Source organism: Cupressus sempervirens, chromosome 6 (assembly GCF_028749045.1).
Source record: "Cupressus sempervirens isolate cs-2001-9-10 chromosome 6, ASM2874904v1, whole genome shotgun sequence".
Classification (NCBI taxonomy): Eukaryota; Viridiplantae; Streptophyta; class Pinopsida; order Cupressales; family Cupressaceae; genus Cupressus; species Cupressus sempervirens.
Genome location: NC_143123.1, coordinates 300530684 through 300602772, shown reverse-complemented (window position 1 = coordinate 300602772; position 72089 = coordinate 300530684).

The following is a 72089-nucleotide window of genomic DNA, read 5'->3' as shown; positions in this document are numbered from 1 at the left end:
GTCTTTTTTATGTGTTCATACACCAAGTAGGTCCTTACAAATGCTTGATATTTTGATTCCATCAGTCGGCCTTGTCTTTTTAGCCCATTAGCACAATGCACCAAAATTACTTTTGTATCTTTGTTGCACTATAAATAGTTGATAGTAAGTTGTTGGGATTATTGGGTCTAGAATAGTTTTATAATGCTTAGAATAAGCCTATGATAGGTTAAAATACATAAGCTATGAATAAATAATAAGTTACAAATTCAAAATTTTGAATTGTAATAGTTACCTAGATTTAGGAGGGAAGGTCGATTTTAATTTATTATGCATTTGTTTTCAACTTCTAATATTTTGGATTCAGTTTGGGAAGTTGAAATAAATTTTTTAATGCCTTTTTATAGATGGATAAGGAGGAATGGTGAATATATACAAGCCTGTACGGCTGGAAGTGGAGATTTTGCAATAAAATTAAAAGGTTTTCTCATGAGTTTGGTTTGTTATTGATTCTTATTGACTGAATCTCACATTTTGATGGTTGAATATTATTTACACAATCATATTTTAAGTCTCTACACATTTTATTGAACTATTTATAGATTAAAATATGACCTATAGTAATTGGTGCAAGGAAATCAAGGTTTTAATTAACCTGTTTTGGTATAACTTTTGATTTTGGAGTCCATTACTTGGACAAAATTCTAATTCTTAAGGAATGGGCCACTAATAACATTTACATCAATTTAATAACACATTTTATGCAAGAAAAGATTTATAGGGGTACTCTATGAGTTTTTTTGAGTGAAGTGAAGGATAGTTGAGGCTGGCCTATATCAACAAGAGTTTTGCCTAAAGGAACTTATATTTTTATGATTGGAGAAGTTGTAGGGCATCAAGAAAATGTTTTAGGATTGATGAATTGATCGTAGTAGTGATTTTGGTAAGTTGAATGAAGAAACTCTCATTTTAGGGTCTTTTTGAGGAGGGTTTTTGTGATTTCCATAGAAAATAAAGTCATAGACTAAAATGGATTGTAGATTGAAATAGAATTAATTTGATACAAGAAGATTAAAAGAAAAAAGAACTGAAGATACAACAAGCCATAAAATTGATAGAGAGTACCTTATGGTAAGGTAAGGAGAAAGACTTCATCAAGAACCCAAGGTAACCATTTTCAAAATCAATTGCTTAAGCCATGAAAAATTAAGCAAATTGATTATAGATTTAGGGGCATGTGATAGTTTAGTTTCAATTGATATGGTGATTTTACTAGGGTTAACAATAGTAGATCATCCTAACCCTTACAAGGCCACTTGGGTGTGTCAAGTGCAATATGTGGAAGTTACCCAAAGAGCTCTTGTTGATATTTTAATTGGTCCCTATCATGATCAAGTAATGTGTGATGTTATTCCTATGACTTGTGGGTGTAACCTACTAGGAAGGTCATGGCAATATTTAAGGAAGACTATCCATGATGGTTATTAAAATACTTACATTGTCCAAATAGGTGGTAAGAGGTATAAGTTGTAGCCGTTGACTTGTGGGGGTAAAGACAATATAATAATTTATTTTGCAGACAAGAATTGGAAGAATAGAAACAAGCATGATATATTTTGGCATGAGGAGAGCAAAAATAATAATGGGTTGGTTATGATAGGCTGGAAGAATAGTCCTATAAATGCAGCATCTTTGGACTTAAAATATGTTCAAGATTTATTTCCTAATTAGAGAGCAGAAAATCAATGACAAAATTCAGATGTTGTTGATAAAAGAAAGATGAGATGATGGAGAACAAAATGAGGGAATGGGGTAGATGCATGGTCCTAGATAATGACCCAAAAGTTTTTTTTTTATACTAATTCTCTTGATAAAGTGAGTGCAGGATGTAGAAGATAGAAGGTGACATTGGGAGACTTCATTTTCTATCCATAGAACAAGAAGAAGAAGGAGCATTTCTAACCCTCGAGCATGTTGAATTCTTAAAGAAAGAATTCTTTATTTCATGGGATGTATGGTGCAGGAGCACCAAAGTCACCTATTAAATACAAGGAAGAATTCAAGAACAATAAAGACATGGAGGATCCTAAAACAATCAATTAGCACATATTGAAACCAATCATGGCCTTGGAGGCAATAATGTAAATGTAAAAGAAAATTATCCTAGAGGTCATGATAAGGACCCTATTGAATCTCTTTCTCTCATCCATCACATACTAGCTTAGAATCATGTTGCGTATAGCTTAGTTTCTTTGAAATAGCTTAAATCACTTAGTAATTAGCTTGGATCTTGTAATACTCTTATCTTGTTTAACATAGCTACATTTTTCATTTCATATTAGCTTGCTTCATATTTGCATTTACATCCTTGAGGAACTCCTTGTGGACATTAGCATTCTTACATCTCATCTTTGGAACCTCCCATTGCATGGTTTACTAGCAAGAAAATTATCTCTAAGGCTTAGCTGAGAGCCCTCCTATACTTGAAACATACTTTCTTGACTTCATGGATAGGGAGCTCTAAGCTAGCATCCAAGCATTTTGAACTCACAGAAACACTTGGATAGAAGGGTTTAGAGTGTGACACAAATCAAGAGTACACAAGCTAGATGATAAAGCAAGGTAATAACTATTGATCCCATGATTATTTTGTAGGGAATAATATTTTCTATCAAAAATTTATTGAATCTTTGTTGTGTATATTTGGCCCACCATAGATAAATGGTGAAACATTCTATTTGATCTAAAGTTCTCCAATCAATTGTTTTTATTTCATATCATTAATCTAATAGTCTTTTTTTTATTCATTTATATATGAATCTAATAGTTTTTTTTCTTAAAAGGTGGAAAATCCAAACTCCACAATTGAAGGAGGCTCTCATTGAGAGTATGATAAACTATTTTAGCCCTCGTGTGTTTCATAAAATTAGCCTACTTAATAAAGCAAGGTACAACTTGAGGTATATTAGAGACCACTATAGGTCTACATTAGAAAATAACCCTAACTACAAGTGCCGACCCTACATTCCTATTTTAGAGTAGGAGAATCTTAAGTTGGATAGGGTGGAGAGATATGATAGCCACCAACATAGATGTGACCTACTGGCCAACAAAAGAAGGTATGTGATATTGTTAAGAACATAATTATATATATACTAATTACTCTTTATATTTATATGATCCAACATACTTCAAACTTTTAATAGATTGCCTTACACATCAAAGGCAACAAATGTAAGAAAACAAAGGCATGAGCAACATAATCTTGACTCTGATGGATATTCAAAACTTGTTGCATTAGTAGTAAGTATTAGTGAATTAAAAACAATATGCGGATATTTATAAATTTCAATCAATTCGGTTTTCATGAAATAATGTAACATTACTACATGATACCAAACAAAAATGAAGGGTGCGGACTTCAAAAGAAAACTCTCAGAAGAGGACAATAAATTAGCCCACAAATATAGTTATGGAGTCATGGCTCAAAGCTTATGATCTAAAATGAGTGCACGAGATTCTACTGATGGAGCCATCATAGCATTTGAAAATGAATACTTTAACAATTATTCTATTTGATGTTAAATTTCAACATAAATTGAGTATAATTTATTTTAATTAATAAAATTTTATAACAATGCCCATGACATTGGAATGTAGCCTAGTGGAAACCTTGGTACAGTACATGAACATGGGGAAGTTGCTAATTCGGATTGCATCATAGTGTATAAGGTATACATTTGGTATTTGATTTTTATATATTAATACAAGTAAACATATTAAGTGTAAATTGGTATACTAATACAAATTTAACTATTTTGGTTAATGTTTAGATTAGTGTAATATTTTGTATTGCAGTTGCAGAGGATGTAGATGTCACTATTCATGATGAGCATCTTGAGGTTGAGGGTGCTAGGCAAGATGATGTGGCTAGATTAGGTAAGAAGTGTCATGATTATGTTCTTTAAAGTAGTCAAATACTTGTAACAATCATAATAAAATGTTCTTAAATTAACCCTTTTATTTGTTATTAGAGAGAACCCCCTTTGCATCATGAGAAAAGGACTAGACATGAAAGAGCTATTGAGGGAGAACATGAATTTCATGGTATGGATGTTCCTCTTCGAGATTACAAATGCCATTCTAAAAAAAACTCAAAGGAGCACAAAAAATGATTGTTATATAATGTAAAAGTTTTAGATTATGGTAAAAGCAGGTTTTGAAGGGACCCTGAAACCCTTTAACAAAAAGCAGAAAGATAAAGCATTATAACCCAATAGGAAAAAGAAACCTACAACAAACTATAGAACAGTTTCAAAATCAGGTTTTACAGGGACTTGAAACCACTAGAAAAGTCCAAAAACAAACTAAACTAGGTTTTACAGGGACCTGGAACCACTAACAGTCTAAACGAGAAAAACCAAAAACCAAGACCAGAGACCCCAACTAGAAACCAGCACCAGACAGGAACAAAACCAAAGAACCTGACCTAGAGCCACTATTGCAGCTCTAAGATCATTTTAGTAGCTTCCTTACCAATTGCTGCAGTTTCTTGAATGGTATCAAAAGCCAAAGCAGCAGTGACTTTCATTGCACTCTTCCTCGAGCTTTACCTTGTTCTTTTGCTTGGACCCTTAGCCAAGGTGATTTCTTCATTAGCCCTTTTGCCCAGGCTTGCATCGGCTGCACATATACTCAAGGTGACATGCTCCATATTAGTGCCACTCTCCTTGATTAATATTCTAGAGGTTCTGCTCATAGTTGTTAAGTTTGTTAGGGATGTCTCCCATCTACCCTTCCAGTTGGCTAAGTTTGGCATAGATAGTGTCCTGGTTTTGTTGCATAATTTCCACCTTTTTCTTCAAACCCATCATTTCATTATAGATCCAGGAATCTAGTTTGAGCATGGTGTCGGCTTTAACCTTTGCAGAATGCAAGAAGGTGAGCATATTATCCCTCTGCATTAAATCGCTATCATCTTTAGTAGTCTCATGGGGGGGGGGGGGGGGGGGGAGCAGACATTGTCATTTTTATCCTCCATTTCCATTTGATCCTCCTTTCGAGGCCCGATAGAGCCCTCTATGTGAGCAGAGTCCTTCCTTTTTTCTTCCTCTATCCCCTTGATAGGAGAAGCAGTCTTAGCCGTATGGTCCTCCTTACTCTTCTCAATAGGGTTCCCAATAGTGTTATCTTCCACTTGATCACCCCCACTAGATATAGCCTAGTTACCCTCATTAATAGATTTACTCTGTTCAGAATTATCTACACTATTGGCTTCCTCTTTCCCTTTTTCATTATTACCTCTAGTCTTTGGGTACCCGTCCAAATTAGAGCTTAAATCCCCGACATCATTATCATCCTCATCCTCAGGGTTAATATTCTCATGGCTTTCCAATTTCTCGGTCTCAAACTCCTCATCCTCATGTTTTTGAGAAGCCAAGGGTTTCAAATTCAGGGCTTTATCTTTACCTTTAATAGAGTCACCCTTCTTACTCTTAATGAAGTCCTTCTTCTTGCCCTTAGAGGGAGTAGAGGCAATGTGTTTATTTTTACAATACCCCTCAATAAGAAGAATCAGCACTTCATGTAAAATGGGTTTGGACTCCTTCTTCTTATGCACTTCTAAACTATGAAGTAAAGAAAACCACAAATAGAAGGGGAAAGATATTCTATCTTTGTGTCTAAAGTGATTTAAAAAAATAAAGTTGCATTTATGAACTCTTTTACTTCTCCCATCAAGTATGAAATACTCATGGATACAGCAAAGAACATCCCTCCAAATTTCCTTTATCTGATGCACATCAAAGAAATCACCACTTTTTTCTAGTTGCTTCTCCTCATCTTCCATTTTCGGAAAATTTTTGTAGGTTGCATTTGAAATATTGGTTTGCTTGGTGAATTTTATGCCCATCGTGGGAAGCCCCATGATCTCTGCAGTAAAATCCTCTGTAAGTTTCATAGTAACACCATGGAGAGTGACTTTGTCATTGGACTAGTTCTTAAAGAAAGCTGTAGTGATGTGTGACTTAAAACCTTTGAGTCACTCTAGATAACAAGTCACATTTCCTTTCTGCAAAATTTTCCATACATTCTCATGGGCCTTCCAGGCATCACAATTTTTTGGTTCCTACTTGCACGGTTTGCCCCCCATCTGCAGAGAATAAAGAATGCACTCAAACCAGAGTAACTAGACACAGAGAATGAAAAGGTTAAAATGAAAGCTATTTTTCATCCCATCAAAAGAGAATCCCTTTTTTGAAGATACATGTGAAAACCACATCACATTCATTTGAGTGTACTTCCTTGGGGAAGAAAATTTGGCAATAATATGATCACTCCATGAAATCATTAACTTTCTAATCTTTACAAATCTTTCCCACTTGCACATGGATGACTTCATAATGAATAATTTCATTGAGATCAGCTTGGTTAGTTAATTCATTATTCCACCTCACCATTTGCTCCATTAGGATAGCATAGTTGGCTATCCAATTAACAACACCGTTGGCCTCCCGAAAGGTATGGGATATGACAAATTTTTCAAATTTTTGAATAATTTGATCTCCTTGATTGTGGCCTCTATTGACCATGAGATAGAACTTTTATTATTTAGGATATTAACAATATTTAAAGAGTCACCTTCCAACCATAAATTCGAACATCCCAAATCCACGTCAATTTTCATAGTATAAAGGGTAGTTGTTGCTTCAGCAATGTGACTATTAGTTCGGCCTATAGGGATTGCTATAGCATCTTTAACATTTCCCATATGATCTCTCAACACACCTCCACAACCTGCACTTCTTGGGTTGCCCTTAGCAGCACCATCAAAGTTTCCTTTAATCCAACCATTAAGGGGGGAACTCCAAGAGATGGTCAATCTTGGGTTATCAGTTTGAAGTTTAGGATTTTTAGAAAGCATTGGATTATCAATAGGAAAGGTTTGATCAGGGTTCTTTAGAGATCTAAAATTCTCCTTAAAAGCTCTAATAATATTCTAACCAAGCATCCATCCTAGAACCTCTCTATTTCTAAAAATTATATTATTTCCTTTTTTCCAAATACCCCACCAGAGATGAGGAAGAGTAATTTTCCATAGGAATTGAACATCAGAATTATTAGAAGGGCATTTCCAACTATTAAAAGAAGATTCCACATTGTTTTGATGAACCCAAGTCAAGTTCTAATACATTAGGATCTCAATCCATACTTGTTGGGTATAAGAGTAGTTCAAAAATAGGTGGTCTCTATCTTCAAATCCATTCTTGCATAAAATACACCTATTCACCAAATTTATACCTCTTTTCTGCAAGTTATCAAGGGTCAAAATTTTATTTTGAAGCAGGACCCAAAAGAAGATGTTAATTTTAGGAATGAGACCCTTAGTCCAAGCCTGAGACCAAAAGGAAAGATTTTCCTTCTCCTTAGAAACAAAGAAAGAAGAAACTTTGAATTTCCCACTAGGATCAGCATATCAAATAATCTCATCCTCAAAAGAAGGGTGGAGAGAAATAGCATTGAGAGATAATTGGATGTGATTGAAGCTTTGATCAATGTCCTTCAAGTTCACCCAAGAGTCATTCTGCCAGTAATGACTAACAAGAGTGCCATATCTCTGCTTTCATAAGTCAACTTGTGTCATATCTTGAACATCTTCAATCAGGGGGTGATCCTTAAGCCAGACATCTTCTCAAAATCTCACCCTAATCCCATTACCAATTTTCCAAGAGCACTCCTCCAAGAATTTTCTTTGTTCCCTGCATAGCTCCCCATATTGAGGAAGCATGAATAACATCAGATGAAGAGAAGAAATCAAAAAGAGAAATAGAATTAAGAAGGTACTTGTGTTTCCAAATGGTACTCCACTCTTTGTTTTCATGGAAAACATGCCATCCTTGTTTAGCTAGAAGAGCTTTATTCATGCTTCTGATTTTTCGGATGCCCAGTCCACCTTCCCTAATTGGTTTACAAACTTGGTCCCAAGCAATTAAAGGCATTCTCTTTTTTTCCTTTGAACCAGTCCATAAAAAATTCCTTTGAATTTTGTCAATAGCCTCAGCAAATTTAGCGGGGATTTTAAAAAGACTTAAAGCATAAGTTGGTATACTTTGGAGAGAAGCTTTAAGAAGAATTAATTTACCAACCTGGCTTAAAAAGTTCCCTTTCCAACTAGCAAAATTCTTGCTAAATTTGTTAATAAGGTCTTCCCAAAAGGAATCCGGAACCTTCAAGCCTAAAGGAAGACCCAGATAGGAAGAAGGGAAAGAACCTATAGAACATCCAAGCATTTTGGCAATTTTAAGTTGTCTAAGAATAGGGGTATTGAGAAAAAACACAACACTTTTATTCTAGTTAACCAGTTGGCCTGAGGTAGAAGAATAAAGATTTATTGCTTTCTTCAAATTTCTGGCTTCCCTGACTTCAAATTTCCCCATAAAGATGGTATCATCAACAAATTGGCCATGTGAACATATAAGAGGATGGGAAGAGGGTTGCAATCCCTTAATAACTCCTTTATGCACCAGATCCCCAATTTACCTCCCCAAACAATCAGCCATAATAACAAAGAGGATGGGGGCTAAAGGGTCCCCTTGTCTCAATCCCCTAGAGGGATTAAAAAAATGGGAAGAGCTACCATTAACTAGGATAGCAATAGAAGAAGTAGAGATCAACTAATGAATCAGTCCAACAACCTTGTTGTCAAAGCCAAAGGCAACCAAAATGGTTGAGAGAAAAGACCAATCAACTCTTTCATAAGCCTTAGCAACATCCACTTTCATTACAAATCCTTGATTATTAGAACAAGATAATGAATGAATATTCTCATGAGCAGAAATAATAGAGTTGAGGATTTGTCTACCTGGAGTGAAGCCTTTTTGTTGGTCAGCAATGATCAAAAGGGTCACCAGAAGCAATCTAGAAGTAAAAACTTTGGAGATAATTTTATATAAAGAATTACAAAGATTGATCAGCCTAAATTGATCAGGCGAATCAACTCCAATTTTCTTAGGAATCAAGCATAGGAAGGTGGAATTGACTTCCTTCAGCATTTGTTTTGCCCCAAAGAATTCCTTCATCACATCACAAACATCTTTTCCAACAAGTTTCCAAAGTTTCTGAAAGAAAAACATGGGAAAGCCATTAGGACCAGGAGCTTTATCTCCTCTTAGAGAATAAATAGCTTTAAAAATTACATCATTCTTAGGAATTGAGCTTAACAATTTGTCCTGGTCCTTTGAAACCAGAGTGGGGATCACTCTGAGGAACTCAGCCTGGTGTTCCATATTGATGTTGGGGTTAGCTGTCATAAGACCAGAGAAAAAAGTCACCATTTCATCCATGATGTCCTTATCCTCCTCAATCTTCAAATCTCCCTTCATAAGATGTGAAATGTGAGTTTTGGCACTATGCTTCAAAGTAGATAGATGGAAAATTTTGGTATTTTTATCTTCTTCAGTCAGCCATATCAATCTTGATCTTTGCCTCCAGTAGATCTCTTCTTTTGTAATTATGTCATGGTATAGAATGAGCTTTTCATTTTCTTCTAAAAGAAGGTTTGGGGTATATCCCTCCTTCTAAATTTTATCCTGGATTTTTTGGATATCCTCTTTCAATACAGATTTATCCTCAAAAATGTTCCCAAAGCAATTTTTGTTCCAAATTTTGACTTTCTTTTTGACATTTTTAAGTTTAGAAGTCACTCTGAAGAGAGCAGTACCATCAATTTTGATGTTCCACCATTCTTCCATTTTTCTTTCAAACTGGGGGTGCTACATCTACATCTTTTCAAATCTAAAAGGAAAATTCATCTTAGGGCTAAGCTTATTAGCTATGAAAATAAGAGGGAAACGATCAAAACCAATATTTTGGTGGGCTTCCAACTTGCAGATGAAATCTTTTGTCCAATTAGGAGAGATAAGAGCACGGTCAAGCCTTGCCTGAATACAATCATTGCCAACTCTCTTATTACTCCAAGTAAACTAAATGTCATGAAGATCCATATCAATTAAGCCCTCTTTGTTTATAAACTCCCTTAGGTCCATTCTTCCTTCAAGCTGGGTAGCATTACCTCCCATTTTTTCATGGTCATAAAGAGGGACATTGAAGTCTTCCATGATAATCCACCGTCCAGAGTAATCCATACTTTTAAAATTGGATATAGAGTCCCAAACCTTCTTCCTTTGGCTTTTCATGTTGGGCACATATATATTCACAATGTAACAGTCCTCTTTTTTATCAGCACTAGAAATTTTAGCAATCATAAAGAATTTACTAGCACTCAAAATAGTCCCAGCAAAGCAATTTTTTTTTCATACAATCAGGGTTCTGCCTGAAGCACCTTCTGAACTACTAGCATTTATAGAGTAATTTTTAAAAGCTTTTATCTACTCTACTTTCTCTTTGTTCATCTTAGTTTCCTGTAGCAGAAGAAAATCAGGTTTCTGTTCTCTAACCAAATTTCTAACAACATCTAGTTTATGGTATTTGTTCAACCCCCTAATATTCCAGGTAATAATTTTCATTTCCATATTTTAGGGGTATAATCAAGAATAGTTTCTTAACAACCATCAAAAATATTCTACAAGCTTTCTAACTCCCTGGTTTTCTTAGAAGATTTCCTTCTATGTCCATCTAGAGACCCAACATCTAGTTTCACCTTGGATTGCTGGTCTATTTGTTTTCTAGGTTTTATCGGGGTCAAAGCTTTGGGATTCACTTTAGTATGCAAATCTAATTTACTGCTTCGAGTCTCGACCCCCTTTATGTTATTCTTTTTTTCAGCCCTTTTCCTTGAATTTGGTTTAAGCTTCGAGATTTCTCCATCTTCTTTGATAGCTTCTAGGATAGGAGGGTCCTCAATAAGGGTATCCTGGGAAAATAAAGGGTCAAAAACTTGCATCTCCCTAGGCTGAGTTTCATCTTCCTCAGTATGAGCTCCAGATTCAGCCAAGAATTCTCCTTCCTCAAGCTCAATCATCTCATCAAGGTCACCCCATTTATCCTCCATCTTTTGATAAAGAACAATTTTCTTTGATAAATCCGACAGGTCATCTATACCTTGTTCAAGCAATATGGGATCTAGTTGTAAGCCATTCACTTCTTTTTCAGAGTTTATCTTCTATGTCTTAGACATGAGCCTAGCCCCATCCTTGAGAAGAAGCTCAATGACATTATCCACAACTACTAGTGGAGCTTTTGAGTTCTCTTTCTCTTTCTTCTCTTTGAGATGAACGTCTTTGGGTTTCCAAACCTTCTTTTGCTGAACCTTAGACTTTTTCACTTCCTTCTCACTACTTAAGTGGTTTTTACTCTTGGAGGGGCAATTTTTAACCAAATCACCCTGTTTCTTACAAGCATAACAAGCATTAGGAAGATCTTCAAAAATGATTTCTTGGGTTTTCTTACCAAGCTTAGAAATTAAATCCACCTTTTCTAGGAGATGATTCAGATCTGCCACCTTCACATATAGTCTAGCACTGTGGAGTTTGGATCTAGTTGTAGTAGCATTATCTAGAGCCACTAGTTCACCAAAAGAACTAGCAATACCCTTAAAAATGTTCTCATGCCAGAATTCAAGAGGGAGTCCAAGAAGTTTGGCCCAAATTGGGGTAGTTAGGAAAAAGGAATATGATAAAACCATATTAGGCTCCCATTTTTTGATAGTAAGAAAACTTTTTCCAAAAGACTAGGGACCTCCATAGAGAACCAGATTCATATCTTCCTTACAGTTAAAAATAAATAGAAAGAAACCATTCAGCATGGGAGCTATGTCCACCTCCCCGTGTATAGCCTATTTCCTCTTAACCATTTTCCTTAGAGAATCTAGATCTGGTCTTGCCCCCAAAAATTTTCCCACCAGTGTGAAATCCATGGAGGAAATAGAGAAATCCACTAAGGGGTCAGGCATAAAAGCTTGGAACTCACCTTTCTCCCAACTAGTCTTAGAAGTCACGAGCAGGAAAGAAGGTTTGCCAGTTGGTTTCCTGCCGAAAAGTGATGACCAGGTCTTCTGTTCTAAGGACCCTACCTTCTCTCCAATAGAGGAATTAACTTTATTAGATTCCACATTATCTTTCTTTTCCTCTTTGTCCTGACCCAACACATGAGAAGCAAAGGCAGAATCCAAGGGTAGGTCACGGACCCCACAAAATGTGTCTGAAACATGTCCAAACTTACCATCATCCCCAACAGCCATGGAACTCAACCCAACAATCTTCCCAGGTCCCCCCATAGTTCCTCCAGGCTCTGTACCTCCTGCCAAGTTCTCCCCAACCAGTTTCCTACCTAAATATGAGCCTGCTAATTCAAAAACTGTTAGAGCACCTAGCATGACTTTTTTTTAATATATATATATATAATGTACAAGTTAATTGATAATGATTGGTTTTTATGCTTGCATGGACTAATTCATGTGGCAATGAATGTTCATTAATTATATAATATATTAATGAATATTCATTATTTTGCATGTTAATGAAGGTTAATGAATATTATGTGTTAATGAATGTATGAAATGTCATAATTAATGAACTTTACATTTTATTAGTGGGTAAAAGAATTAATTAATGACATTAGATGTTAAAGGGAATTTAGATTGATTTTAGCAGTGGCAGGGTGGGGGGGTGCAAATGAGCTTCCACTTCATGTGGTTAGCCCTATTTAGTACATAATACTAAAGGATTCTTGAAACAAAGTGAAGCTCAAATGTACCTAAACACTTGCCACTGCTTATTGCATGCACAAAAAGATTACAAAGGACATCTTTTGGTTCATATTATTCATTCTAAGAAAAACAAAATTGTGATTCCAATAATCTGAAATATTTTTTTGTACTATGTAATGATTATCTCTATAGTAACATGATAGGGCTCATCAATGAAGGTCGAAGAATGACAAGGGGGCATAAATAGGACACAAAGAGGTCCTCATCATGGCTTATAATCAAAAGTGGGTAGTTTTTAAGTGAAACCATAAGAAGGTAGAGATCCAATCCCTTTAACTTATCAAGATAAAAATATTTTGGAATAAACACATTGATTTATGTGAATTTCTCTATTGCCTTAACATTTATTGGTAGTTATTCTTCTTAGAAATAAAATTTTATGTTTCACAATCAAAGATGTAGCATACTACTTAGAAAGAGATTTATAGAGATGTCAAGATTAATGAATTTAACATTAGATGATTAATATAGCTTGGATCAAAATCAACATCAATGCCCCAAATCTTAAATACAAAAATTTATTTATTGAAACTTTGAGTACACTTGAGAAGATGTAAACCTAGTGCTATATGATAATTAAATATTTTCACTAACATGTAGATTTGAATTTATTTGTAGAAATCCAAATCATTTGGTTCTATATATGATTAGAATAGTTGGTAAGTGACTACCATTTATTCTTTTGATTGGCTTATTTTTTTTCCATTTCAATATCTAGGGTTTCTATCTTAGTTGTATATCCTATTACTTCTACTTTCATTAGCCTATAATAATTTGGACATACATTTGAGGGAGCTATTAAATTTAAATTTTAAGATACACAGGTCTTTAACTTTTTTGACTGAGCGTATAAGTAAGAATTCCCTGGGAAAATGGTTTCCATTTTTAATGTTATGTTGATGCAATGTCTATTGATTTAATATATGTACCATATATAATATGTTCCACCTTACATTTTCTCATCATGATATTCTAGTTGTCTTTACCATATAAAATTGAACATATAATTTGATACCTTAAGTAATCAGTAGAAGTTGGACCATTAGGACCTTCAATAGAAGCTTGAAGATGTGAAGATCTCTCCATAGAGCTTATACATTCCATGCAATTGTCAAACTTTTTGTCCATCCTTGTTGGAACTTGATTAGTATAGAGAATTGATCAAAGTCAATGCTTGAAATAGAAACAGTGTTGAAAGGATGCCATTCTAAAACTGATATAAAAGGAAGGTTCAAAATTGTGACACTCATAGGGTTGTGCTGCATACCTTCTTGTATAGAAGTTTCTTAGTCAAAGAATGTCTTGACTCATTTACATTGTATATAATTAACTTTTGTTTCCATAGATGGTCATTTGAAATTGACTACTAAAACTTTGTGATAAGATGTTGAAACCAAATAGCCTTAGTAATGGAATTTAGAAGCCACTAGTGCTTGGTCTTAGTGGTGACACTAGTAGCCTAGGATACGGTCAACATAAAGCATAGGACTTGAACCAAGTGATATGTGACATGAGAAGTAGAAGTTCTCCACAAAGCTCTTCAAATATTCGAATAATAAACCTACAACATAATACTCAAGAAAATGTGGATCCTTTGACAACAAGAGAACTCTCTTCTTTAAATTTGTACAGATGGTGGAGATCAAGGTCAAAATGGTGGATGATCAAGGGTGGAGTTTGAAAATGAGGATTGATCCATGTGCACACATAAGTCTACCAATAAAATAGAATTTGACTTCCCATATAAGACAAAAGTCACAAATCCTTTTCTTTTAATTTGAAAAATAGAAAAAGGACTTTATGTGTGCACCTTAAGTGGGTTAGAAGAATGGTGTCTTTTATTTAATTAAAAGGGAACATGTTCTTTTAATCAAATAATGAACTTAGGATTACATGGTCAAACTATAGGTTATAATCAAATTAGTAGATTTTCACAATTTGGTTTAGGTAAATGCTAAGAAGGGGGCTAATAGTCTAGACAACCATTTTTAAGTGATTATATTTGCCCCTTGTTGACTAATGTGTGATCAATTTTGGAACACATTATGTCAAAGAAAAAAAAAGCCAAGTAGGCAGCAATAGAGATATCTAATTCTGAAGAATGAAATATAGAAAGAGATAGCAAATCATGAATGTACAACCTGATAGTGGTAATACTGAACACTTAGGAAGGAGATAGCATCAACACTCAAGAAGAATGTTAACACCAAACAAAGTAGATAGACTGAGAGCAAATTAAAAGATCAAACATATGCTCCTAAGAAATAGATAGTTGTAGCAAGCGATGATAGAGTATTTTTGCCCCCTCAGGATCAAAATCAAAATGAGGTAAGGGAGATGTAGATTTGAGCTAGATATGAGAAAATTAAGATATAGAAATTTCCAAGATGACAGATAGATGATTAGAACCAAAGAGTGACCATAAGAAATTGATAGAATGCCCCAATTTGATTAGAGTTGATTGCGAAGGATAAAGCATGAAAATTAGGTCAAGTCAATAAGAAAGGTGATTTAGAGATGAAAATGTGAATTGGAGTAGATATGAAGTGTGGCAATGATGAAGACATGAAGAAATGAAGATGCCCTAGTTATGATTTGAAGATTAGACCTCAAGGGGTTAGCTAACTGCATAGAAGAAGGTAGAATTTTTAATTCAACTTTGACTATCAAGGTGAACTCATATTTTGATTTTGATCTTGAAAATGATCCAGGATATCAAAATTAGCTAGTGATGCAATTTTCACAAAATTCTGAGGAGTTTAAAAATTAGGTTAGAAGGCTATATAAGGGGTTCGAATGTCATTTTCAAATAATTTTGTCTTTTGTGATTGTTAAGAGCTTGTGAGTGGTTGAGAGAGCATCATGGCTTTGGAAAACATTTTGACTCACCGATACCACTTCGAGTGTAGCCGGTTGCACAACTGGCCAGTCGACTATGATGCGTCGATAAGTTTTTAACTTTTTGCCACTTTTTTGAGCATTTAGGACCCCTTTTTGTATGTTTTAGGAGTTCCATACAAAATATCATGTGATATTTTAAAAATTATCACATGGGTACTTAAACAAAAAACGTCCAATACTTCAAATGAAAAATTATATTGCACAACTTGTTTAAGGTTTGTCATATGAACCATACCCAAATGTCACTCAGATCGATGTGAAATGTGGCTTGAAAAAAATGTATCACACAAGTATAGTAAAAAATGGTACCTAAAATTTGATCAGCATATTGTGTCACTTGCATCTAGAAAGAAATGTAGCACAGTCTATTTTTAGTATTTTTTTTGGTTGATTTTTGCATTTTTGTTGAGTTTTACTAATTTTTTGCATGTTTTTTCATTGTAGAGGTGTTCTTATCCCTTCACATCAAAGCCCCCAAAGTTGTGGGGTTATGGGTTTTAGAGCACCTTGATGATGTTGAGAGGGCAGCCATAGTGAGCATGGGGTTGAGGTGGGTCATGCGGATGCCCCAAATATAGGTGAACCATAGGTTATTGATTGTGCTAGATGAGTGATGACATAGCAAGTACAACACATTCCACTTTCCTACTAGAGAGGTGACCATCAATTTGGAGGATGTGTATCATATCCTTTGAGTACCCTACCATGGTGATCTGGTGAGCTTCAAGTTTGATCAATATTTTGCATTTTCAAGTTTTTGATATCTATGTGAGGTATGCTAATGCAAGGTTAGAGTATATGTCATAGGTGTACTATGATCAAACCCCAATAGAGGGGAGGGAAGTGATGTAAGAGATGTTCCAAGATGTTACCATCCTAGACCATCATCTGAGTTGGGAATGATTCAATGATGCATATGGAATTGATTACCCACTGTCAAGTTTGCTATGTTCATTGGTGGCACAGGCTTTGGTTACTAATAGGGGCCAAAAGGGTAGAAGATTTGATTGTGTGGCCTTTTAGGATGACATGGGTACGAGCTGTACTTGCAGATATGTATCATGATCTACATGAGATGGTATATTATGATGGTCACTCCTGGGCATGCAGAGAAGTACTAGTGCAAACATAGGCATGGGAGCACATTGTTGTAATTTGACCACGGGCTCAGCCACAAGAGTGCAACCAACCCTACACTTTTGCATACACAAATTTTTTACCACAAACCCATAGTGGGGATGTTACATATTATAGGTGAATTGTTGATGAGATGACAACATTCGTGTGGCAGTCGTATAAGGATTGTCACAGATGGTCTGACTCTTTGGAGCTGAATTACATGAGGTATAGCAGACCACTAGTGGGTAGGCACTTTGAGATAGTGGAGCATTTTGTGATTAGCTAGGTATGGCAGTAGTTCATAAAGTGACAAGTAGTCTTAGTAGAGATGATGACTTATGCTCAGTTCTAATATCTTGAGGATGCAAGTTAGTCTTAGGCCAAGACTGACATTTTTAACATTTTTGTGATTCTACTCCATGTATCTTTGAGATGGATATCTAACTTTAGGATCTCACATTTTTATGTGTATATAACACATTTGATATATAAATGAGATACTGGATTTGATCAACAGATTTTTTGTTCTCTCATTTTGATGGATGTTTCAACATTTTAAGTTTACATGTAATACTTCATATTCTTGCTCATGTATGAATTTTTTTTATGATCATGTTAATGTGTTCATGAATCTCTCTCATTTATGATGTTTAGCTCTCATGTGTATGATATAGACTTATTTTTTTGAAACATGTGACAATTGGATAGATCAAATGTGATTTTTAGATTAACCCCTTGTGATGATAGGATAACAAAGAGGTGAAGAAAAAGATTAAGAAGATGAAAAGACATGATCAAGAAGAAAGAAAAGAAAGATATGAAAGTAGTTAGCCGACATGTCTGCAAAAAAGATGAAGAGAGAGCTCTCCCCATATGTAGGAATGCAAAACAAAGCGAGAGAAATGATTCTAAAATGCAAGCTAATATGCAAAGTGGCTTACCGGCAAGGAACACATAACATTTAGACTCTAATTTCATCATTGAGCATTTATTAGGGACATCATGAGATCATACAACCATCACTAGTATAACTATGAGGATATGAATATGATCGATATTAGATAGGGATGTGAAAATCCAATCTAAGCATCCAAGATGTGTAAGTCATTATTGCTATCCTATTAGATTCTCTAGGTTTGATATAGTGACATTACACCTATATCAAGGTATAACTATCAGGATAATGCCTGAGTGCGATCTTGCAAAAATAGTCAAGGATGATACATTTGTGAGTCAAAATGTCAAATAGGACAATCATGAATGCATTAAACACTATAGACAAACAAATTATACCCACAAGTAGAAAGCAAGAAAACATGTCCCACGCCCCTAGTCTTCTAGTCCATGACATCCTTGAAAGACTATTAGGGAGGGAACACAAAAAATAAATCTCATAGACAACACATTAAGTAGATAAAGTTCATCATAGCTTAGTTTTTTAAATGTTTAAGTGCATGTGTGTAAGTCACTTTGGCCATTTCTTTAAGACTTGATTCTGATAGTGAGAAATATCGTGACATCAAAGACTATAGGTAAAGTATCTAAAAAAGTGTTGATAAATACTTGATGTCAAAGGGGGTTAGTGTTGAGAAACATTGTTTTGTGAGTTGAAAAAGAAACCATAATGCACAAGGAGACCTCAATAGGCTAAGCAACTGTGCCCCTAAGATGAGGAAAAGGAACAATTCCAAGCAAGGAAATGTATTGCAAAATGAGTGATTGACACTGATAGACATAGATCGAAGGGTCTCAAGTAGCACCCATTTTCAAGTTTTCATCACTTGGAAAATTTTTTTAGGACTTTTTCCAAAATGTTTTGGTGATACATCAAAGTGCCTATTGCTAGGTTTTCACTAAGATGATCATTTTTTTAGAATATTTTTTGCTTTTTAGGATTTTTTCAGGATCAATAGATATGTACAAGATAGTTGAGTTATGAGCCTCTAAGCATAGAGCTTCTTCAAATGCATGACACCGATAGGCTCTGCAAGTTCTTCTCCTTTGGAAGTAGATAGTTGATAAGCACCAGATTGAAATACTACTGTGATAATGTATGGGCCTAACCAATTAGGTTCAAACTTTCTCTTCTGCTCTCTATGCTACTAATTTTTTGGATTCTCTCTAAGCACAAGTTCCCCCTCTTGACACTCATGGGAATGAACTTTCTTGTTATACTAAGTAGACTTGTGCTTTTGATAAGCCCTCTTGTGATCAAAAGTAGCCTTGCAACATTCATCAAGAGTTTCTAGTTCTTGTACTCACATAGCTTTATGGTCTTCATTAATTTATCAACCCATGTAGGGAGACTTGAAAGGAGGGGATCTCAACTTCTAATGGGAGGATGGCCTCAAAGCCATAGACCAAAGAAAAGGGTGTGGCCTCGTAGGAGTACATATCATAGTTCTGTAGGCCCATAGTGCCATATTCATCTACAAATGCCAATATTTCCCTAACTTGTTGACTATTCTATTTAAGGTTTTCAACAATGTTTTGTTGGAGGCCTTAGCTTGGCCATTCCCTTGAGGATAGTAAATTGAATACCAATTTTCTTTGATTCAAAATTTCTTACATAGTTGTTTGAGGTCCTTATTCTTTAATTGTCCTCCATTATCAATAACAATGGAGGAAGGAATGTTGTAGTGACAAATGATGTGATTTAGTATAAATAGGGAAACATATTGTAGCAGTAGATACTAGAAAATCCTCAACCCATTTGGTGAAATACTCAGTTGTTGTAATGATGAACTTGTGTCCACTAGATGAACTTGGATGATTATTTCCTACCAAGTCGAAGGCCCATTGTTGAAATGGCCAATGTCACAGAGGGAATGAGTTCATGTCATGGAGCATGAACTAAGTTGCCATAAAGTTGACATTTCTTGTTGGATTTAGCATAACAGATAGTGTCAGCTTGTATAGTTGGTCAGTAAAAACCTACCTTAAGCAATTTTTGAGCAAGTGTAAGGCCATTGGAATATGTCTCACAAATGCTTTTGTGGACTTCAGTGAGTTCCTTTTGGGACTCTTCTAGTTCTAAACACCTAAGAAACATTCTAGGGTAAAAGCAAAAACCTGTGTCACCCTTTTGTAAAGGAAAAGGCTAACAAGAGTATAACTATTCACCTTCAATGACATAAAATTTGTATTATTATTTTGAATTTGAAAATGAAGTAAACTAATGAAATGTGTAGAAATGGATGAAGTTTAGGATTATTATTTTTAATAATTATTTGGAATAAGAATTGATATATTTTCTTAATTTTTATAGATAATTTTTTAGGTGCTAAAAAACATTGAAAATTTAGGGGTCTAGTTCCCACCATAAAACTATATGAAAATAAATTTATTTCCCTTTGATCTCAGACTATGTTATAGATAACATATATATTTACAACAATCAAAAATTAAAATCGACTTTAGACCTATATTTCCTCTTTTATGAGGATTTGAATTGGTAGTTTTCATCTCCCACCACATTTTTCAAAACAAATCTATTCTAACCAAAAGAAAAATTATACATTCTAGAAGAGGACTATCTCCTCTAGAATGTCATATAATTTTTAGATTTTTTTGATATGATCTAATACTTTTTTCTTTTTCAAAATTGACATCTTTTCAAGTGTTAAAATATGTGGTAGTAGAATTTTTTAATTACAATATACTATATCTAATTAAAACACTATAAACTCTATATCAGAATATTCTTGACTTTGAGCACTATAAAATGGTGTTTACATATTATTAAAAAAATATCATAAAAAATAGTTAGATTTATTGAAACACCACTTTTCTAAAATAATTTTATTTATTTAGTAATTGGATAAAAACTAGTATAAAATGTGCATTTAATAGACATTTCCAATTGGAAAAGTGTGCAATCATATATAACTTAACTAGAAAGAATTTATGTAGATCATATGTTTAAAAAAAATACATTTTTAGATAGAAATAATCAAATTTAGTTTTTTTGATAAGTCAGTTTGAAAGGTGACACAACTTTGTACTTTTACCATATGTCTAGACCCTTCCTATACACGTGACCAGAGACCAAAGTGTAATGTGAAGCATTGCAGAGGAGTTGGTGCTTTTGGTTGCATGTGAGGATTTTAGGAATAACCTGATCACATAGGTAAGAGAAGATAGACACATAGTGGGAGGAATCATGACCTACAACAATGCATATCACATGGTTATCCAAGGAATCATAAGCAGTATGACGTAGTTCTTTGACTAGGAACTCAAATCACAATTCATGTTCTTGTAGTTGGAGGATAGATGCTAGTGTAGTCATAGCATCAACAACCTTGTTTTCTACTCTAGGAATTTGTTGAAATGTCACAAAAGTGAAATAGTTCCTTAGAGCATCGATCAACTTCTTGTAAGGTATCAACTTGTCATCCTTTTTTTGATATTCATTGTTTACTTGATTTATAACAAGTTGGGAATCTCCATAGATGTTTAATTTATTAATTCTCCATTCAAGAGCCATTTTGATTCCATTTGTTAATGCCTCATATTTTGCAATATTGTTTGTGCAAGGGAATAAGAGTTTGTATGATTTAGGGATTGTGTAACCATAAGGCAAAATAAACAAGATGCCTACTCCTACCCCATTATATGTGTGAGAAGTATCAAAGAACATTTTCCAAGTTCTCTCAGTGATGTACATAAATGAGGTATCTAGAAACTCAATTTATGTAGGTGTTATATTCTCTATTGGAAAATCAGCCAATTGGTTAGTTATGGCCCGCCCTTTGATAGCCTTGCGTTTGATGTACTAAATGTCAAATTTTGAAAGAATCATCATCCATTTAGCCAGATGGCCAATAAGCATAGCTTTGCTTAATAAATATTTTAGAGGATCAATTTTAGCAATCAAGTGAACTATATGTACCGACATGTAATGTCAGAGTTTTTGAGAAACAAAGACTATTGCAAGACATGCTTTCTCAATAATGGTGTAGTTTATTTTGTAAGCCACCAAAGTTTGACTAATGTAATAAATAGCACATTCCTTACTAGTCTCATCACTTTGTGCTAATAATGCTCCTAGAGAAGAAGTTGTAGCTGAGATATACAAAATCAAAGGTTTTCCCAGAATGGGTGACATCAAAACTAGAGGTTTAGCCAAGTACCCTTTGATTTGGTTTGGACTCTATTGGAAATCTTCATTCCAAGCATGAGTAGAGCCTTTATGAAAATTCTTGTTAAAAGATTGAGCTTTATCAACCAATTGAGAAATGAATCTACTAATTGATTGTAGACGTCCTTACAAACTTCTAAGTTGACTGATGTTTCTTAGAGGAGGCATTTCCATCATAACTTGGACTTTTTTAGGATTAACCTCAATATCTTATGATGATATAATGTAGCCTATGATAAGTAGGAGATAATTTCCACAGCAAGTCAAATTGTGAGATTGCTATCAGGATTTAATTGTGTGATTTTGAGTCAAACTCATTAACCCATGTTTCATGAGTAATGATTCAACACAAATTCATCTCTCATGAGAACAAATGGAACACTTAGCACTCATTAGATCTAGATGATGCTCGTAGGGGTGAAGCACTAAGACTTCCTAGGAGGTCACCCATTCTAGTACTACTCTAGCTTGAGTGTGCTTAACTATGGAGTTTCCTCCATGGTTAAACCCAAATCTTGCAACCCCATTTATTCTCATGAGAGATAGATTCATGTTGAATCACTACTCTTGAAACATGGGTCAATGATTTTGACTCAAAATCACACAGTTAAATTGTGATAGCAATATAACAATTTGACTTGTTGTGGAAATTATCTCCTACTTATCAATTGATGAGCTTAAGGGGCTTTCTAATTAATGGTTCATAAGGCACAACACTTGGTGAAGATTTTGCAAATGGGGTTGCAAGATTTGGGTTTAACCATGGAGGAAACTCTGTAGTTAAATGCACTCAGGCTAGAGTAGTACCAGGATGGGTGACCTCCCAGGAAGTCTCGGTGCTTCACCCCTGTGAGCATCACCTAGATCCAATGAGTGCTAAGTGTTCCATTTTTTCTCATGAGAGATGGATTCATGTTGAATCACTACTCATGAAACATGGGTTAGTGAGTTTGACTCAAAATCACACAGTTAAATCTTGATAGAAATATCATAGTTTTCTAGATGTGACACCAAAGGCACACTTTTTTGGGTTCAACCTAAGTTGAAATTGTTCCACATGGTCCAATATCAAACTAAGGTCTTTAAGATGCATGTCTCATTTTCTAGATTTAGCTAGTGTGTCATTAACATAGTCTTCCATATTTTTATGCATCATATCATGGAAGATGGTGGTCATTTCTCTTTTATAGGTAGCACTAGTATTTTTGAGTCAAAAGGGCATAACATTCCAGCTAAAGGTGCCCTAGGCACATGTAAAGACAGTCTTTTCTTGATCAGCTAGAGCGATATTAATTTGATTATACTTGGAAAATCCATCCATTAGGGAGTACATTTCATAACCCACTATCATGTTGTTGTTGGGTAGTGAAAAATATTCCTTAGGGCATACTTTGTTTGGATCTCTAAAATCAGTATAGAGGCGAATGGATTTGTCATGTTTAGACATAGGTACAATGTTGGAAATCCAATCCACATAATCAATGACTCTGATAAATTTTGTACTTAGGAGTTTTTCATACTCTACTTTGACTAGGAGAGCCACATGTGGATGCATGTTTCTTAGTTTTTTTATAACAGGTTTTACACTAGGAGAGATAGATGAATGATGCATGATTAAATCTATATCAAGTCCTGGCATATCTGAGTATGTCCATGCAAAATTGATCTTCTTGTCTTAGAAGAACTTGGAAAAACTCTCCTTTTCTTCATCTGACAATAACTAAGCCACATGGATAATTTTAGGAGATTCCTCTGTCCCCAAGTTGATAGGCTATGTAGGATCAATGAGAACCAAAGATCTATCCTCCAAATAGCTTGGCATACTACCAAGTATCTTATTCGTAGGTGCCTCAAGGAGGTTTTCACCACTGGATACATCTTTGTTTTTACTTTTTTTAAGGTTCAGATTCTACTAAAAAAGTGGTTTTTGCCATCTAACCATCTATTTTTTCTCTTAATTTTATGACTGAAGTACTTGATATCTAGTTCTGTCATGTTAATCATGGGTTCATTGATTGAAGAAGTGATAAGTTCAATGGAATTTAGATAGAAAGTGATCTCATAATCATTTTGAAAATATGGTATTTTAGGTCTTTGATGTCGATCAAACCAATCTATGAGATCAAGGTGAATCGAGGAGAGTGATGGGGAAGCTTCAAGGTTGTTGATATGAAAGGAATCATCTTTGGTGACATTCAAAGTTGATCCTATAATGAATGTTGCAAAATAATCTAGATCAGGAATAGACCTAGAGGGACCAACATGATCCACAAGAGTAGTTTGCAAACAAAACTCATCTAACCCTACACTAGACTCATCAACTAAATTCGATTGGGTAGCATAGGTGTGAATAACATCCACCCCTAATTCAAAAGATGCATCTGATAGGATTTCCTATTCATACTCATGAGAGTTTTTACTCTAATCTCTAGCAATTAAGAGAGCAATGTTTTGTCTAATCTATCTCCTATTTATGTCTTCTTGGTTAGATTCATCTTATTCTTGCTATCGAGAAGTGGAAACTTTAGCATCATTGTGGGTAGTTAGTGTTTTGTCTCTCTAAAGGAGAGAGGTGAGAGGCATGAAATCCTCATCTTGCAAAGTGGCAACAACTAAGGGAGGATCATCATCCTCTAATCTGCTAGACATGGTTATTCTTCTATCAAATGTTGATATTTCATCTTCTAGTCCAAAACCTAGGCTAGTAGTATCTTGAGTGTCACAGCCTTGAGTACGCCTTAAAGGTTTGACTAGAGATTTTTTGTTACTAGTTAAGGATCCATGGCCCTAATAGCCCATTTTTGTGAGAATTTTATATCCTTTTCCATAACCTTTAGGAGAGATGTGAGTAGTTATTGTGACTTCCTCCTCATCTTCCTCTTCTTTGTATATCCAATATTTGAATGCTAGTTCTTCTTTTTCCACTTCTAGGAGAATTGAGGATTGCACAAAGGTGCCAGAAAGAGTCATTGTAGAAGCTTAGGGCTTCTTATTGGCAAAATATTTTCCATAAGACTGAGGGAAAATTGGTAAAGCAATAATAGAATCTAGAGTGTACTCACCCATGCCTAGGCTTATCATTTTCATTTTTTGTTCACACTCTATAAAGGATGGTGTTAGCTCATGAGAAGATAAATTATGTGGAACCAATGTTTCTATAGTAGATAATGTGTTGATAGACATCAAGTTGTCACCGGGGACAATTATCTTAGTACCATTAAAAGGGAACTTAATGCACTGATGGTACGTAGAAGGTACTACTTGCATGTCATGAATCCATGGTTGTCCCAATAACAAATTGTAGGCAAGTGGTATGTCTAGGACTTGGAAAAAAACATATTTCTCAACTAGACCAACTTGTATTGGAAGTACAATGAGACCTTTGGAAGGTATTTCAACCTCATCATAGGCTTTGATAGTAATCTTGCACCTAGGGTCAATGGAAAATTTAGACATGCCTAATTGTTGGATCACATTGAATGAGATGATGTTCAACTTTACACCAGTATCTATCAAGACTTGATGAATGTGAGTACAAAATATTTGGACTATGACATGGAGGGCAAGGTTATGGGGATGACTAAGAGCTTGGTCATCTTCTTTAGAAAATGTAAGATAGTGGGGTGAAGAGATATGGTTTACCATAGCTTGAAATTGTTCAACATCAATGTTCATAGGGATGTTGGTAAAATGTAAAGCTTTTTCAAGGATGTCCTTGTGTGAAAGGGACAACTCTAACAACTCAAAAATGGAGATTTGAACCGAGGTACATTATAACTAACTAACAAGGTCATAATTGGAGATTGTTGAGGTAGTTGCTTGCTTGGATGATGATGCATTCTTAGAATCATTAGCAACTTTTAGGACAACTTTAGATTTCCCCCTAGTGATAGCATTAATGTTAGGGTAAATAATTAATTATTTATTATTTATTCTATTACTTAAGCTTACTTAGGTAAATGCATTCATTAATTAGTTGTAGTCTAGGAGTTTGTTATAAGTTGTTGACAATACGAGAGTTTGTTCTCTCCTAAGTCATAGTTATCCTCTTACCTTGTTCAAGGACTTTCCATCTCATGTGGATGTATTCTTAGTTGTCACACTTATCTCCTACTATCTTCTAACTTGTTCTAGTAGATTCCTTTAGGCCTTTATAAGTGGTCTCTCCCTCATTGTATTTTACATCACAATATCAATTTTTGCATATTGTAAATACATATTTTCTTATGTTGCAATATCTTATGGTCTCTCATGTGCATTTAGGGTTTTTCCCTTGCTCCATTCTCTTCTCTCCTTGGCTTCTCTTTGACAAGTTTATGCATGCAGGTGATCTTGGGCATCTTTGAAGTTGGATTTCATCAACTCCAACATGGTATCAAAGCCTTCTTGCTCAACCCAAATGGATGCTGCCATTGGATTCAAAAGGCCATTTGTAGTCAAGATCAATATAAAATTTTTCATTTTTGGAGACAGAGCTCTGGGAAGCAAAAAAAATTCATTGCAGGCCCCTACCATATGGTCATACAGACAATTTTGGCAGAAAAAATTTTAAAAATATATAATTTTGGGCGTGCCACCACAAGACCACTGTCATGCCACTAAAGCTCAGCCCACGGGCCACCATAGCTAGCTACATAGTAGCCAAACCATCGTGGTAGCACTGCAGCTAGTGCTCCACTCCCACCGACGACGATGTGGCTTTCTGCCACACTGCCAGGTGTTTTTCGCTCCTACACTCTACCAACGAGTTCCTCCAATAGTGATTAGCGTTCCACCTCTGCTTGAGCATAGTTAGCTGGTTTGATAGGTCAGTGACACATGGATCCTTCCACCTACTAACATGTGGTGGCTCCTTGCCTAGTCAGTGGTAGCCTGCATAGTCACTCTTTGGTATAGTTAGTAGCCACCCAGTCTACGTGTGAGGCAGGTTTGCCACATGGCACTTTTCCACATGGCTCCTGCCACATCAGTTGTACTTATCACGTGGCATTATTTTTTTTTACAATGGCCACCAAGCCATCAAATTTATGCTAGGTATTTGTTGATGTCAGTATGATGTCATTGCATCTTAGCCCTTGCACCACTCCAGGGTCAATTTTGGACCTACTTGTGGTGTTTTGGCCATAACTTGAGCATACAGAGGTATTTTTCTGATCTGAAAGAAGTGTTAGAAAGATGGTTCTGAGATGGAGACATTGGTGTAGGTATTTTTAAGTTTTTATGCATTTTGTTTTCTTTTTTTTAATTGAAGTCCAAAGTTATATTTTAGACTCTAGCATGCATATCTTTTGTGTCCCATGTCAATTTTTTGAAAACATTATATTTTTGGAAATTTGGTTCTATCATCTTTTCAAAAATGTGGTCCTTTTTCTTAGGTTCTGGTCCATGCTCTTTGTATCATATTTTTGACATTTTTGCTATATGGTGGATATCTTGGGTGTATTAGGTCTAAGGATTATTTTCCTAGCATGGTTTCCTTTGTTTTGGGTTGTAATATATTTTTTTGTAGCTTATTTTTAGTTTTGATCATTGTAACTATCATTTTGAAGAACTTTTATGTATCGCACTGAGATAAAGTGCCACTTTTGCATTCTGGGGGTCATGAACATTTTTTTGAGTCAGTTGTACATGCACTATTTTTATAAAGCACCATGGGGGGAATAGTTGTTTGCTATTTTAAGCATTCTCCCTTTGTCAAGTGAGTGTCATTTCCATGACATTATCCCCATGTAGCATTGTTGTGATTGTGTCTTTATAGGTTTTTGTACCTCTTCCTCTCTCATCGTTCTTGGTTCATTTGCAAGAGATTTTTGGCCCACCTTCTTAGTTGCCTATTATCTCACCCCGTCTGCATTAAGGGGGGGTTATTTTGTTGCTCTAATGCATCTTTGGTTTGATGGTTTGATAGTGTGAACTATGTATTCAATGGTTGATCCTGTATACAAGGTGATTGCAGTGGTTGGCTACCTATGCATTTCAATGAGATGGATCATCTACCATTTAGACATGCTCGATTCATGCCTTATTCTTCCATGGGGTTCTTTAGATCAGCAATTTTTTTTTTGATGGAAGATTTGTGGCTTCTTCATGCTTTAGTGATGCTTTTCATGATCACTCTTTGTTCCTAGTTTAGGGGAAATTTCCCTAGTTGGAGGTTTCTTCAGTTCTTCACTAGGTTTTTACCTCTTTTTTTTTTTGGGGGGGGGGGGGGGGGGGTTCCATGTGGTTTTCAATCTTTCCCCATTTTCAGAGGTTGCATTTTTTTGCATTGTTCATGGGTACCTAACATGGCCTCATTGCTAGGACCCATTCTACATTTCATCTTAGTTTTGTGAGCTTAAAGCATTTCCCTAAGTTGCACTTAAGGGGGGTTGTTAGAGTAAATAATTAATTATTAATTATTTATTCTATTACTTAAGCTTACTTAGGTAAATGCATTCATTAATTAGTTGTAGTCTAGGAGTTTGTTTTCTCCTAAGTCATACTTATCCTCTCACCTTGTTCAAGGACTTTCCACCTCATGTGGATGTATGCTTAGTTGTCACACTTATCTCCTAGCATCTTCTAGCTTGTTCTAGGAGATTCCTTGAGGCCTTTATAAGAGGTCTCTCCCTAATTGTATTTTACATCACAATATCAATTTTTGTATATTGTAAATACATATTTTCTTGTGTTGCAATATCTTGTGGTCTCTCATGTGTGTTTAGGGTTTTTCCCTTGCTCCACGCTCTTCTCTCCTTGGCTTCTCTTTGATAGGTTTTCACATGCAGGTGATCTTGGGCATCTTCAAAGTTGGATTTCATCAACTCCAACAGTTAAGTGGTTCACTTTGTGAAGATGAAGATTCAACCACTCAAAGGACCACCTTAGGTTTTGTATTCCTACGTTTTTAAGGAGGGTTTTTTGTTTTGATGAAAACCATATGTATTTCATCCTCAACATCATAATTGGTCCATTTTTCATCATTAAACTTGCATGCATAGATACTTAGTGGGTTCAACCATATTGATAATGTTATCTATGTTAGCATAGGCATAGTTGATCTTAGCATCATGATTCTTCTTAGGAGCCTTGGAAGTTTTACCTTTCTCATGTTTGGGAAAGCATTGCTTGAAAGCTTTATGGTTAGAATTTTTGGCAAGACCATCCGTGAAAATGTTGCCATCCTCTATGAGATCTTGAATAACATCTTTAACTTTAAAACAATGTTCGATGTTATGATCTTTGCTTCTATGGTAACTGTAAATATGATCCTCTTGCCACCAACGAGGTCTAATTTGTGGGTCATAGGGGCAAGAATAATCTAGTAGTGTAACCAACTTGTTTGCAATCAAGGTTTTTAAGACCACTTTGTGAGGCTCAAACATTGGTGTATAAACACAATGTTTTTTGGTAAATTTAGAGCTCTTGTTAGATGTTTGTAGTTTCAAACCTTCTTGTTGTTTTGTAGCATAGATTGCATTAGAAAGGTTAACGTAGCTTCCTTAGTATTAGGAGTGTCCACTACTCCATCATTGACAACATATTTGTTTTTATTCCAAGGTTTGCCTTTGTCTTTTCCATTTCCATTGTTATTTTTGTCTTTGTTTATAACAATATTTCCCTTTTTGATAGCAACAACCTCAATGCAATATACACTCTCAATCATGGTGTTAAAGGTTATCAACAAATATTTTCTTAAGTCAAAATATAGTTTAGGTAGAAGTGTGTTCACAAAAATGTCAATTTTCTCAGCTTCAGGAACTTGCCAAGGGTACCTAGAATATAGGGATCTCCATCTTTAAAGGTATGTTGCAAAAAGTTCTCCCAATTTTTGTTTGGTCTAGCACAAGTCCAACATAGTTATGAGATGTTGAATGCTATAAGACTAATTTTGGATAAAGCATTGTACAAGCTTGTCAAATGTTTTGAGAGGGGGAGTCAATTTTGTGAACCACTCCACAGCTTGTCCTCTTAGACTCCTAGGAAATAAATTCATAAGGTAGGAGTAATTATGCATGAAATCCATGCTAATAGCATAGAAATCTCACATGATCATGAGGGTCACCATTTCCATCATGTTTGTCATACTTAGGAACCTCTATATCCTTAGGAAATGGTAGCATGTATAAACTCCTATCAAATGGAAAAGCGCATATTGATTCAACAAATGAAGTTTTAGGCAGCTCTTTTGAAGTTTAAAATTGTGCAAGTTGTTTCATCAATTCTTACATTTCTTCTCACAAGATTTCAACCTCGGTGGGCTCTCATTTTTTGATTATTCATTACACATAGAATTCTTAGGGGAGTTTCCATCCTTTCATTGTCATATACTAGAAGTATTGGTCCCCATTTTGTTCTAAATCTTTTAGCATCAATTTTTGAGCAAGCTTGTCTTGTTGAAATATTACAACATCTTCACTAGTGACCTCCTCATCACTTTTTTGATGTGATTGTGATGGTTTGTATGGTGATGGGAATGCTCTTGTGTTGACTCTAGGAGTACTTGGAGGTGTGTGATTTCCATTATTGCCACCGATGGGAATGTGTTCAAAAGGAATGCGATAATAGTCTCTTCTAGTTTCCTCATTGTGTGCATGAGGGTTAGTTTTAAATTATTGATCCACTCTTTCTCTTGCATGGATAGCTTCCATAAATATTTCATTTTCACGTGCTTGCTCTTCTAAGAGGCATTTGATTTCGTCAAGATGTATGTTGGTCAAAGCATTTTCATGTCAAAGGGTGTTCCAAATGGGTCCTCAAATTTGTAAAGCAAATTGTGTTGAACGTTGGCTATTTTTGTTTGAGTAGAATCAAGATATTCCATACAAGGTTATCCATAATGGTTCCTAGATGGTGTTTGTAGTTGTTTGAAAATGAAAGGGGAATGACTATTGTTACCATCCTAAAATCTAGTTGTAATTGGCATGTAAGGATATGTCTTTACTTAATAGGAAAAGAAAAACATTTCAAATTTGAAGCTCATATAATCAATAATAATCACTTATCAAAGTAGAATAGATGGCTTGTGAAAAGTTATTAAGAATTTACAACACTAGTGACTCAAGTTGAGTGAGCAAGCAAGAAGCACAATAGTGAATAGCTAGCATAGAACGATAATCAAATCTTAACAAGTGATTATAAATGATGCTTGAGACTTACATTTGATAGAATAAACCCATCTTTTAAAATTAGGACAACACCTAACCCATAGACTCATGACCAGGACCAAGAAGGACTAAAGCAACAAGACCCTAGATTTGGAAAAGTGAAATGCAGACTCTATTTTAACAAAAAGATGACCCAGGTGATATTCTTCTAGAACCCAGGTGATAGTAGGATAATAAATTAGATTATATGATACAATTTGAAATACCAAGGAGAGACTATTCTCTTAGGCAACAATTTGCACAAGGTAGGATGAAAAAGTTTAGTATAGTACGGCAATAGACTTTAGAATAGTTGGGCAACACAATTTACTAAGAACAAATATCACATGATATTTCTCTAGAGTGTGCGATAAAGTGCTATTTTTTTGTAAAAAGGAAAAGTTTGACTCCAAATTGGTGTGTTTCAATTTGATAGTCAGATAGTTTTCTGACCAGCTAGTTTTAGATTCTAGTTTGTGTCAAATAACAACAAGGTTTGTAAATAGTAGGGGTTTTTAGCATGTCTCAAACAATTGAAAAAGGGTCAAAGCAACCTTGTCAATACACATTTGTGATATTAGAAGAACATTCCTATCAATTTTACCAAGATGTTTGATTTGTGAGAATGTTTACATAGGTCAACACATTTGAAAACACTTGCCAAGAAATCTGCCTAAAAGTCATGGTTCATTACTCAACAACTTGGCCCATGCTAAGTGTTCCTTCACCTCACACCAAGTGGTTACCCACAAGAGATATTGGCTTTTTCATGGAAGTTCCATAAGCCCAACCAAAGAAGCACAAATGGTGAGTGTAAGATCTTGGGATGATCTAGGTAGTCCACTAGGATCGATCCTTGCACCATGAAGTTGACCAGCAAAAAACGTAGCTTTTAACCTAGGGCATTTAGAAAGGGATTTTATTCATAATGTTTCTCTTGCACCCAGTTAAGGAACACCCCACCTTGTGGTGGGTAACAAACCTCGTGGCCACAAGAGCACCTTAAGTATTCTTTCCTAGTGATCTCCTTGTGGTCATAATCCCACAAGAAATCACACTAAGTGAAGACAAACAGTACATCTACCAAGGTTTTGTTTCCTTGATAGTCTTGAGTTTATAGTGGGTTGGAATAGTCAGGTTCAATTGTCTCCACCTGGGTTGTTCCTCTTGGTTTCTTAAGAGCAAGCCCTCTAAAGGTTTCTAGACTAAACAAGAAGTAGATCAACTTTTGAAAGTCAAGATTTTTGATTCACCACAAGGGTGAAGAGCATACTCTCCTATCATCAAAGAAACTCAATTGCAAGTTTAATGTGCCTATGAAATGAAACAACTAGTAGTATTGCTGCACATGGAATAAAAGAGAAAAACAAGTAAGATGAGGTTTTTATGCACTGGGTAGCCTTGCAAAAAAATACTAAGTAGCCCTTGTGCATTTGAAGCTCTGAGATGCATTCTTTTCAAATAATTTGTGCAAATGTTTCAAAGTAGCCACCTACAAGCACAATTGTTAGCCCCACAAGTTAGTCTGCTAATAACATGAAATCTACAAATAGCCTACCGTCAAACAATGAAAAACCTGCGAAATCTTAAAAATAGGAAGTAATAACCAAGAAATTGATCGAATCACTCAAACAACAAGCAAACTCAAGCTAGATGATAGTTTTTACTAGAAGATTGTCGTATGATACTTCACAATATACTCATGTGGCAATTTTCTCTTATGCGATATTTCTACTTAAGCCAAGTGACAAAACTTACTATTTTGATGTGATAGAGCTTACTATGATCATGTGACACTTTTATAATAAAAGGATTGCACAGTAGTACAAAAAAATGTCACACAATACTGGCAAAGTATCACCGAAAAGTTGCGAGTGTAAAAAAAAGGAAATGCAAATAGAATGCTGAAAATGAAAGAAATGCAATGAGATAAAGAGAAAAACTAGGACATTTTGCCCCACTTTGGGCACCAAAAATGTATAGTCAATTTCTATCACAATCTAAACCCTTTTATCCAAGTGATTCCATGAGTTCAAAATGCTTGAATGCTAGCTTAGAGCTCCCTATCCATGAAGTGCAAGAATGTATGTTTCAAGTATAGGAGGGCTCTCAGCTGATCCTTAGAGATACAATTCTTGCTAAAAAACCATGCAATGGGAGGTTCCAAAGATGAGATGCAAGAATGAAAATGTCCACAAGGAGTTCCTCAATGATGCAAAAACAAATATGAAGTAAGCTGATATGAAATGCAAAATGCAGCTATGTTAAACAAGATGAGAGTATTACAAGATCCAAGCTAATTACTAAGTGATTTGAGCTATTGCAAAGAAACTAAGCTATATGCAACATGATTCTAAGCTAGTATGTGATGGATGAGAGAATGAGATGATAAATATAATTTCTCCACAAATCTCTTCAAATATTTGAATGATACACCTATAGCACAAGAATACTCAAGAAAATGTGGATCCTTTGACAAGAGGAGAGCTCTCTCTTTTAAAGTCGTATGGACATTGGAGATCAAGGTCAAAATGATGGATGATCAAGGGTGGAGTTTTAAAATGAGGATTGATCCATGTGCACACATAAGTCAACCAATAAAATAGAAGTTGACTTCCCATATGAGACAAAATTCACAAAACCTTTTCCTTTAATTTGAAAAATAGAAAAAGGACTTTATGTGTGCACCTTAAGTGGGTCAGAAGAATGAGGTTTTTTATTCAATTAAAAGGGGAAATGTTATTTTAATCAAATAATGAACTTAGGATTTCATGGTAAAACTATAGGTTATAATAAAATTAATAGATTTTAGCAATTTGGTCTAGGTAAATGATGAATTAATTTAGCCAAAATGCTAAGCTGTGGGCTAATAGTCTAGATGACCATTTTTAAGTGGTTACAGCTTGGACCAAAATAATGATTGTAAGAAAGGACCAATATTTATAGTACTTGGAACCCAGGAAACTCTCAAGAGAAGTCCATCACCATCACTCACAAGAAAGATATAATTCTCCACCATTCCCATACATTTAATATGTGTAGCTCCAGCACATTGATCCTCATTTTGTGTGGCATCTCTTGCTTCATAAAATGAATCTAATACTATAAAATGCACCCAAGAAAGAATAGTTCAAGTGATATATACACATAAAAAGTGAGAGAAAAAGAGGGATCTAAGTACTCATGTGTGGTACAGTAGCATATATGGCCATGCTACATGTTGCTAACATTACTATTGTCAATATGTCTAGCATTCTATTGCTCATTGCATGCATCATCAACATAGGATCATTAAAAGGTGCCAAAAAATAAGATTTGTGTAGCATTAAGAAACATGGAAATGACTGTTAAAACCTTAAAAATATTTATTTTGAGAAAAAAAAACAAGTGGAGGATAGAACATGTCATTTACTTGAACCAGTTGAAGCACCCTCATTAGGGCCATGAGGTACATCACTAGTCAAAAAAATCTAAAAAACAACATGTCAGTATTTTAGTTAATGACATAAATAATGGAGTATAATATTTAAATTATTATTGATCTCTTGTTATAATTAAAAATTACATTAATTTACTTACTTGAAAACTTTTAGCTAGCTGCACCAATTCAATCCCTCTCCTTACTAACTGAGGAGTTTGAGGCTGTTAAGATCTTAATCACTACAAATTTGTTGAAACTTTACGGAGGGCCTTTTGAATTACAACGATGGGATTAGGGGTTGGTGTAAAGTCAATAGCAAATGGGTGTTCCTCTATGGAATCCTCTCAAGGGATTGCATGCTCATTTCCCTTACTCTGATCAGTACTCACTTGTAAGAACAAGATTATTAACACTATATTTAAAATTACTCCAAAATAGTAGTGAAGAAGAAAAAACATTATAAAAAATAACAATGAGTTTTCCCTATTTAGAAGAAGAAGTTCCATGAGGATCATCATCATCATGTCTATGTGGTTGCTGATCCATATTATAGTCTGTCTATATTTCAACAAAGATTCATTAAGACATGTTAAAACAAATGTAATTTGTAGAAATGTTAGCAAAAAAACTTATTAATTTAATATGTACCACCCTGACCATGCTAGTGTTTTTGTTTATATATGTGCGATTTAAATCATAATTGATAAGTAGCTCTTCCCCTACACATATTGATTTTATTGCACACACAAATAAACAATTTCCTTTGTGCACCTCAAATATGCAATTGGGTTGCTTAATCGTTGATGCATGTTGCTTACTATTTATAAAACCTACATTATTTCCTGATGCTTTTGGCTTTTTTTCAATGTATATACCTACTCTTTTACTTTGTACATTATCTTTCTGTCATATATAATTTTCTGAGAGTTTATACTTGTAACAAGGTCTGATATACTCCATTAGTTTGACAACTTTGTTATAAGAGGCCTTGATGCCATCCATGGGAAATAGGCCCAAACCATGTAATGATGATGGTGCTAAGTGATATATCCTCTCTTCAACACAAAAAACAATGTTTATTAGAGGAAGTTCCTTGGGGACCCAATGTCTCTGTAGATGTTGGTACATAAAGGGTAGCTCAGAGTCACCTTTTTTGTGATTATCATAAGAACATGATGCCCCTTGAGTAAGAAAATATTTCATGCATTTATTGAATTTATTTTTGATCATTTGGCCTCTAGTTGATCTCCTTAATGTAGGCATTCTACATGTCTCACTTTCTTGTTCCATTCTAATACTTCCCTTGCTTAAGGAAGACACATCTAAAAAACACCTATTTGCTAGTACCTGCACTCAATAAAATGAGAGAGAGAACCAGCAATAAGATAGATATTTTTCAAAAGATAAAAGACATTAATTTGATAGATACAATGTATTGAGTTATACATGATGATCCATGGGACTATGTGGGATGTTCATGAAAGTGGTTTAGGTTCCTACAAATGTAGTTCAATTATGTTATTTTAGTTTAAAAAATCATGATACATATACTCAATATTACATAGTAAACAACATATTTTACAATACATGGACGTCATAATCATTAAGTATTTTTTGTATTCCTTACCTTTGGCCTTATGTTTCCTAAGAAGGAATGTTAAGATAATATGGGTTGATGATGTCGATAGTCTATTACCTGTTAATTCAACCAAGGGTGACAACATCACACAAAACATAAACATGAAATCAGTACCAACAATAAGTTTGAATGTATCACATCCACCATAAGCATCACACATGAATTAAAAAAATTAAAAGGTACATCACAAATTAATTAGATTAAGCACTGATTCCATAACTATACTTTTCTATCAAAAAATCAATGTTAAATAACATAAGCATTGATCACATAATTGTACATTTCACTCATGTCATTGATTATCTTCATCCATCTCATCATCATCATCACCATTATCAAGCACATCATCATCATCATCATCATTAGGTGCAACATCATCTTCATCATCATCTTCAAATAACTCTTAATCGTGACCACCATCTACATCATCTTCTCTTTCTTCCTTGGCATCTTCTTCTTCCATCACATTATACTTAATCAGTCTTCCTCTTGGATCATGTCTAATAAAAAATGACCAACCCGACTAATTATGTGGAACCTCAAAGTAAAATACGTGCTCACATTGGATTGGAAGAACATAAAGCTCATCCCCAACTGGCTCAAACAACCTTGTATTAATCGTTGGAAATCCATTGTCATGTTCAATGATAGTTCTATTAGAATCATTTTGATTAAGTTGTAGCATGTACCATTTGACAAAAAAGACAACTAATTTGAAAGAATTAAAGTCACACTCAAGTATATTATCCAAGATACCATATTATTGATTTTTAGACTATTGAGGATGTAAGTCATTTATAGAAGAAATATTAATGACTTGAAATATTGCACTAATCCCAGAATCACATGCTTTCTTTGTGTCATCCAAAGTTTTGATGCAAAATTTATAATCATCGCATAACATAGGCTTGTGGTGTTTCACCTAGCATAATATGTCAAACATATTAAAATTATTCTATCACGAGTGTCAAACATGTAGGTGATTAACAAATTTCAATATATGTAGAAATCTCTTAAACCATTTGCTAAATCTATTTCCCTTTGTGTAACATTAGAATCTCCATAACTATGAGATTCTTTAAGCAATGAAGACATGCATTCCCATGTTAATGTGCGACCAAATTGTTGACATTGTTCAATCCATACTATCATCCAATCTTTGATTGTTTGCAATATATACAAATGTGGTGCATCCCACTCTTAAGCAGCTATAAAAAGAAATAAGTATATGATTTTAAAATGATTTATTAGAAGGTTGGGAAATATTTAACTATAATAACATCTTATAATTTATTATCTCTCTTTTTCCTCAATCTATGTTTTCCTGCCAAGTACTCCCCTTGAAATTTTTTGGTGGGGCATGGATCCAAAATCCAATCTATATGGGTCTTTGCTACAAGATGAGGAAGATATTGAGTAATGTACACAATAGTCTAGTATACCACATATTCCTCCACCATAGAACCTTTAGGATGTGCTCTTTGTTGAACCATAGCTTTCAAAAAATTTAAGTGTCGCTCCACCATCCACATTGATCTAGTTTGTATAGGGCCACACAATTCAATCTCCTCAACTTGATGTATGAGGTAGTGTTCATGTAATTTGAAAAAAGTTAGAGGTAGGCATTTTTTCATTTCACATATTAGTTGAGAAATTTTTGTCTTCCAATATTTTATATTTTTTTAAAGAATTTTCTTGAATGACAACAACCTACAAGAGATTGAACACACACACGCATGAGACAAATCATGAATGTGATAAATATATACAACAAATTGAACATATATCAATACTTACCTTATATATTTTCCAAGATCATATATCACTTTTTTGATGTTATTATCCAAGTTCTTAGGGAGAGATAGGGGTAGCACACACTGCAACAATTATGAATTGATGATGTTATTCTTTTCTAATAGAAAAAAATGAAAAGAAGTTGTAGTTTTATAAATATATTGTAAGTAGAGAGGATATGGCTTACCTTGATGAAGATATGCCAATTATACATTTTCAACCCTGACCCAAAATCACCTTTCTTTGATATAAGACTACTTATGTTTGTGGAAATTTCTATGGGAAATCTACTTTTTGGTATGACTTCTTTTATGAAATCACTTAACTACTCTATTAATAACCAAGGAAGAACACTTATATTAATCTAGTCTCCATTGCTATTTGATTGAATGAAAATTTTTAGTGCATGATTAGATTCATGAATGTCACTACAAATTTTGACAATTTTGTCTTTGTCACACCTTCCATCCAATATTTTCCACAATGCTTATGTTATATTCTTTCCAATATGTATTATGTCAAACAAATGCATGATTTGTAGGTCCTTGTAATAAGGAAACCTACTAAATTGTTTGGGATAACATTTTAGTCTCTTTGGAAGGTGCTCAATAATGCCTTGATGACCTTCATGAGCATCAATTACATCATTAGTAAATAAAATACAATATCAAAATATAACTTTCAAACAAAAACCATCAAATGGAATGGCATTATCTTGATGATTTATTCTATTGTATTCCAACCTTCATCAATGAGGTGTCATTCTTCATGGCATTGATGTTGTACCTTCTTTCCCATTGAAAAAATGTTTTTTTGGTAGTTCGATACTCATGACTTCTATGGAGTAAGTGCCTATACGTATCAAACACCTATTTTCCTAAACTTATTGAATAACAAGATTTCATCTTTGGACCACAAATTAGACATGCAAATTTTCTCTTTGTTTGAAGACTTACAAGATAATGATACAATTGGATTAAATCTATTAGTTTTAATATTTAGAATTATCATGTGCAACTGGAATTTATCATACTAGAAAAATGTGTCAACCCTAAAGCATCATGTATTGTCCATACAAGCATTGCATGAAATCTTTATAATTGGCATATAACCTTGCTTTATAATTATAATATCATTCCATTATTATCATTGATTGGGGATCAAGATTTTTCTTTATACAAGCATATGAATTCATATACTTAAAGATCTAATTTACTAATAACATTATGACAATAAACAACCAAAGAAAGGTAATATAATATGGATCAAGTAAGGGATAGGGTACCGTGAGTCACATCTCTTGTGGGAACCTAAGCACAATATTTAACAAATGAAATGGAAGGACAATGAAGTACAAAAAAAAAGGACAAAAAAATAGTCTTCACATCCAATCAGTGATCAGGTCTAGTCCACCAGTCAAAGACAATTCAGAGTCGATAGATCGAGGACTTTGAGGAGTTTGAAGATTACTCAATTATATAGAGTATTTGCCCGCCAATCAATCCAATCTACACATATAAAGGTATAAGTAATTTTAATAAGACGTTAATAGCTGAGTAACTCACCAAGGCAAGGATACTATATGTAAAATATGATGACTTATTATGAAAGCATAAATATTTATTTATTTTTTATTCTTATTTATACATTAAAAAAATGATTATATATTAGGATCAAGAGGGTCCAATAGGAGGAGAGTGATATTATCAATTTGAGATCAAGAGAGTCCCACTAGGAAGAGAATAATCTTAAGATGGTTTTAAGGCTGGAGTACTTTGTAGATGTTAACATATGCATATGTGACAAGGGCCTTGGATAGAGAAAGTCTCTTCTAGGAAGGACCTTAAAGGGAGCACTCCATAGAAGATGGAGAAGTGACTAGGGATCTAAGGATCCTCAAGAGGGTTATTTATCCTAATGTTGAGATGTCTTTGAGGTTGGGTTAGTATAGAGGGAAGAATAGTGAACTATACTATATTATTTTATAAGTCCTAAGATTGGTTTTGTAGGTAATCTTACCCTAATTAGTAGGGACATTACAGTGGTATCAAATCATAATCCTGCCATCTTGTGGTTAGGAAAATGGACAAACAACTAGCACAAGAATTGAAAAGATTCATGGAGAAAACTAACAGATATTTAGAAGCACACACAAAATGATTATTGAAGCTATAAAAAAACAAGGCAATAATAATTAGACCAATCCTGATTTGGGAAGAGATACATATTCCAACCATTTAGAAAGTGTACCCTCAATAGAAGATTCATCTTTTTGAGATACACTTCCATCATTCCTTCCAATAGAGGAACCAATTATTGAAGACGAGGAACCAACCCCAACTAGTGTGTAAGAAATTGCACAAATATACACTAGAGTGGACCCACAAGTTAAGAATATAAATGAAGAGATTATATCACCAGGGGATCCAAGCAAGAGAATTAGGCAAAGTTCTAGGAAGTAGGCTTAGGAGGCTACTAGTGTTTTCATTACTAATTCCATTCAAAGCACTATAGTGATTGGAAAAGAGGTTGTCAATATGATTAAAGAGTTGTGGTAGTAGCTTTTACTAGGTTTTGATCTCTAGTTTTAGTCCCTGCTTTGGTCTTATTTGCTGGTAGTGGTAATTAGTTTTAATTTTTGGTCATGTTAACTAGTTTTTATCTAGTATTTAAACTAGGTTCCAAGTCCTTGTAAAACCTGGGTACTTTTATTGGACACTCTTTGTGGTTTCAAGTCCTTGTAAAACCTAATTTTGATATTCTTTTTTCAATAGGTTTCAGGTCCTTGTAAAACCTAGTAGACTTTAATGCTTTATCTTTTCTATTTTTGTTAAAGAGTTTCAAGACCCCTTCAAAACTTATTTTTACCATAATCTAAAAAAATAATAAAAATAATTTTTTAACATTGATGATAATACAATTTTCATAATTGTGATAATCTCCTTATTTTTCTTGAATGGTGACACTTTTGAATTCTCTACATCATCTTTATTTTTCTTCCCCTTTGATATCAAATACAATGAATGTCCTCAAAATACTATACAATTTATTTTTTATCGCACACTACTCATAAGACCAATAATCATATTTACAATATAATGCTATTCATATTCTTTTTCACAATACATATTTTTAGTACTAGATGACACTCTTCCTAACTCTATCAACCCTCTCTTGTGGAGAACACCATTAAATGAATTCAATAAGAAGAAAAAATTATATTACTTATTTTTTAATGTATATACAAATCCAAAATTATATTACTAACAAAAATGGAGAACCTATTTTGATGGTGGAAGAATTCCATGTGATGAATCATCTTCACTTGTGCTCATATAGACTTCCATTTATCTAATAAAGGTCAACATGGTTATTGGCATGTAAGATTGACATGAATATCCTCTATGTACTTTATGTTCTTTAGATCCTTAAACTAGTGATATAACTTCTGAGATCCCTTAAACAACACCATCAAACTAGCAAGATTCAAGTATACTATACCCTATAGATGACCAAATTATATCTATATGTTCTTCTTTTTATTTTTTATAAAAATTAGTTGCATATACACATTGAAATATATTTGTATTGTAGTGGAGTCATCTTCAACATTCTCGAAGTCAACTATATTTTACATTTGTTTCATCAATGACTCCAAAATACTAATGTAATCCTACAAATTTTTTGGAGATATTTATTCTATTAAAAATCTAATATACTAATACCATTTTAGCTACACATTTCACAAAGTCTTTGAGTGTATCATATTGCTATATATGTGCAACTACACAGTTATTTATGATCTCTTCTAACATTCATTCTTCACCTTTTTCTCCACATTGTTTTAAATCATTACCTTTAATATGGAGTTGTGTTTATTGAATCCCTAAATTATTATAAATAATTACTTTGTACTTGTATATGACTCATCTAGTTACTCCTTTATAAACCCTTCATGAAGGACTTCTATGTAGCATTTTTTAGAAATAGGAATTACTAAGAGGAGGGGGTGAATCAATAATTTACATTTTTTAGTCACCAACTAAATATTATTTGTTACTTTGAACCATACATAAGAAAGTAATGAAGTAATGGTGAATAGTAATAGTAACTATGCACAAAGATAACTCATAATACCATATTTTGTTACCCAGGGAAACTCTGGCCAAGGGAAAACCCTAGTGGGGATGATACCCACAAGATAATATACTGATATATATGTTCACTATTAGAGGATGGACCTTATTAGGATTCAATGAGAAAATTCAATATAGAGAGTCCCTGTTAGGATACTTTGAATCCATGTTAGGAGATTCCAACCCTATTAGGAGTTGTAGTACAATAGATGCAAGATGGGACCACTACCCAAACATGCACTTTCAATTACAAGAAGAGCTCACTACCCAAACAAGTAATTAGTCTTCAGGAATATAGATTATGTAACTTCTTTTTTGACTTATCTTTGACCTTAGCTAGATCTTGGATCATAAAATTAGGTTCACAAAACTTCGCATATATTACTTCACAAAAAGTTCACATATCATAATAGTACACAAATACCACACTACTCTTCATAAGATTTCCTTTGCATAAATACCATGCCTTTTCAAAAATTATTGCTAGGCTAGCTAATACCATAATATAATTTTCCAACCTAGAGTAAACATCTACAATGTTGGCCCTAATTGGTCAAGTAATTATTTTGTAAACAAAATAATTTCTTTTCTTCAATTCTGTTGTCTTGTTTCACTAGTATAACATCAATATCTCTTTTCGTGTAGTCCATACAGAAGTCCAACATTATACACATCATCATCAACATGTATACTATCTCCATATAACTTTTCTTGTCATAATATGGTGTCAATAACAAGTTACATACAAAACAATATAATGTTGTAAACCAAATTCATACTTAAACAATTTTATGAGTGCCAAAAGCTAAGTATCTTTATTTCTGAGGTTTTCTACAAGCATGTACATCATGTTTTTCCATAAATGACAACAATTACATATCTTCATTAGCCAATTTTCAACAATCTTCCCCTTTGGCATTAATGGCAAAAAAAAAGGGAAAATTGGCTAAGTATCAAAAACTTGTCAAAAACAATATAGTAGCATTACATTAATCATCTATTATAACTTGTCCATCTTACATATGCTCCCCCTTACAATATAATTTCATACCTTAAAATTTTATCTTCTCCCCTTTACCTTATTTACAATTTTCTTATTCATCTTCTCTCCCTTTGACATCAATGAAAAAACGTCAAAAACTATCAAAACTACTGTCAAAAACTCTATAGACATATTTCTTAAACTAAAAGTATCTTCATACAGTCATCAAAACTTTCCTTAATATTGTTCATAGCTTTTGTCCATGTATTCTTGGCTAGTTTAGCAAAGGTGAGAATTGCACATAGGACATATTATGCAATCTCAACTACATTAAGATTAAAATATAAAAAGTTTGAGTAGGTGTCCTTGGCTTTGACACACTCCTCCAACTCTATCTCTACAATAGATATTTTCAAAGCAATAAACTCTCTAAAATCCAAAAATCTTTTCAAAATTCTAGTTTCCTAATATCATAATGAATACTAGTCACATGTCCTTCACAGTCATCAACTTTTTTGGAAGGTTGTTGTATCTAGTTAGATAAAGCCTCTAGCTCACTCATCTTACCTTCAATCTTACTATCAAGATCCTTTGTCAACTTATGAGATAAGGTAACATAATGTATAATACCTTGCCATCCTATTGGAATTTCCAAAGTTCCTTGATACAAGTATCAAGACTTATCAAGTCATTCTTGATATTTTGGCAAATAGTGCTAAATAAATTAGCATCATGTGAAATCTATGCCTTTGAATCTACAACATTAAGAAAATATGTAAATTCTTCATCAAAAGACTTCAACACTACTTGTGCCCTCTATTCAGGATCTACCTCTATATGTTTGACTATCAAAGTACTATGTAATCTATCAGTGACCTCCATTAAGGTTCTTTGTAGGCTCTTCACTTTCATATTCTTCTCAATAAGCTTAGTCAGAAATGAGATGAAGTCAGTTTGATCATCATCATCACTTTTTAGGCTAGTAAGAAAAAGTGGAGAAGATGAACTAGATGGTTTAGATTCATCTTCCTTTTTCTTCTTTTCAACTACCTCTCTCACTCTTCTCTCTTCTTTCTTTTTCTCTCTTTTCTTCCTCCTCTATTCTCTTCTTCTTATCTTCCTCTAATTTCCTCTTCTTTTATTCCTCAAATCTTCTCTTTATTTCGTCTTCAAGAAATTTATTCTTGGCCTCTTCTATTTTCCTCTTTTCTTCTGCTAATAGCCTCTTCTCCTCTTCAATTTGTTTTAATTGGTCTTGAATATCCTTGGTATGAAATTCAGGCTATTTGGAACTCTCAAAAGAGTTAGTTTCATCAATGTTAATAGTAACATTTTTCTGATCAGTTTGCATTGTGTCACCATTTACTAAAACTTTCAAGGTTCTAGGTGTTGGTGAAGGTGTTTCCTTAGATTTTTTCATTATCTAAGTGATGGCTACAGTTGTTTCACTTCTCATCTTGTCCTTCTCACCCACCATAAAAGTAAGGTGCCAGACTACTCAAAAAATTCTTATCTTCTTCTTCATCATTCATCTTGCATATTATCCTTATCATAGACTTCTAAAGTTCTATGTGCTCTTCTTGAGTTGGTGCCTTTTTTACAATAAGTTTGTCATAGACTTTCTGATTCACCGTTCCTTCAATATCCTTAAGTTTTAGATTATTAATATATATCTCATAGTAGATATATCAATCTAATCTTTCCCAATATCATTATACAAATCATAAAATTTGTTCATCTAAACAAATTTCCCTCCTTAGCAATGGCTGAATTAATCTTCTCTATCTTCAGCTTTTAGGGTTGCCAAGCTTTACCTTCAAACTGTTTAGAAGTAGTTACTTTTTCTATCTATTTAGCTTCTTTTTCTTCTTCTTGTTCTTCACTAGATTCCACAATTTTCAACATCATATTTTGTCTCTTACCTGGTCCAGTGGCTTGTTGCGTGACTCTTTTTGTCTTTCTAGTCATAGCTTCCACTAATCTCTCTGATTTCATTTTTGGCTCACTTGGTTGTACATTTGACACTGTAGCATATGGAATGCTCTCTTTTGAATATGTCTTTGCAATAAACACTGATAAAGGTTAAACATACATTATACCTGGCTTCATAGTCTGCCTAACTACCTCTGACTCACTTTCTATCATATGGCCTCTGTTAAAGCTTTCTTCATTATTGTTTCTATATTCTTGTGAGATGCTTTCTCTAATGATGCATGATGAGCTAATTGGGTGATCTCATCATAAGTTCCAAATCAATACTCATCTTGGTCATTCTTAGAGTTCAACAATAAATCAATGTATCCAATTTCTATATCATCATTTAACTCATAACCTAATGGATCAAGAAATGTTTCACAAGGTTCTACTACTTGAATATAAGTAGAATTTGTATCAACCATAACACATATGTCATCTTTAAATCTTTCTACAATTGTAGGTGCAATTCTGAATCTTTGTCTCATCTCATTCTAAAATGTTTTCATTATCAAATTCCCACTATCCAAGATTTATTTACTAGATGTCTTCTATATACATCTATGATATTCTCCATTGTACACTTCTCACTACTCATGATCTATGTGACTGACAAATATGGAAATCTCTTAAGTACATGAAAAAGTAAATGATTGATTAGTGACTAAAATCTAAACACACCATTCTTGGTCCTTTTGATTTTCTTTAGGTTCTCAAGAAGTTGCATTCTTAGAATTTCACTAATGTTAACTTTTTCCTTCTCAACACATATCTTATAGGTTGCATCTAAATGAATCCTGGTAACAATTCATCAATCTTAGAACTTTCACATATAGAGTAGGCAATGATTCTACTTAGGAATCTTACATCATCTTGTTTAATGGTGTCAATCACCATGACCTTTCCATTATAAACTTCTTTTGTGTAGTCTCAACTTTCTTCTTAACAAGTTTCTCACATATAGGTACACTACCTTGTTTGCTAAGACTAATTACCTCATGAATAAGGTTGGCTGAAATATCAACTACATTGTCTTCCATCCATAGTTTTTCATCATGTATTCTACTTAGTATGATCTAAGTCTATTCATTGGTGTCCAATATTTGTAGAAATGATATTTGAAAAGGCCTAGTTCTTTCAAATGTTCAAATCTAGGCTTCATAGTCATATCATGGTTAAAGACTAATTATGTATCTTTATTCATATACTTGCTCCCAATATATTCAAACTTGATCTTAAGATAACTTCCTATGTCTTCCAAATACACTACATTGTTCAGAGTAATGGATAATGCTAAATTAGGGTTTCCTTCTATAGGTTTCATGAAAACAACCTTCAATTTTGGTCTCTCCTCATTCTCAACATTATGAATTATATACATATCCATGATTCTATCAAATATAAACTTTATCGAAGAAATTCTATGAATAAACAATATAATACCTCTTTCCAAAAATAGGGTTTACTTCAAAATCATCTTATCAAGTTGCTTCTAAGTGCTCTATGCTTCAAATATAATCATAATTAAGTGGTAATCATAATTCATAATTAAGTGGTAATCATAATTCATAATCAGATGCTACTTGAGATTTACCATAGCTTCCTTCCATCATGACAATGTGCCACAAAACTTATCTCCACAAAATTCTTTGTAAAAACATAGTTTTAATCTTCTGCTATAGAATTAACTTTCTCTATAATAACAGTAACTCTTAATTCCTTCATAACAAGCTTCGATAAGTTCCAAATTTCAAGCAAGCTTAGATATAATCCAAACTTATCTTGATACACCTTTTCCCAACTTCACTACCCATAATTTGATGTCTAAGTGAAGTTTCAAATTCTAGTATTGTGAACAATCTTAATTCAACTTAGTTGAATCAAACTTGATTACTGACTTTGATCTTCTTGTCTCACTATCTTCTAACTTATCTTCTAAGATGTCTAATCCTTTTTTGAATGCCTCAATGAGTTCTTCTCAAAGTTCACTAAGGGCCCATTTCATGAGTGGAATAGGAATACATATTATGAAATACGTATTCTGAAATAGAATGTATTCCTATTCTCCATTTGGTTCAGCTAATATTTGATGGGAATTCACGGACCCAAAAATTTTATGTTTTCTAAAATTAAAAAAAATGGAATAGGAATACGTATTCCAATAACACCTATTTTGGTGGAATTGCAAAACCCCATTTTTTGGCCAAAAATGGAATACGTATTCCATTTTTACTTCGTATTCCAATCACACTTTGGTGCATCCAAACAAGGAATTCAAAAATTTTAGAATACATATTCCTATTCTGCTCACCAAATGGGCCCTAACTACATTTCTTTGTTCCTCATTATCTTTTTTAGTTCCAAAGTTCCTTTCATGTTTCCTTCTATCATTTTTGATGTTTCTTCCATCTTTCCTTCTATTTCTAAAGTTTTTGTCCATTCTATAGTACTTTGTTGTATGTCTAAATTTGTTGCATAATTGACATACTAGAGTTCTTCTTTTAGGATTATGCTCATCAACTGGTGCATAAAAATTCTAAGCTATGTGGCCAAAGTTGTTACACTTATAACACATAATCTATCTTCTTTCTTCATAAGGTCTTCTTTCTTTTGATGTCCTCTCATTAGATCTTCTTCTATCTATAGGGTCAATATTTCCATACATTCTATTGTTCCTTCTATCATTATCATATTTAGGTTTCCTACAATAAATTTCTTTATGACCCATACCATGACAATTATGACAATAAAAATTCTTAACATGATTAAATGACTTATTTGTACAATCTCTTTTCATATGACCTATTTCATTACATTAAAAACACTTATCTCTAAATTTATACCTGGTTTCTTTAGGAGATTCCACTTGCTTTGGTTCATCCAACATCTCAACTTCCATGTCTTGTCTAAGTGATGGGGACACAAGCCAACAATAGAATGGACACAATAGAAAAAGGGGAATTATATTAACTAAGAAAATAAGCTAGTACAAATAGTGCAGAGAAAATAAACTTCAAAACATGCCCTACGGGCTTACAATAGCATAAATCTGGAGAATATTTCTCCTTTTAGCACCTCCTCTCAAGCTCCAATCTGAACTGCCTTTTACAATGCCAGAAATCTCCTTAAATAGACCTCGGAGGGTTAAGGACTAGGAGTACATTCTAGAAAGTGCTAGTAGGCATCCACCGACAAAATAGAAGGTTCCAAAAGCTGCGTAGAAGTTGGTGCAAATCTAGAAGAATCCAGAAACGGTAGCCGAACTTTCGGGAGGCATAACTTTTGAACTGTAGCTCCGATTGATGAACCGTTTACATTTTCAAAAAGCTCTCAAAGTGCTCTATAGCCCTATGGACCAGCTTTGCTCGTCCCCCATTTTTTGACCCTTTTCAAGGTCATTTAATGCCCCAAACCTAACTTTGAAGCATTCTTAGGAGGTCTCCAAAAATTGAAAAACTGCAATAACTTTCAAACCGTGGGGCCTATTGACCTGATTCTTTTTTTGGAATGCTCTAAATCATGATTTCATTCATCTGGCCAATTCACACCTTCCAGTTTATCGAAATGATGGCCCAAATACATGCTCCTATTTTTTCAGAATTTTCAAACGCACTGATAGTTGAACTATGAGAGTTGGAACCTTTATTTGAGCCAAATGGGTATCCAAAAATGTAAAGACATAAAATAGAAACTAAGTCTAAGTACATTTTTTTGGGTGACACAGGATTTCCCTTATACCTCTGGATGCTCCTGCATCAGACACCCAGGGTAGATTGAAAAGTGACCCTGTCACTTTATGGATAGTAGAGGAAATCCCAAATGGGAAACCTCAGCTGCTAAAATCCAAGTTGAGTCCTCGATCGGTCGTCCTTTTCATTTGACCAAATACTCTTCATACTGCCTGTTTCTGGTACTCCTACCCACATGATGATCTAGAATGTCTTCTATCTCCTCCTTCTTAGAAGCAGGAATTGGACATGACTCTAAAACTAGCTCCTCATCTGCACCATCATCATGATACTCTGTTAAATCTGCAATGTTGAAAATGGGAGAAATGTGAATACCATCTGGTAGCTCCACCTCATATGCATTTCCTGAGTTATGTTTCTTCAAAACTTTGCAAGGGCCAAATTTCTTCATTTTTAGCTTGTTGTAAGTACCAACTGGAAATCTTTCTTTTCGTAAGTGCACCATGACTAGATCCCCTACTTGGAATTCCTTATGTCTTCTCCTTTGATCAGCCCTAGCTTTATACTCTTGATTCATCTTGATAATGTGTGCTTGAACCTCCTCATGTAGACACTTGATGTGTTCAGCAAATTCCTCAGCTTCAGCACTTGTCCTCTCCCCTTGTTCTATCTTCCTCAATTCTGGTGCAATCCTTGGGCTATTCCCATATACAATTTGAAATGGTGATTTTCCAGTATTTCTATTTACAGAGTTATTATAAGCAAACTCTGCCTGTGGTAGAATCAAATCCCATCCCTTGGGCTTATCTCCAACTAAACATCTCAGCAAATTGCCCAGACTTCTATTTACCACTTCTGTTTGGCCATCAGTCTGTGGGTGATGCGTGGAACTGAATTTCAAGTCTGTTCTCAACTTCTTCCACAATGTCCTCCAGAAATACCCCACAAATTTAGTATCTCGGTCAGAAACTATACTCCTTGGAAGACCATGTAGTCTTGTCACCTCTTTGAAAAACAAGTCTGCAATATGGACAACATCATGAGTTTTGTGGCATGGAATGAAATGTGCCATTTTGGAGAACCTATCAACCACCACAAATACTGAGTCATTACCCCTTTGTGTCCTTGGAAATCCAAGAACAAAATCCATACTTATGTCCTCCCATGGTCTTGATGGAACAGGCAATGGCTGATATAGGCCAGTATTTTGACTAAACCCCTTGGCAACTTGACAAACCTGGCAACTCTGTACAAACTTCTTCACATCCTGTGTAATTTGAGGCCAAAAATAATGTTCTCTAAGAATGGAAATGGTCTTATCCTGACCAAAATGTCCTTCCATCCCTCCACTGTGTTTCTCCTTAATCAAATTTTCCCTCATGGAACTCCTTGGAATGCACAATTGACTACCTTTGAACAACATGCCATCCTGAATCAAATAGTCTAACCACTTGGTTCTATCTATAGCAATAGGTTCTTTACAAGCTTTCCATGCTTCAGCAAAATCAGGATCCTCAGGGTACAAATTCTTGAGTTCATCAAACCCAACTACTTCAACCTGCATTGTTGTAAGCAACAGCTGTCTCCTACTTAATGCATCTGCAACCCTGTTAGATTTTCCACTTCTATGCTTCAACACAAATGTATAACTCTGCAAGAATTCTACCCACTTCATATGCCTCTGATTCAATTTACCTTGGCTATTTAGGTACTGTAATGCCTGATGATCAGTATACAAAACAAATTCCTTTGGCAATAAATAATGCCTCCATTTCTTTAAGGCCTGAACTATTGCATATAATTCTTGATCATAAACATAATACTTCTTCTTTGCATCATTCAATTTTTCACTAAAATATGCAATAGGCTTACCTTCTTGGCTTAATACAGCCCCAATAGCACTACCACTAGCATCACAATCCACCTGGAATACTTTTCTAAAATTTGGAAGTGCCAACACAGGCTGTTCAGTCACCTTCTTCTTCAGCAATTCAAAACTTCTCGCAGCTACTACAGTCCATTTGAACTCTTTTCTATCCCCTCTTATTGTATCAGTTAGAGGTGCACATATGCCATTGAAATTCTTAATAAACTTCTTGTAAAAACTAACCAGACCATGAAATGATCTTACCTCAGTAGCAAACCTTGGAGTAGGCCATTCCAAGATGGCTTTTACCTTCTCTGGATCCATTTTGAGACCTTCAGGTGATATAACAAATCCCAAATAGACTAACTCCCTTTTTGCAAAGACACGCTTCTTTAGATTAATTAACAGTTTCTCTTCCCTTAGCCTTTCAAGGACACTACGAATATGCAGGAAATGTTCTTCCAAAGTCTTGCTGAAAATTAAAATATCATCCAAATAGACAATAACAAATTTTCCCAAGAACTTCTTAAGTACCTCATTCATGAGCCGCATGAAGGTGCTTGGGGCGTTCGTCAATCCAAACGGCATGACTAACCACTCATAAAGACCCTCCTTGGTCTTGAAGGCTGTTTTCCACTCATCTCCTTCTCGAATCCATATCTGATGATAGCCACTCTTCAGATCTATCTTTGTAAAGTACTAAGCTTCACTCAAGCAGTCCATAAGATCATCCATCCTTGCTAAAGGAAACTGGTACTTGATGGTTATCCTATTTATAGCTTGAGAATCTGTACACATCCTCCACTCTCCATCCTTCTTTGGTGCAAGTACTGCAGGTACTGCACATGGACTCAAGCTCTCTCAAATCAAACCCTTCCTCAACAGCTCCTGAACTTGTCTATTTAGCTCCTCTGTTTCAGTAGGAGTCATCCTGTGAGCAGCCTTGTTAGGCAAACTAGCTCCTGGAATCAGATCTATCTGATGACTGATTTGCCTTACTAGTGGCAATCCATCTGAAACATTATCAGAGATAATATCTCCAAATTCCCCTAGTAAATCTGAAACTTCAAATGGTATTTCACTACTACCTTCTTTATCTTTCCTAGGAATCAAAGCATAGCACATACGCTGATGTTTCATGCCATCTAAAAACTTCCTTCCATCAACAAGACAAATCCTAGCACTGCTACATACCTTTTCACCTTCCTTTTTCATGGGCTTCAATTTGTGGTGAACTCCATCCTTTGTCAGAGAGTATGTGTTTGCATGTCCATCATGTACTGCATGTCTATTAAACTGCCATGATCTACCCAATAATAGATGGCAAACATCCATCAAAATAACATCATAGAGAACTTCATCATGGTAACTCCTAATTTTGAATTTTACTAAAAATTGTTCACTTACCAGTACCTTATGATCATCTTTTACCCAAGAAATCCGATAGGGCTGGGGATGTTTCTCCCTCTTGAGCTTCAGCTTAGAGACCATCTCTTCTAATACCAAGTTATCTGTGCTACCACCATCAATGATCACATCACAAAATTTATCCTCAAACTTGCAACTGGTACAGAACAAACTCCTCTGTTGTCCTAGTTCATTCTCACCACTTAGTAGGACTCTTTCATTTACCAAGGTCTCTCCTCTTTCTGCATCCTTTGAATGTGATGATTGTGCATCCTCATCACATGAGCAACCCTAGCTTGGCCCTCAGCTCTCCTATCTGTTCTTCCTTGTCATTGAGGGCATTCAAAGGCATGATGACCTTCTTCATTGCAATGGAAATAGGTACCACAGAAGCCTCCTCTTCCTTGTCCACATCCTCTACCTCTTCCTCTTTGATTTCCAAAGTCTTGATCACAGGAGCGGTTGAAACCCTCATTCCTCTGGTTCCTGCTAGTACCCTCATCTTCATTTTTCTTTTGAGTTTCATTGCAGCCTCCAGATGATCTACCACTTCCCCTTCCTCCTTGACCGCGCCCTCTTTGTCTTCCTTCAAACCTTTTACTCAGCTTCTCTTCAACTCGTAGGGAAAACTGGTATGCTTCTTTAACGCTGGTCATTCTTACCAGACTTAATTCCTCCTGGATGCTAGGTCGCAACCCACTAATATAACGAGCAACCTTCTCCTTATTTGCTTCTGCATGCCCTGCTCTAATCAGGAGTCAGTAAAACTCCTCTGTATATTCTTGGACTGATCTTCCTACTTGCTTTAACCCATGCATCTTCTTAAACAAATCAATCTCGTAGTCCACAGGAATGAACTGCTTCTTCAATTTGTCCACCATGCGATCCCATCTTGTGATCTTCTCCTTTCCTCTTCTAAGTCTTTCTAGTTGAATCTCTTGCCACCAGATTTTGTCATGGCCTTTCAGTTTGGCCTTTGCAAACTTAACCCTATCTGGGTCCCTTATATCCTCATACTCAATGTATTCTTCCAGTTCATTGATCCAATCGATCAACTCATCTGGTTTCAAATTTCCTGAAAATATACCCACTTCAATTGTAGGTCTTTTCCCAAACTTAATAATGGCCCTAAAAATCCTTTCCTCTATAGTATTCAGAACTTCCCCGTCAACTTCCATTACTTCCTCTTCATTGTCATCCTCACTATTGTCATCTGCGGCAACATTTGCTCCTCTACGAAGCTCCTCTTGCAATGCTTGTACCTGTCTCTAGAGGGCTCTAACCTCCTCAGGATCAATAGATCTGGCCCTTCTGCCACACTCTCTTTGTGGAGGCATCTTCTAACTTGAACCCACAACCACACAGTCCTGGTGCAAACTGCCTCACAGTCGGCGCTCTGTCTACACACTCAGGAAAACTCGCTCTGATACCACTTGATAGGGACACAAGCCAACAACAAAATGAACACAATAGAAAAAGGGGAATTATATTAACTAAGAAAATAAGCTAGTACAAACAGTGTAGAGAAAATAAACTTCAAAACATGCCCTACGAGCTTACAATAGCATAAATCTGGAGAATATTTCTCCTTTTAGCACCTCCTCTCAAGCTCCAATCCGAACTGCCTTTTACAATGCCAGAAATCTCCTTAAATAGACCCCAAAGGGTTAAGGACTAGGAGTACATTCTAGAAAGTGCTAGTAGGCATCCACCGACAAAATAGAAGGTTCCATAAGCTGCATAGAAGTCGGTGCAAATCTAGAAGAATCCAGAAACGGTAGCCGAACTTTCGGGAGGCATAACTTTTGAACTGTAGCTCCGATTGACGAACCCTTTACATTTTTGGAAAGCTCTGGAAGCACTCTATAGCCCTATGGGACAGCTTCACTCGTCCCCCATTTTTTGACCCTTTTCAAGGTCATTTAATGCCCCAAACCTGACTTTGAAGCATTCTTAGGAGGTCTCCAAAACCTGAAAAACTGCAATAACTTTCAAACTGTGGGGCCTATTGACTTGATTCTTTTTCTAGAATGCTCTAAATCATGATTACATTCATCTGGACAATTCACACCTTCTAGTTTATCAAAATGATGGCCCAAATACATGCTCCTATTTTTTCAGGATTTTCAAACGCACTGATAGTTGAACTATGAGAGTTGGAACCTTTATTTGAGCCAAATGGGTATCCAAAAATGTAAAGACATAAAACAGAAACTAAGTCTAAGTACATTTTTTTGGGTGACACAAGATTGCCCTTATACCTCTGGATGCTCCTGCATCACTAAGTTCTTTAGGTTTATTAGAAGATTGACTAGATTCAATCATATCATTAGATTTAGCTTTTTCTTTTAGATCTAATCTATTTTCAGGTTTCGTTGTAGACATGTTAAATAGATAACCAAGACTAGTCTTATAATAGGTAGGTCTATATATTGACATAAAATCATCAAGATTTTCTCTACTAGAATAAATCTTCTTAAGTTGTTGTTTTCATTGAGTTAGTTCACCTTTCACAATAATGTTGTACTTATCAAGTTCTCCATGATCTTCTTTCAATGTTTCAAATTCAGATGTCTTCTTTGTTAGACTTGCTATAAGATCTGTATTCTTAGTCTTCAAATTCGATTCAACTTTTCTAGGATCATTCCTCAAGGTCAACTTTAGATTGGTAATCTTCAATTCATGCTTCAAGATCTTGTACTTTGTCTTCAACTTAGAATAATCATCATCACTAGCTTTAGATTTAGTAGATTCAGGCTTGAATTTGAGATGTTCAATCTTGTCCTTTAATTGTCCAATATATACTTTCTAATTTTCATATCTATCATACAAATTAGCTCTTTCTTCAGTAAGGAGATCAATTTGTTCAAGTGCCTCTTCAAGTTTCTTCATCAACTATTCCATATCTATAGGAATCTTACTCAATTTGTTAAGCCTCCTCTAAGTAACTATTCTCTAACACCAAATTTTAGAGGTAGGAATTACTAGGGAAGGTGGGGTTGAATCAATAATTTACAAACTTTAGTCATTAACTAAATATTATTTATTACTTTGAACCATACATAAGAAAGTAATAAAGTAATGTTGAACAATAATAGTAACCATGCACAAAGATATCTCATAACACCATATTTTGTTAACTAGGGAAACCTTGGCCAAGGGAAAGCCTTGATGGGGATGATACCCACTAGATATGTTCCTTGTTAGAGGATGGACCCTATTAGGAGTCAATGAGAAAATTCAGTGCAGAGAGTCCATGTTAGGAGACTTTGAATCCCTATTAGGACTTTTAGTATAGTAGATGCAAGATGAGCCCACTACCCAAACAAGTACTTTCAATTACAAGAAGAGCTCACTATCCAAACAAGTACTTTCAATTACAAGAAGAGCTCACTATCCAAATAAGTAATTAGTCTTTAAGAATATAGATTTTATAACTTCTTTCTTGACTAATCTTCAACCTCAGCTAGATCTCATATCACAAAATTAGGTTCAAAAACTTTGCATATATCTCTTCACAAAAAGTTTGCATATCATAATAGTACATAAATGCTACACTTCTATATGCAAGATGTCCTTTGCATTAATACCATGCCTTTTCAAAAAAAAATTCTAGGTCAACTAAGACCATAATATACTTTTCCAACTTAGAGTAAACATCTAGGATGTTGGCCCTAATTGATCAAGTAATTATTTTGTAAACACAATTTTTTTTTTCGTTTAATTTTGTTGTTTAATTTCACTAGTAAAAGATAAATATCTATTTTTATACAATCCGTACTAATGTCCAAGGTTATACACATATCATCAACATGTATACTATCTCCATCTAACTTTGCTAGTCATAATATGACATCAATAATAAGTTACATACAAAACAATACACAGTTGTAAACCAAATTCATACTTAGACAATTTTTTGAGTACCAAAAGCTAAGTATCCTTATTTCCAAAGTCTCATACAAGCATGTACATCATGTGTTTCCATAAATGACAATAATTACATAGATTCATTAGCCATTTTTTAATAGTATTATCAACTAGTTATGTTTCACCCTTATAAGATTTTATAAACTTCTTGAAAGATGAATGGTGAAATACTAATACTAAACATTAAAATGTGTAATAGATTCAGCAATCAAGGTCCACCATACCTTGAGTACTAGAAACTTTTATTTCCTTCATTGTAATTATTAGTTCAAATTGCATTTGAAGGTTCAACAAGTCTAAGGTTGAATCTCTTGAAGTTCCAAAATGTTCATCGCTAAGTATTCAACCTTTTCATCCCTCACTATCCTCCTCATCTTTTAACTCTAGATTTTCCTCCTCTTTTGAAATCTCTTCTTTTCCTATCTTTGTTCAAATATTCTTATATTTATATTTTCCATTTACTAGAATTATGTTACAACTAATTTTCTCAATATTATTTTTCAGAGACCTCAACATTATTTACCTTATAAAATTCTTGTTTTAATTTACACAATGAGTTTTCCACATGGATCAATATCTATGTGTATTTCTTCATCATTTCTTGAACAAGTATGTAGAAGAAGCCATAGTCTTCTCTAACTCATTTAAATTTTTTGTAACCATGTATTTTATTTTTTTAACTATTGTTTGATAGTTAGTTATATTAATCCTCTCCCATTATAGATTAAACTCTTTCCTTTTTCCTAGATTTTGTAAAGTTGGAAAAATTTGAGCTTTGAATCCTAAAGACAAAGGAAACATGAACTATTCCTAGAACATGATAATTTATGTTGGATTACTTAAGAATTCCTTTCTTTTTTCTTTTGGTCAAGGAATTCATCAAATCTACAAGCAACTTACCAACAATATTATTGATATACAAATTATAGTTGATCAAATGCCAAATTTTACCTTACTCTATGAATACCATATATTTTGGAGGAAAATATTTATAAATACTTGTAGAGATTTCTAAAAATTTATCCTACCTAATGGAATTTTTCAAACTATTTAAATCTAGATGTTGATACCTTGTATTAACCAAAGGGGTCACTGTATTCTTCTTCCCTTTCATATTTTCCTTCTCCTTTTTAAAATTTTTCTTTCTTTTATTTTCCCTTATCAAATTTCCTTCTTTATTCCTCTCTACCTTCTCCTACTTTTCTTCAACCACAATGGGATCTCTTTTTTCTTTCAAGAGGTGGTCCTTATTATTCTTCTTCCTCTTCATTTTTTGTCCTTTTGAGCCTCTTTTTCACTATACAATTCTATTTTCAACTTTTGCATATAATTTATTTTATCAACACCTATCTATAATCACCTAAAAATGGTCATCTAGACTATTATCCCCCTTTTTCAGCATTTTGGCTAAATTAATTGATCATTTGCCAAGGCCAAATTGTTAAAATTAATTTATTTGATTATAACCTATGGTTTTGACTATAATATCATAAGTCCATATTTTATTAAAGGAAGATGTCCCCTTTTAATTAAATAAATGACCTAATTCTTCTAACCCACTCAATGTGCACACATAAAGTCTTTTTCTATTTTCAAATTAAAATAAAAAGATTTTTTCTACAAGAAAATTTAATTCCTTTTCATTGGTTGACTTGCTCTTGCAAATGGATCCATACACTCAAAGGATTCAATTTTTTAGTATTGTTACATTGTAGGTTTCTTGATAGGTTTTCCTAAGATCTTTGTGGAGAACCTCTCTCTTCTTGTCTCATTCTCTCATCATCATACTCATATTAGCTTAAATTCATTTGCAAGTAGCTTATCTTCCTTTTGAAATAGCTTAGATCACCTAGTCTAATTAAAATGGTTGTAATATGCTCATCTTGTTTAGTGTAGTTGTATTATTTCATTTCATCTTAGTATAGCTTCATTCCTTGCATTCCATTTTGAGAAATCCTTTGTACACTTAAATTATTGTTCTTGTATAAGGAATCTCCCATTGGATGGTTTACTAGCAAGGGTTACATCTCTATGGCTTATGTGAGAGTTGATTTCATATTTATTTCATGCACCTTGCACTCCATGGATAGGGAGCTCTAAGCATTCCAACTCATGGAATACCTTGGATAGAATAGTTTAGAGGAGTGCACTTTCTTAGTGTACATTTTTTGTGCCCACCCTAGGGCAGAATATTTTGGTTTTTTCTTCTAATTTACACTTTTTCTTGCATTTTTCCACTTGCTAGCTCTATTTTTATTTTTTTGTAGTCAAGATTATGGAGTGATACTTTCTTATTATTATACAAATATATTTATCAGTACCATTATGCGATACCTTTTTAGTAAAAGTACCACAAAAGGTCTATCACTCAGGTATAGTGTAAAGTATCATAGAGGGAAGAAGTATCATACCTTACACTAAAAAGTATCGTATGATATTTTGTCAATAAAAACTATTGCCCAACCTAAAACTTGTTGTTGTTCAAACTCCTTGATCAGTTTTTGGGTCTTTAACAATCTATTTTTCAAGTTATTCATATTCCTTACTATCTAACAGAGGTTTATTGTAGGGCTTTTTACCTTGTTTTTGGACTAACCTTTGTTGGACTAACATTTGTTCTTGTAGGATTGCCTTAAATGCTCAAAAATTTTCCTTAAAAGAATGCATGTCAAAGCTTCAAATGCAAAAAGGCTACTGAATAGAAAGGAAATGGAAAGTCTCTTCCCAACCCGAATTTTCGAAAGGAATGATCCAAATTCATTAAACACAAGAGAGTGTTTAATGTAGAGATGGATCAAGTGATGAAAAATAGGGGTAAAGAGGGGCATTAAGAGTGATCTTTCTATTGTGAGGGATTATATGACAAAAACCTAAAATAGATAAAGGATGAATACTCACCTTGAATCTAGAAAATGTCATTTTCTAATGTTTGTATGTTGTTTCTAGAAAAATTTTAACCTATTCCAAACTCGAAATGTCAAGATGGAGAAAACCCAAAAATATGTTATATTTTTGAAAGGATGTCGTCCTTGAACTTGTCGACAAGGCATAATCTTACCTGGGGCATAATTGTACCCCAAAAAGTTGACCTTGACCTGCACTTCTATGATGAAATTTATGTTCATGGATCTTGCAAGTTTGACAAAAAGGGTATCTGAATCTACTCTATAATTCATTGTTCCACACATGTATCTTTAAGAATAATGGTTTGTTTTGTTGAATGGGGGGTTTGCCTCATTCAAACCCTAGTTTGGAGTTAACCTTGAAATATAATTGAAACAATATGTGTATAAACAAAGTAAATGGAACTATTCATCTTTCTTATGTGGAAATCCTTGTTGAGAGTGAAAATCCTTCAATCCACAAGTATGAATGCTCCAAATATATGTATGTAGGATGTCTCAAATAAATTTTGTTAGATCTTCAACACCAATCTTGAATGTATCTTTTCATAGGAAATGGCTTGGATGAATATGAATAAAATCTTCAACAAGAGGGCTCTATAGAGATTGAATCCTTTAATGGCCAACAATGGTCCTCTTTGATGAATTGGATGCTTGAACACTTGAATAGAACTTCAATTCATAGAATAATGGATGTAGGAAAGTAATAGTTTTTCTAATATCACCAATGCATCTTCAAGAAAAGGTAGATCGATCATGCATAGATTGTAGATAATATATAGATAGATATCAAAATGAGGGAAGAAGGATTCCTTATATAGAGATCTAGGCCACAAAATCCTAGAGAAGGCTAACATAGGAGCATTAAATCTCATTTAACCTTAATCCCTAGGAATATACCTAGATTAAATCTAATTTAAGAGTCTACCACTCTGAAACCTAAAACACCCAACTTGGAAGTAGGAAAAGGAACTTTCTGAAGCCCAAAATCCTAAAACTCCTATAAATTGAAAATAGGACCTAGGGTTAGGGATGAGGTCGACCCTTCCCTAGGTCAAGGTTGAGGTCATCCTTGATCTAGGTTAAGGTCAAGGTTTACCTTGATCCAAAGGCCAAAGTCCTTAGTTTCATAAAGTAGTTTGTTAGAAATGGGTTGGAAATAAAGAGAGAAAAGAAGAATAGGGTTAAAATAGTTAGATCCATGGAAAGACCCATTCAAGGTGCTTAACATGACCCCATACCACTTTCTTAGAGGGTTAAATTTTATTAACATTGAAGTGCTTCCATTTTAAGATGATAGAGCTACTAACAATTGTTAGCAAGGCTACCTAAAAGCATTCAAACAAACCACATGCTTTTATTTTCCTTTTTTTTTGTGCAAAAATATTACTAATTATTTATTTTCATAGGTACATATGACTTGAAATTGGGATCCCTTGGTGGTAGGAAAGTATGCTCTTAATGTGTTTAGGGGAAGCAATTGGGATAGCAGAGTATGCTCTTCACCCTTGTGGTGAATAATAAATCTTGACCCCCAAGAGTGGATCCAATCTATTTTAGTCTAGACTCCTTTAGAGGGTCGTCTATTGAGAAATCAAAAGGAATGACCCAAGTGGGACAAGTGAACCCAACTATTCTGACCCACTATAAACTCAAGGCTATAAAGAATACAAAACCTTGGTAGACATAGTGCTTTTATTTTATTAGTGTGAGTACTTGTGGTATTGGGAAGGAAAATGCTAGGCAAGAACACATAAGGTGCTCTTGTGGCCATGAGGTTCTTTACTTTCCATAAGGTAGGGTGTCTCCTAATTGGATGCAAGAGGAGTACTACAAATGGAAGCCCTTTCAAAATGCCCTAAGATAGAAGCTACCTTATTTTTTTGCTCAATATCTTGGTGCAAGGATCAATCCTAGTAGATTACCTAGATTACCCTAAGATTTTACACTCACCATTTGTGCTCCCTTAGTTATGCTTATGGCATCTCCATGATAAAGCCAATATCTCTTATGGGAAACCACTTGGTGTGATGTGAAGGGGCACTTACCACGGGCAAAGTTGTTGAGTAATGAACCATGAATCTTAGGTAGATCTTGCTTGGCATGTATTTTTGAAAGTGGATAGACCTATGTAATTATTCTTGCAAATCAAACATCTTGTTAGCATTGGTAGGAATTTGCTTTGATATCACAATTGTGTGTTGGAAATGTTTCTTTGTCCCTTGTCGAACTATTTGAGACATTCAAATTACCTTACTATTTTAAAAACATGTTGTTCTCTTCTAAAAATTGAGGTCCTATATTGTCTACATCACATTGTCATCTAAAACATTCAAGAATTAGTCTGAAACATAGGTTTTGTAAGTTCAAAACTACCTTTTTCACAATTCATTATCACTCTATCACACAACCTTTTGAGAAATATCGTACGATATTTTATACTAGAAAAGTATCACCTACCTATTTTAAAGTTATAGCCTAACAATAGTTGGACTTCTTAAGAGAAAATATTGTCTGGAATAAAAGTATCACCCAACTATTGTGAATTCTATCATATGATACATTCTATTGTCCTAATATCACATGGTTCTTTGAGAAATATTTCCCAATTTATGTTGCTTCCAAAATAGATTCAAAATTACATCTTAGTTGATTTAGGGGTGTCATCAATTCATCCTACTCAAATATGGTAAAAAAATCTCCATGTTAGGCAGTGTTCTAAGTTGAAAAGATAGGTTTAGTTCATTAGATGTAGTCTCAAAATGTTGCTAATGGTCACTTGTGAAATTTTTTTACCTTTCTATGCTAGCTACTCGCTATCAAGCTTCTTTCTCACTCTCTTGGCTTGAGTCATTAGTGTTATAAATTCTTGAGCACTCTTGACAAGGCACCTATTTTATCTTTGACAAGTGATCATTCTTGACCTTATGAGCTTCAAATTTGAAATGCTTTTTTCATCCTATTAAAGGACGACATACCCTTACATGTCAAATGTGACTAGGTTCCAAGTTGGTAAATGAGGTCATCCTTCTTTCACCTTCAAATCATTGGAAACTCCACCTAGGCACTCTTGTGGACAACCTTGTGTGGACGATCATGTATCTAATAAACCACAAAAAGATAATACTTGGAATAACCCACTCTATAGCTTTGAGAATATGTGGGGTACACCCTTTGATGCACCTAGGGGTAAAGATAATGTCTCTCTCACTATGCATCCTAAGGAGAGGAAATGTCTCTTAGAAGAACAAGCATGCCTAAAAGTGATATGTATGGCTAATAGAGAGGGGTCCTATCATCAAGCTAAGTATGATGCTCATGCCCATAATGCTGAAAAGTTGACATGGATACCATAGCAATCTTTTTGAAAACATTCCTCTTTGTGGTAATGATGGAAAATTACACCTCCTAGAACTCCTAGAATGAATGATGAAGGGTGTTCATCACTGCCTAGATACTCACAATCACACATTGAAAGTGAGACCAATGATGAAACTACTAGTGAGGATCTCATGAGATTCTAACAAGATGAAATTTCCCAAAGGCTAATGTTAAAAGCCTTGCAACAAAATGGGGATCAATATTTTCAATATATGATGGTGAGGGGATGGAAATTCCCTCAAGAATTTGATGTGCAAAGAATAATTCAAAAATAAGAACCTACGAAAGATGAGATCTTGAGAGAGGAAATGCAAGAACTCAAAACTCAACTTGTACAACTACAAGTTTCCAAGGGAAAACCCAAGACTTCCTTTGTTGAATCAACATGTGCTATGATAAATATGATTGAAATGGTGATCCTTACAACTATGTAAGGAACTTCTATGCTATTACCATGGACTTTATGCATGAAGACACTTACTTTATGAGGTTTTTTCCCAAGAGTTTAAGAGGCCAAGACATGGAATGGTTTATGAAATTGTCACCTTCTCTTAAGATATTTGGTGAACTTGCACAATGCTTCATTTAATAGTATTCTTATAAAATTCAAGATCATGTTACTATGCTAGATTTTTACAACATTAAATAGAAAAAAGGTGAACCTTTTGCAACATACCTCCAAAAATGGAGATATTTACATTCTAGGTACCCTAGGAAGATTCTAGAGACTAAAAAGATTGACATTTTTGTCAATACACTTATACCTAAACTCTAATTCAATCTTAGAAAATAATTGTTCATATCCTTCAATGCCATGGTTGAAAGTACATATTGCATAGAGGATGTTGGTATTAGAAAAGGTGATATTGTGTTGAATAAAGACAAAAATGGCAATGAGAATGGAAAAGACAAAAAGAAGCCTTGGAATAAGAACAAATACATTATCAATGATAGAATAGTGGATGCTCCTAAGACTAAGGAATCGGCCTTCAACCTTTCTAATGTCATTAATGCTACAAAACAAAAAGATACTTCAAAGTCTCAAACATTTAATAAAACTAAAAAAATTTAAGCCAAAACATGTTTACACACCTATGCTAGAATCTTATGAAGTGGTATTGAAGGCCTTTCTTGCAAATAAAGTTGTTATGCTTCCAGAAAATTCCCAACCCTATGACCCACCCATCTGACCCAATTGATGGAGGGAAGATAATTTCTGCAATTATTATAGAAGAAAAGGGCACAACACTAAAAATTGTTTTTTTTAAATTAAATATGTCATCTAAGACCTCATTGATATAGGAAAAGTTGTAACAGATGGCTTAGTAAAAAAATTTGATCACAGAGCCTTTAAACAACTATTACCAAAATATGAAAAGGGGAATCATCCAAGGCTTACAAGAAAAATCATGATGCAAAGATCAATTATACTTACACTAACACTGACAGTGTCATAAACATGCTAGAACTTGTTGAACATATTTGTATAATGGGTCCTAAGTTTGAAAAAGAACCCAATTATGATATGGATGATGATAGACCTAAGGTAGTCCTCAAAACATGTAAGGCTCAACAACAACATAGGGAAACTAAGTCTAAGGTAGTTCTTAGAATGGTAGAACCTTCCTCCTCGCCTGGTGAGACACTTAATATTGTCACTAGGGGGCAATATAAAGTTGTCCTTAAAGTTGAAAATGATCCTAAGAATGCCTCATCATCTAAACAAATAGCTACCCTGGCTATATCCAACTATGACCTTGTTAGTTAGTTGCAAAGAACCCTGATGCAAATTTCATTTTTTGAGTTACTAGAACTATCTCCTTTGCACAAGGAAATTCTTAAAAAAGCTTTACATACAGCCAATGTTCCCATAGATATTGGCATTGAGTGATTCCAAGATATAGTAAACCATGTCTCCTCACTACATGACCTCACATTCTCTAAAGAATATGACCAATCACTTATTCAAACCCATGATCTATCTCTACACATAAAAGCCCAAATATTCTTTTTTCATTTGTAAAATCTTAATAGATAATGGTGCAAGGTTAAACATCATCTCTTTTAATGTTATTAAACAACTAGAAATGTCCAAATTTTCTATCAACCCTAGGTTGAAGTTCACCATCAAAGCCTATGATGAGGTTGAATGGCCTTCTAAATGTCTTATTATGCTACCAATCCATGTTGGTCCTATTGACAAAGATGTGGTCTTCCAAGTTTTAGAATCCCACTAGCATATAATATGTTACTAGGAAGACCTTGGATCCATGGCATGCAAGTAGTGTTGTCAACATACCATTAGTGCATAAAGTTTCCTTTCAATGGCATGGAATAGTTGTTCTAGGGGAAAATTCAATGTCTATCAACATGCTCTCTACAACTAAAATGTTAGTCCCCCATAATCACTCTCAAACCATGTTTCAAAGAGTGTGAACTCTAGATTCTATTTTTTCTTTACTAGTTTCTCCTCAATCCTACAAGAAACCTTTTGAGAGATTTAAGTCCTTAGCTTCTACTATGACCATTTTTGGAATATTTTTCTAGTCTTCTATTTCCTTAGAAGCATAAAAAGAAGACCAATCCATAAGAGATTGGATTTATAGGGAGGAGGAAGATGTGGAAGAAGTTATGGTCACTACCCTTATTTCCCTGAAATGCTATGGAAAAGGCTATAAAATTTTGACAAACATGGGATATTAGGGCCAAGAATCCCTAATTGGTAATAAGAAATCTATCATAGAACCCTTAAGTCATACTAAGGGACCCAAAAATAGAGATACTATTGGCCTAGACTTTAGTCTTGAAGATGATTTACCAAGGTTTGATAAAAGGGATCCCATTTTTAGAAACTTAGAGGATGATGATCCACCTTTGTTACTATTGTTCTAGAAGAAGAGGATTTCATGCCTTTTACTTCTCTCCTTTGGGGAGAAGAACCAATAGTTACCAACATCAATGTTGAGGCTTCTAGCTCTAGACAACACAAACTTGATGAATCTGACCATGAAGATCCTAATAGAGGAAGGATAAGAGAGGACACTATTCTCTTGATAGCTTGGAACTAGGGTACAAATTCTAGTGAATATGAATCGAAATCCATTTTTGATACATCTTATGAGTTAAGAGTGGATGTCATCCATGCCTATGCTACCCAACCAAACTTAGCTGATGAATCTAGTCTAGGGTTTGATGAGTTTAGTTCACAATATGCTTTAGTGGATTACATTGGTCCCTCTAGGTATATTCTTGATTTGGATTCCTTTGGAGCTTTCACTATAGGCTTGACCTCTCATGTCACTAGAGATGACTCCTTCTATATCAATAATCTTGAAGCCTCCACATCCCTCTCATTAATCCACCTAGATATCATAGATTGGTCTGCTCAACACCAAAGACTAGAACTACCATCTTCTCAAAATTATTATGAGATCACTAGCTACCTCAATCCTATTGACCCCATGATATTTTCCACTAGTGAACTAACAGTTAACATCACAAAAATATATCTCAAGTACATCAGTCAAAAAATCAAAATAAATAAATAAATAAGCATTCAAATACCAAAAATACTTTGTGGTGGTGTCTAGACCCCAACAAAGTAAAAACAAATACATATCTAAGGGTAAAAATCTCTTTGAGGAACCTATAGATGAGGTACTTGGTAGTCTACCAAGTTATTTTTGGGATATATCTTTGGTCATATAGACTATTAGCCCCCTTCTTAGGATTTTAGCTAAATTAATTAATCATTTTCCTAGACCAACTTGATAAAAATTAATTAATTTGATTATAACATATAGTTTACCATACTATCCTAAGTTCATTATTTGATTAAAAGAACAAGTCCCCATTTTATTAAATAAAAACCCCCTTTCTTCTAACCCCCTCAATATGTACACATAAAGAATTATTTCTATTTTGAAAATTAAAGTAAAAGATTCCTATTGTCTCATATTGAAAGTGAACTCTTTATTTATTGGTTAACTTCTGTGTGCACATAGATCAATCTCATTTTCAAACTCTACCCTTTATCTTCCATCATCTCGATCTTGTTCTCCACCATTTGTATGACTTTAAAAGAGAGAGAGCTTTCCACCTCAAAGGATCCACACACTTGAGTATTGTTATGTTATAGGTTTACCATTCTAATCCTTAAGAGATTTTGTGGAGAACTTCCATTTTTCTGTCTATAATCTCTCATACCATGGCATTTTAGTGTAGTTGCATGATAGCTCAATTTCCTTTTCTATAATCTAAGATCACATAGCTTAAATAGTTGGACTTTGTAACACTCTTATTTTTGTTAACACAACTACATTTTGCACATTCATACTAGTTTAGTCTACATTTGCATTGCATTCTTGAGGTATTCTTTGTGGACATTTTCATTCTTGCATCTTTTCTCTAAGAGAACCTCCCATTGCATGGTTTACTAGCAAGAAACATATTTCTAAGGCTTACCTAAGAGCCCTTACACATTCAAATATACTTTCTTGCACTCCATGGATAGGGAGCTCTAAATCAGCATCCAAGCATTCAAATCTCATAGAATCATTTGGATAGAAGGGTTTAGAGTATGACACATTTATAGTACACATTTTTGGCACCCACTATGGGGTAAGATGTCCTAGTTTTTCTCTTAATCTTGCTACATTTCTTGCATTTTCTACATTCTATCTACATTTTCTTTTACTTTTTACAATTACAAATTTTGGGCAATACTTTTCTAGTATCGCCCAATATTTGTTTCTACTATTGTATGATACATTCTTGGTAAAAGTACTATTGTCACAAAAGTTTGCACCCTTGTCCAAATTTTTTACCTAAGGACAACATTGTGAAACATGGAAACAACCTCCAAGCTATGGGACTTGAACTATGAGGTTGAGTCTCTGGAGAAGGCCAGCTTCCTTTACTATTAGGGTGCACCTAACTACTATTGGAGAAGAAAAGGGAGAAGGAATGCATAGAAGAAAATCTACCTATTCTAACCTAAGGGGGGTGATGCACCAAAAATAGAGTGTTCAAACCAATCTTCACCCATACATGCACTATTGAACCATCATGAAACCAAAAGATATACACATCCAGACTTTCTTTTATCTAACAATCACATGTAGATCAGAAAAAACCCAAATGAATGACACAAGGAAAGAGAGGATTCACTTATATACCATTCATAGGCCAAAAGAGATACAATCATGTGAGATTGCAGATATCTACAATACACCAATGAGAGGCAAATAGTGTTGTAAATATTCAAGATATGACAAGTTACTGAGAGGGGAGGGGTGAATCAATAACTTCTAAAATTTCAAACAATAAAACTGCATACTGATATATTCACCATTCATCAAAGTAACCTACTGTAAGCATGAAACAAAATCATTTGCAACACTTGAACACATAGATTTGGTGACCCAGAAACCTTCCAAATAGAAAGTAAAACTAGGGTGGGGATGAAACCCACAAAGCTTCGTTACTGCAGTATGAAGTTGGCTGGTTAAGGCTTACAATGACCACTTCTGGTGATCTGCCCTGTTAGGAGCACAAAGGATTGCTAGATCCACCTTGTTAGAGGATTTACAAACATACAATAAAGTATGCACTCTGTTAGGAGATTTACAAAAGACTGTTAAGTCTACCTTGTTAAAGGATTTACAAAAACTGATTCACCTGTCAGAATGAAACAGTGGATCTAATTACAACTGATTGTTGATAAGATCCGCTATGCTCTGATTCACCTTGATGTGATAGATAAAACTTTTTTGCTCCAAAACTTGACCTTGCTGAATACCTTCACAACTCAGCACACATACTTTCGCACGCATGTATTTCTTTCACACTTTCGCATTTTCATTCATTACCATTACTATTTTTCTCATTTTAATGATACAATACATTGCATATATATATACCATCCAAATAAACAATACATGCAAGGTTGGCCAAAACAACAAGTGCAAATCTCTATACAAAGTCGGCCCAAGGTAAAAACTCAGGTTCACTAAACTGACTCGGTATCCTTCTGATACTCGGCGTCCACTGTGTTACTCGGCATTGTCATGCACTCGGTAGAAGTGAAGGCACGGTCCATACTAAACACTTCGAGTAGTTCTGAACTCGGTAACCACTGGAGACTCGGTAGAAGAGATGTCACTCGGTGAACACTTCTATCTGAACTGTAGCTCGATGATCAAAGGAAACACTCGATAGAACCTTGTGACTCGGTGATAGTTAGTTTCCTTGATAACCGTCTGAGCTCGGTAAAATTAATTTCCTTGATAACTTTAGGAGCTTGGTTATCACGAAGTTCTCAGTCAATACTAAGTACATCTTCACTCGGTCAAAATTGATTCCTTTCTTTACCTCAAACACTTGGTAAACACTGACTGCTTTGTTCACCTCGATCACTCGGTAAACACTGACTGCTTTGTTCACCTCGATCACTCGGTAAACATTGAGAACTAGGTAAAGCTTGGCTTACAAAGGAATGTCCGGTGAGAGCTCGGTAAGCATTCAGAATCCAATAAGTGTTGTAACTAATGACAAAAATGTATCATAATGCCAACAATCTCCCCCTTTGGCATTAGTGACAAAAACACTTATGAGACAAAATTTATCTGACATGCTGATGACTGATTCTGAATATAAATAGCTTCGTTATATACAACTCCCCCATAGAATGTACATACAGTATTTACATGAGCTGTATATCTCTTCCTTTGTACAATTTTTCCGGAAACACTTATTCACCCATAGTATACATATCCAACAATAATCTCCCCCTTTTTGACAATAATGCCAAAGAATAAAAGAATATATATACTTATATAGAAACACCAAAATGAGAGATGAACTCTGAATGTACCTGAAGAATAAGCTGGAGAGTCTTATCCCAATTCTCTTGCAAAATTTTGCAGGTGGAAAGAGCTACTTGAACTTCAGCCAAAAGTTCAATCACATGGTCTGTAATGGAGAAGTTATTATCATGGATTAATGTCTTTGAATGTGCAATGTGCTTCTGCATTGAATCCATGATGGGAAGGATCATGTTTTGAATATCTATCAATGTAGATCGGATCCTTGCCTCTTCTCTCAACAGCTCTGCCTACTTCTCTGACAAAAATTTGATCCTGAGGTAATGAGATGAGCTTGAACTGGGGTCAAGCTTCAAGTTCTGTGTGCTCACCTTCAGATCCTCATCAATTTTATTTAGTTTCTCTCTTATTCCCTTAGTGTACTCGGTAACATCAAAAAGCTTAGCAAAAAGAGATGTTACATTATTAAAAGAATTTTCCATATCTGCCAAAACTGAGGTTAATGCAACCTGATTTATTGCAATGTTCTAGGCAATGTGCCCCAACACCTTAGTATCAAATTTCTTTGCTGCACACTCAATTAGCTTTTCTTGTCCGGAGGCATCTTCATTGAATTTATTAACTGCCTCTTCCAATTGAATCAAAATGTGTTGAGAAGTATCAACATCAACACCTATAGCCTCAGTAATTATGTTCCGGGCATCCTCAATTATCCTGTATTCCTTATCCCTTTCCGATCTTAACTGCATCTGAGTAGCCTTTTTCTCAATAAGTTGACTAGCATACCTCATTTCTTCAATGGTAGCATTATCAAAGTCAATCTTTGGAATTACTATCTCTATGTCCAAGTCAATGTCTTCAGGAATTTCCTTTCCAGTGATCATAAGTCTTAATGGTTGCTTTTGTTTGACTTCTGAGATGACTGGTTTGACCTTTGGAATAGACAGAATAGTAGAGATAGAAGGACTAGTAGTAAAAACTAAGATGCTTGAGGGTTGAGTGCCAATAGGAGTATGTACAGGGTCAAAAATTTGAGTACTGGTCAAAAATGGTGATACACTCGGTAATATAGTATCTAAGCTCATTGTGCCTGAAGTAGATGGCAACAAAATTGTAGAACAAATTGGAGTAGTCAAAATTGGAGAACTCACAGCAATACCAACTGATGATGATGGAGTTGAGGAGGCCAACTCAGTAGATGAAGAGGGGTGCAGCTCGGTAGACGAAGAGGGATGCAGCTCGGTAGATGAAGTGGTAGTCACTTCCACTGATGATACCTGGAGCTGAGATATGGTAGGTGTAGATGGTAAATCTAGTGTAGATGAACCTGCTAAAGCTGACTCCAACCTTGATGATGTCACAAGTTTAGCTGGGGAGTGAGGAAGGGATGCAATAACTGCTGCTGCAATTTTTACCGGATTATCCTCCTTATCTTCCTCTTCAGCTTCTTCCTCTTTGTATTCTTCCTCTTTCTCTTCCATCATTGCATGCAACTCTCCTGGTGTAACTGTGATGGATGGAGTGCTATCTGATTCATCACTGCTGCTGCTGCTGTCATCATCCTTTATTTCTACTGGGTCTACACTGGGCTTATGTAGATGATAGATGTTTTTCCACATGTTTGTAGCATCATTTACAACATGCTCTATATCTTTGATCAAAATCAAACAAGTGTGGAATCTGATCATCATTTTACCTTCATGGGTTTTCAATTCAGATTTTACCTCTACTCCAGTGAGACTAGGCCGAAGATTCTTCAGGGATTGCTCATATATATCTTTTACCATCTTGGTGGCTAACTCCCATCTTGGCTGTACTCTCTCCAGTAGTTCTTTAGAGATATGAGGAGCAATCTGGTCTGGGGAGTATTTCCATTTTCCCATTTTGTTAAGTACCAGTTCCTCAATTTTCATTTTCTCTGCATCAGTCCTTGTCTCAAATTTCAATGCCTTGAAATTTGTGATGCCAGTTTCTTCTTCCAATGATTTGAGCCTTTGCTCGAATGTAGGTGCAAGCTTGACCAATACAGGTTCCTGAATACCTCTTCTTGTCCTTCGAGTAAATACTGCAGTAGGCTGCTTCTTGGGCTTGGTAATGATTACCTTGCCTTTCTTCTTTGCCGGTTGCTCTTCTTTTGATTCTTTTTCTCCTTCTTCTTCTTCTTCACTTTCTTTATCTTCACCTCTTCCCTCAGTGAGCATAAGAGGACCCATTCCAGTTTTTAGTTTGGCCACTTTCCTCTTACCTTTGCTGATGGCCTGTGGAATTTTGATTTCTAGTTCAATTCTGGCCTTTACTTCATCATAAGTACCAAAAATCCATTGCCTTGGGTCTACTGGCTCATTTACCAGTGCTTCAATGATATCCCTTGTTTCATCAATATTTACCTCATATGGAAGAGGTTTCACCCATGCAACTTAGGGTCTAACTGCCTGTATGTACACCTTGTCACAATCAACCATAAAACATATGTCATATTTATATTCTTCAACAAGCCTAGGAGGAATTCTGAATCGGTTATTCATCCTCTCCTTAAAGTCTTCAAAATAGTTATCCATGATACTATCAAAATTTTCTCCCATCTCTGCTATAAACTCTTTAATCTGATACAAAATTGGGACATCTTTTCTCCATTCTACGGTTCCTTTTGATGGAAAGAATTTTTGTACATAAAATAGTAAACATATTAACAGAGATCCAAATTTACAGGGGTTATTCTTCGATGTCCTTATACTATCCATGTTCTTGTTTAACTGCTTCAACATTACTTCTGACAGATCAAACTCAAGTTTCTTCTTTACAATTTTCAGGGCCAAATCCACAGCTTCACACGGTACACTATTTAACCTGTTGGAACTATATAACTTATATGCAATAATATGTATGCCAAATCTTAGTTCCGGATCTATTACAGTGTTAACCTTCAAACCTCTACCGTCCCACTCGGCTAGGGTTTGCCTCTGTAACTCATCCCGTCCTAGGGTTTTAGTGGTTTTGGCTTTGCTGAGCATCGGGAGACCCGTGATTTTGTGAATCATCTTCTTGGTTATCAAAACGGTTTGTTCCAACCACAACTGACCATTATGCACTCGACTCAAGATATACCTAATCCATTTGGTTTGGAAGTTTCTAGGCATATGCGCGATGT